This window comes from Bos javanicus, chromosome 15, assembly GCF_032452875.1.
Source record: "Bos javanicus breed banteng chromosome 15, ARS-OSU_banteng_1.0, whole genome shotgun sequence".
Classification (NCBI taxonomy): domain Eukaryota; kingdom Metazoa; phylum Chordata; class Mammalia; order Artiodactyla; family Bovidae; genus Bos; species Bos javanicus.
In genome coordinates, this window is record NC_083882.1 from 4028748 (window position 1) to 4100836 (window position 72089).

The window sequence follows — 72089 nt, forward strand, 5'->3', positions numbered from 1 at the left end:
GCTGGAATCAAGATTGCCAAGAGAAATATCAGTAACCTCAGATATGCAGATGACACCACCCTTATGGCAGAAAGTGAAGAGGAACTAAAAAGCTGCTTGATGAAAGTGAAGGAGGAGAGTGAAAAAATTGGCTTAAAGCTCAACATTCAGAAAATGAAGATCATGGCATCTGGTCCCATCACTTCACAGGAAATAGATGGGGAAACAATGGAAACAGTGTCAAACTTTATTTTTGGGGGCTCCAAAATCACTGCAGAAGGTGATTGCAGCCATGAAATTAAAAGACACTTACTCCTTGGAAGAAAAGCTATTACCAACCTAGATAGCACATTCAAAAGCAGAGACATTACTTTGCCAACAAAGGTCTGTCTAGTCAAGGCTATGGTTTTTCCTGTGGTCATGTATGGATGTGAGAGTTGGTCTGTGAAGAAAGCTGAGTGCCAAATAATTGATGCTTTTGAACTGTGGTGTTGGAGAAGACTCGCGAGAGTCCCTTGGACTGAAAAGAGATCCAACCAGTCCATTCTAAAGGAGATCAGCCCTGGGTATTCATTGGAAGGACTGATGCTAAAGCTGAAACTCCAGTACTTTGGCCACCTCATGCAAAGAGTTGACTCACTGGAAAACACTCTGATGCTGGGAGGGATTGGGAGCAGGAGGAGAAAAGGACGACAGAAGATGAGATGGCTGGATGGCATCACCGACTCGATGGACATAAGTTTGAGTGAACTCCGGGTGTTGGTGATGGACAGGGAGGCCTGGCATGCTGTCATTCATGGGGTCACAAAGAGTCGGACATGACTGAGTGACTGAACTGAACTGATATCTCTTTAAAGGGCTTCCCAAGTGGTTCAGTGATAAAGAATCTGCCTGCCAATGCAGGAGGTATAAGAGACATGGGTTCAATCCCTGGGTCCAGAAGATGCCCTGAAGGAGAGCATGGAAACCCACTCCAGTATTCTTGCCTTGAGAATCTCATGGACAGAGGAGACTGGTGGGTTACAGTCCATGAGGTTGCAGAGTCAAACGCAACTGAATGACTGAGCATGCACTCACATATATCATTCTACAAACCAGCTTTTACAAAGTCATCAACCCATCGACATTGCCTAGAAAGATGAAGCTAAAGCTCCAATACTTTGGCCACCTGATGCAAAAAGCCAATTCACTGGAAAAAATTTTAATGCTGGGAAAGTTGGAAGGCAAAAAGAGGAAGGGAGTTGCAGAGGATGAGATGGTTAGATCGAGTCACCAACACAATGGACATGAATTTGAGCAAAGTTCAGGAGAGAGTGAAGGACAGGGAAGCCTGCTCTGCTGCAGTCCACGGTATCATAGAGAGTCAGACATGACTTATTGACTGAAGGACAACAACAAATCTTACATCAGCATTTGACACAGTTGATTACTCTATGCTTCTTGATATAAGTTCTATATTTGGCTCTCTTAATACTGTCTGCCTACATTGCTGGTTTCCTCTTTTAAGCTTCCCTTACTAGCCCTCCAGAAACTTCACAACATCCAAATGTTAGACTTTCCAAGATTCAGCCTATATACGTCTCTCCTTCTTTATTACCATCTTTGCCTTAGCTACATCATCAGACTCTTATAGGGTTATTGTCTTTCACAATTCCAGTGGTCTTAATCGTTATGACATTTAATGTGAATACTATTTTGAGGAACCAAAAGTAAGTGGTACTTCTTAAAAGTATACTGTGTGGAGGAAGTGGTCTCATAATGCCACCTGTACCTTGACAATCCCCAAATCTATAACTTAAGCCTGGGTTCCCTGACCTCTATATTCATTGTTTGCCCCAAATTTATTTGCCATCTTCACTTAGATATCTAAGAAGTAACTCAAATTCTATAAGTAAAAACACCAAAATTCTGACGAGACAGCACCCCACCTTATGCCTCTTTTCACCCCCAATTCCTACTCTAATGTAAAGAGCCTTCTTCATCATAGTAAGTGGAAATTCCATTTACAGATGTTCAGGCAAGAGTACTCGTGTCATTCTTGACACGTCTCCAGAGTCTTTCCACTATGCATCTAATCCAATCCATCCATAAACATACCTTCTTTACCTTCTGCATATATTTACTTCTCACTCTACTGCATGCTACCACCATGGTCTGAAACACCCATCACCAAGACAATTACAATGGCTTCCTAATTCTTTCCTTCCTCCCTTGTCCTTCCACATATAAAATGTACTATACATTTTATAAAGTATATGTGTGTGTGTGTGTGTATGAATAGATATCATTCCTTTGCTATAATCCTTCAAAAGCTACCCAGTTTACTCAGTATTAAATCCAACAGCCTTACCAAATCCTTCAGAGCCATATGTATTCTTTACACCTACTACTTCTCTGACTTCATGTAAAACCACCCCCTTCCTCATCCGTTTTCCCCCTATAGCCACACTGGCTTTCTTGTTCTTCCTCAAAAAAACTCCACAAACTTCTGCCCAAGGATATTCATGTCTGAGATCTTTATATAGTACGTCCTCCCCAGCAATCCACACAGTCCAATCACCCTCCTCATTTCAGAATTTGGTTCAAACGTCATATTGTCCTGTGGTCTTGTCTGATCACTCTATACAAAATTGTAACACATGTCATCCAGCCTGCTCCCTGAAGCTTCCAGTTCCCAAATGGCCCCTATTATCCTGAATAATTTTTCTTCAAAGTTGTTTCATTTATGGGACTAGAGAGAATAAATTATTTATCTCTCCTATATTTATACATGCTGGAATAACTAAATACACCAAAAATTAGCAGCATGAAATAACAAACATTTTATTATCTCATAAATTCTATGAAGTAGGAATCCAAGCATTGCTTTGGAGTCTCTGGCTCGGGGATTTTTAGAGGCTATAATCAATTTTTTTGGCAAGGACAATAATCATTTCAAGGCTTAACTGGAGGAGAAGCCACTTCTAAACTCATCACTGCTGTCTAGCCTCAGGTCCTCACTGGCCAGCTTCTTGCCACATGGGACTCTGTATAGCATAACTCACCACATGGCAGCTAGCTTCCCTGACATTGAGCAAGAAGACAATGAAAGAAAAGAGGAAAGATAGAAATCACAGTATTTTGGAAACCTAATCTCTGAAGTGACATCCCATCACTTTTGACGTGTTATCATTAGAAGCAAATCACTAAATCCAGTCCACACTTAAGGCTGAAAGAATTACATAAGCAGAAAATTTCCAGGAGATAGGGCTCATCGCAGACTGCCACTTTGCAGACTGCCCTTGTGGCTCAAATGGTAAAGAATCTGCCTGAAATGCAGGAGACCCAGGTTCAGATCCTATGTTGGGAAGATCCCCTAGAGAAGAGTATGGCAACCCATTCCAGTATTCTTGCCTGGAGAATCTCATGGAAGCCTGGACGGCTACAGTCCATGGGGTCACAAAGAGTCAAGACACAACTGAAGCCACTTAACACCTACACACCACATCCTCTACTAGAATACAAGGTTCATATTATTTTTGCTACCATATATCAGCATAGAATAATACCTGGATACAGACTAGTCACCTGTTAATTACATGACCTAGCATTACTCTCCTACTGCTTTCTTGCCTAGGCCTTCTGTTCCCACTAAAATGTAGAGATATTTTCTGTGATGTCTTAGATTTAGAATTTATACATACCTGATGATACATACCCACTGATGGGCTTCCCAGGTGGTGTAAGTGGTAAAGAATCCAGCTGCCTATGCAGGAGACATAAGAGACACAGTTCAGTCTCTGGGTCCAGAAGGTCCCCTGGAGGGTGGCATGGCACCCCACTCAAATATTCTTGCCTGGAGAATCGCATGGACAGAGAAGACGGCTAAGTTACAGTCCATAGTGTCACAAAGAGTCAGACATGACTGAAACGACTTAGCATGCACACGTCCCCACTGAGTTTTCTCCTTCCAACCCTAGCATGTTATGGCTCTGCCCAGCACTTCAGATCTCAGGTCAGATGGTGAACCGCTATCCTCTCTGCCTCCTGCCCCTCCCCCCAATCCCCATGACTCCCTTTAGCTTCTGTGAGTTCATGTGGTGCTTGTACTACTTAGCTCTGTTGTTACTTATATATGTCTTATTCATTCAGACTGTGAGCTTCATGATAACAAATGCCATATATTCACCCAATATAAACTCAGCCAAGTTTGGTGCGGTATCTGTCTATATAGCTGTCATACATACCTGGCAGAGTCCTTGCATACTTCAAGCACTCAACATATATTACTGGCAAATACTCTATTGGTTTCATTATTTGTTATTTCCAGTCCCAACTAAATGTACATATATATTTGCAAAATAGCTGAATTCAAGTTCTTGAATCATTTATGAATGAACAGTTTGAGCCTCTGTTTTCCTCTTGACTCTAACATTTATATTGGTTAAATGCCATGACTTTAATTTTAGTTCTAAAATGGAGTTTTCTGCCACTCTATGTATCTCAAGTGAAGTGGAAGAATGGTCAGAGACAAAGAAGGTAGAATAGAAAGAAAAATAGAGGCAAACTAGAAATCAAATGGATTAGACAGCAAAGATTCTTGGACCTTAGCTTTCCCAGCAGTGAAAATGACAAAGCAGGCAGCACTTGGTTAGAAGAACTAGAGTAGTTTCCTTTATGTTCTAAATTGCGGTCTTCATAGATAGGCTCTTTGGAAGTTCTTCAAAGCAGCTGAAATTGCCTGGACTCACATTTTCTTTTAATTTTACCCACAAATTCTTAAGCACAACAGCAAGGAAGGCTCAAGCCAAACTAATCCAGTTGCTCATTAACTACATCATTTACAGAGACTAATTGCTCACTGCCCCTGTTTCCACCCAATATTGGCTTATGTAGAGAGAGTAATTCAAGCTCTGCTCCCAGATATAGGGATTTGTTATCTAAAAGGACATCCTTCAGAACACATAATTAAAGACTATTCATGTAGGGCAGAATAACAGGGATCATTTTCCTAATTTCACAAGATTCATTAGAAGAGAATAGTAATAAGAGGATGCTTTTTGATGACATGGGAAGAATTTGTATAAAGTCAAGCCAAGGATTTTGTGAAGACATATCATAACTACCATATTTGCCATGTTGACCTAATTATCAAAATATCATATTCCATTGGGCCAACTATGGCAGTCCAATAAAGCTTCTATCTAACACTTCTAGAGTTCAACCAATTTTCCTTTACCTGAATCTTAGAGAGTCAACACATGATACCTGAACAGTGTTCATCTCAAAATTTGATACAAATCTGGAGTTACAACCCAGCTAGCTTAGTGCATGTTCTCCAGAAGGATGGAAGCAAGAACAGATTTGAAGACATATTTTACTGCCTCTTTGGATGTAAGTAGAATACCTTCTAGTGAGAAAGTTTTCTGGCTATTTTAGGGCATTCAGGTTGTACTAAATATGTAAGACTGGGCTCAGAATCAAACCAAAAGTTAAAACACATTTTTGAGTATGATAATAGTTTTCATTAGAAGTCAAGCAAACAAGTTTTATATCTAAAATAAGCATGTATATTTGGCAAAACTAATACAATTATGTAAAGTTTAAAAATAAAATAAAATTTAAAAAATAAAATAAAAATAAAATAAGCATGTAACACTTTAGTCGCTTGATGTTTCAAAGGTCAATAGGCAGTGCCATATGGTGCATGGTGTGTGTGTGTGTGTGTGTGTGTGTGTGTGTGTGTGCATGTGTGTGTGCACAGGCACACAGGCCAGCATGCCTTAAAACAGCAAACTATATTTGTCTCCTCTGATCCATCTGCTCTAACAGCAATAAAGAGTTTACAGAAGCTTAAAGCAATGTGGACTGCAGGGTTGATTTGACTTAAGGTTAAAGCATTTGTCCAGAGTTTTGAAGGCTTTGCTAAAATGTTTCAGAGCTTCCCTCATTGTACTGAACAGCATTTACCACAACTGCTGGAATATCACAGAGGGCAATTCTTACGTATAAAACCAAATGGCCTTTCTGTTCACATGCTATATATTTTTGGCTTATTTGTTTGTTTTTTTAAACTTCCCAGAATAGTGAAAATACACAAAATGGTTTTAGTTTTGGTTTTTATTTATCTGGAGAGTCAATTACATCTTGGTGAGTGCAGTGGTCATGACATATAATAAGATAATAATCCAAACTTTATCTGTCTATTGCGGAATCCTGTTCAATAACACAGAAATTAATTTACATTCCTCATCTCCAGGCTGTGGACTGTATAGGTTGGGTGGGTACAGGATGGCTGTGATTTAGGGAAATGGAAACCATTTTCATGATAAAGGTGAATGAGTGTTTCTCTTGTCCTTGCTTTCTTTTGCCATTTTCTTTTTCCTTGAATGCTACTTACTCAGATCCATGCTCCAAAGCAATTTATAGATTCAGTGCAATCCCTATCAAGCTACCAACGGTATTCTTCACAGAGCTAGAACAAATAATTTCACAATTTGTATGGAAATACAAAAAACCTCGAATACCCAAAGCTATCTTGAGAAAGAAGAATGGAAGTGGAGGAATCAACCTGCCTGACTTCAGGCTCTACTAAAAAGCCACGGTCATCAAGACAGTATGGTACTGGCACAAAGACAGAAATATAGATCAATGGAACAAAATAGAAAGCCCAGAGATAAATCCACGCACCTATGGACACCTTATCTTTGACAAAGGAGGCAAGAATATACAATGGATTAAAGACAATCTCTTTAACAAGTGGTGCTGGGAAAACTGGTCAACCACGTGTAAAAGAATGAAACTAGACCACTTTCTAACACCATACACAAAAATAAACTCAAAATGGATTAAAGATCTAAACGTAAGACCAGAAACTATAAAACTCCTAGAGGAGAACATAGGCAAAACACTCTCTGACATATACCACAGCAGGATCCTCTATGACCCCCTCCCAGAATATTGGAAATAAAAGCAAAAATAAACAAATGGGACCTAATTAAACTTAAAAGCTTCTGCAAAACAAAGGAAACTATAAGCAAGGTGAAAAGACAGCCTTCAGAATGGGAGAAAATAATAGCAAATGAAGCAACTGACAAACAACTAATCTCAAAAATGTACAAGCAACTCTTACAGCTCAATTCCAGAAAAATAAATGACCCATTCAAAAAATGGGCCAAAGAACTAAATAGACATTTCTCCAAAGAAGACATACAGATGGCTAACAAACACTTGAAAAGATGCTCAACATCACTCATTATCAGAGAAATGCAAATCAAAACCACTATGAGGTACCATTTCACGCCAGTCAGAATGGCTGCGATCCAAAAGGCTACAAGCAATAAATACTGGAGAGGGTGTGGAGAAAAGGGAACCCTCTTACACTGTTGATGGGAATGAAAACTAGTACAGCCACTATGGAGAACAGAGTGGAGATTCCTTAAAAAACTGGAAATAGAACTGCCTTATGATCCAGCAATCCCACTGCTGGGCATACACACTGAGGAAACCAGAAGGGAAAGAGACACGTGTACCCCAGTGCTCATCGCAGCACTGTTTTTAATAGCCAGGACATGGAAGCAACCTAGATGTCCATCAGCAGATGAATGGATAAGAAAGCTGTGGTACATATACACAATGGAGTATTACTCAGCCATTAAGAAGAATACATTTGAATCAGTTCTAATGAGGTGGATGAAACTGGAACCTATTATACGGAGTGAAGTAAGCCAGAAAGAAAAACACCTATACGGTATACTAATGCATATGGATGGAATTTAGAAAGATGGTAACAATAACCCTGTATACGAGACAGCAAAAGAGACACTGATGTATAGAACAGTCTGGGTGGGATGATTTGGGAGAATGGCATTGAAATATGTATAATATCATATATGAAACGAGTCGCCAGTCCAGTTTCGATGCACGATACTGGATGCTTGGGGCTGGTGCACTGGGACGACCCAGAGGGATGGTATGGGGGGAGGAGGGAGGAGGGTTCAGGATGGGGAACACATGTATACCTGTGGCAGATTCATTTTGATATATGGCAAAACCAATGCAATATTGTAAGGTTAAATAAAATAAAATTTAAATTAAAAAAATAAAGATAAATGATAACTAAAAATGACCAAAAAAAATGCTTGTCTCTACTTTTCACAACAAGGTCATATATTAGGCTAGTAAGAATTAGCTATTCATAGTACTGATTAATTTTTGAACAAAACCTCAAAAAAGAGGCAATCAAATAAATTAATCTCTATTTGTATTTTTTTATTTTAATTGAAGTATGGCTGATTTAAAATGTTGTGTTAGTTCAGCTGCACTGCATTTCTATATGCATATATAGATAGATAGATAGATAGATAGATTTCACCTGCTGCCCATCTACTCTGTACATAGCAGTGTCTGTATGTCAATTCCTAAATCCCAATTCATCCCCTCTTTTTCCCCCTTGGTAGCCACAAGCCTTCCTTCTATGACTGTGAGTCTATTTCTGCTTTGTAAATACCTTCATTTGTATCATATTTTTAAGTTTCCACATATGTGATGCCATATGATGTATATTTTTTTAAATTTAGAAGATGTAGAACCTCTAAGATCTGTGAAGATCTATGTGAAGAAGAGAATTAAAGGAGACAAGGCAATCTCAGTATTTTCCAGCTTATATCATCTCTCCCTAGAGAGGAAACTAATTTGCTCATGACATTCTCTTCTTATATATTAAAATACATTTTAAAATATTTAAATGTTCATAACCTTGAAAAGTTATATCTAACAGGAGAAATATATCTATATATAACTATACATAGCTTTTGTTTTGGTGTGAGCAGAAAGAAAACCAACACAGTTGAATACGTAGTCTGGTGGGATGGATATTATAAAGTAGACAGGACGACAGTTTGAAAATTCTGGTTTGAGATGTCAGAACAATATTACAAATAGTAGAGTGAGTATTTGTCCCAGGTATGATCATTAAAAAAAAAAAAAAAAAAAAAAACAAGATCACCTTGAATCCTTATCAAACATGCCTAAAGAAACCTATGCCAACTTGATTTTATTTAGCTAGAGGTCTTTCCAAGTCTACTGAGATTGCAAATGGTAGCAAGACTGGACATTGGAGTAGAGAGCCTATCAATTCCTGTCTTATACTATTGACGACATATTGTATGTCAGTTCAGTCACTCAGGCATGTCCGACTCTTTGTGACCCTAAGGACTGCAGCACGCCAGGCTTCCCTGTCCATCACTTACTCCCGGAGCTTGCCCAAACTCATGCCCATTGAATTTGTGATACCATCCAACCATCTCATCCTCTGTAGTCCCCTTCTCCTCCTGCCTTCAATTTTTCCCAGCATCAGGGTCTTTTCGAATGAATCAGTAAGTATTGGACTTCAGCTTCCACATCAGTCTTTCCGATGAATATTCAGGACTGATTTCCTTTAGGATTGACTGGTCTGATCTCCTTGCAGTCAAGGGTCTCTCAAAGAGTCTTATCCAACGCCACAGTTCAAAATTTCAATTCTTTGGCCCCCAGCCTTCTTTATGGTCCAACTCTCACATCCGCACATGACTACTGGAAAAAACATATCTTTAACTATACAGACCATTGTTGGCAAATTGATGTTTATGCTTTTTAATATGCTATCTAGGTTTGTTATAGCTTTTCTTCCAAGGAGCAAGTGTCTTTTAATTTCATGGCTTCAGTCAACATCTTCAGTGACTTCAGGGCCAAAGAAAATAAAGTCTGTCACTGTTTCCATTGTTTCCCCATCCAATTGCCATGAAGCGATGGGACCCAATGCCATGATCTTCGTTGTTTTAAATGTTGAGTTTTAAGGCAGCTTTTCCACTCTCCTCTTTCACTTTCATTAAGAGGCTCTTTAGTTCTTCTTCACTCTCTGCCATAGGGTGGTGTCATTTGCACATCTGAGGTTATTGATATTTCTCCTGTCCAACTTGATTCCAGCTTGTGCTACATTCAGCTTGGCATTTTGCATGATGTACTATGCATATGAGTTAAATAAGCAGGGTGACAATATACAGCCTTGACATACGCCTTTCTCAATTTGGAAAAAGTCCATTGTTCCATGTCCAATTCTAACTGTGGTTTCTTGACCCGCGTACAGATTTCTCAGGAGGCAGGTAAGGTTGTCTGATATTCCCATCTCTAAGAATTTTCCACAGTTTGTTGTGATCCACACAGTCAAAGGCTTTAACCTACTCAATGCAGCAGAAGTGGATGTTTTTCTGGAATTACCTCGCTTTTTCCATGTATATAATACATATTGTACGCATTCAGTGAATTCTGATCCAGATATAAAGGCACACATTTTGATACATCACCAGAGTGATTGATGTGGGTCCCAATGCAATCATTCTGCAGATTGAAAAGATGATGAAATTTCCTTTCAAATGGGAAGAATGACTTCAATATGCTATAAGCATCTTTGAGAGAAATATAAATTACAAGCCTGGGTTAACCCCAAATATCACTTATTTATTTTTGGATGGGCCTCAGGAAAATATGTGAGATACCAAAGGGAAAGTTTTACTGTCTGAAATTAAGATTAATAATATAATCATTGCTCCATGAGGGCAGATATTTTGTCTGTTTCTGCCTTCCCTTTTCACTGCTAAATAGCATGTATGCAGAGGTCCTTCATGGTAAATTTCCCTACACCAGTTGGTTTTGAAGTGAATATAATGCATCCACTTGGCTATTGGCACAGTCTCCTGACTGGTCTCTTTGCTCGTATTCTCACTCTATCATTCTCTACCTAGTCTCCAAGCAACACAAATGTAAGTGGTGTGTGTGTGTGTGTGTGTGTGTGTGTTTTAACAAATCCCTTCCTCTGCTTTGGAGTCCTTGCCCAACTCTATTTACCAAGAGACTTCCTCTCTGACCACTCCACCACCCTCTACTGCCCTGCAGTCCCACCAGTCTTTAATCCAATTCTTAGCTGGGTCAAGTGCATTCTTGTCTTTGAGCCTTTGCACCAGCTTTCCCAGTTGATTCATGTGGCTGACCTTTCTGCTCATTCAAATCTCAAATTTTTTTAAATAAAAATATGGACAATAGCATTCAACACTTTTACAGTACTTACCATGTGTCTAGCATCAAAGTGCTTTACATACATTTTTTAACAGAAATTTATAACTTTTCAATCATTTCCTCCATCTCCCCAACCTCTGTCTCTGGCAACCACCAGTCTGTTCACTGTATCTATGAGGCTTTTTCCCCACAAATGAGAGAGATTATATGGTTTTTTTTTTTATATATATAATTTATTTCACTCAACATAATGATCTTGAGGTCTGTTCATGTTGTCACAAATGGTAAGATTTCAATTTTTATGGCTGAATAATGTATTATATATAGAACAGAACATATATAAAGTGGAATATTATATACATAATATCCCACATTTATGTATTTACATGTCTCTATGTATGCATATATATTTACAGATAGGTATACTTTACATGTATATGCAATGTATATATACATGTGTGCGTATATATCTCACATCTATTTTATCCACTCATCTCTCAATGAGCATTTAGGTTGCTTCCATATCTTGCCTATTGTGAATAAGGTTGCAACATGCAGATAAAGATGCTTATCAAGTTAGTATTTTCATTTTCTCTGGATAAAGACCCAAAAATGGAACTGTTGGATCATATAGCAATTCTATTTTTAATTTCTAGCTCATTTAATAATAACTTAAGAACTGAAAGTGGATTCTATAGTTATCAACCTCATTTTCAGTTGAAGATACTAAGGCACAGAGAGTCTACAAAAACTGCCTAAGGTCAGACATTAGTAAATAATGAAAATAAATTTGACTTGATATCTGAATTCCATTATTTTGACAGCTTTATTATTTTGCATTTCAGAAAATTACCACCAAGTTACTCTCTATCATATTACACTATTTTAATTTACTTGAGAATATCTATCACTATGTGATACTTTTCATATGTATTCATTTGTATATATATGGCTCAGATGGTAAAAAAATCTGCCTGCAATGCAGGAGATTGGGTTCTATCCTTGGGTCTGGAATATCCCCTGGAGAATGTAATGGCTACCAACTCCAGTACTCTCATCTGGAGAATTCTAGGACAGAGGAGTCTGGTGGGCTACAGTCAATGACTGAGTGATTAAGCTTTCACTACTTTTACAAATTGTCACCTATCTCTTTTATCTAAAATATAATAAGTTTTCTGAGGCAAAGGTGCACTTCTACTTTGTTTATAGCAAGGTATCTGGCATTGAGAGTAGTTCTTGACATATAGGAAGCACCCATCAAATATATGCTGAAGAATTAATTAGCAGCCTAACAGATGTGTTCCCATCTGGTTGTCAGTGCAGGCCTCCAAGATGGTGAATTGGATCTGGTCGTTCATCTCAGGGAATTCTGAGTCCTTAACCATTACTTTACCTAGAAGTGATCAAAGCTAATGATTCACCCTGACCAAGTTAAGGAGAGATTAATTGATAAATCAGATGACAAATTTTTAATTTACTGTGAGTAATGTTCCTGTCAGCCTAAAAGCACATCACCTGTTAAATAAACTTCTGTGGGAAAGCAAATTAAGATCAGAAGATAGCTCAGCAAATATAAAATCAAAGCAAAGAGGATTTGAATACTTTCAAGATATTTTAAACAAGCAATGGCAGCTCAGTGAATCACCCTTCCCAACTACCAGGCAATTCTCACCAATAGGCCAGACTTTTTAGTCAATGGGGACTCTATGTCCTTTTAGGAGGATTGTACAATCTTATTGTCCAACTCTAGGAGTCTTTATTCTCCAGCTACCTCAAGACTCTTTTGTTTTTGTCTTTTCAGTGCTTTTAGATTTTGAGGAGAAACCTACTTCAAATGCTATTTCCAGAAGGGACCCACCTTAACTCTCTATGGGTCTTCTCACTAGAGTCCTCTCTGGGGACTCCTTGCTGCTGCTGCTGCTAAGTCACTTCAGTCATGTCCGACTCTGTGCGACCCCATAGATGGCAGCCTACCAGGCTCCCCCGTCTCTGGGATTCTCCAGGCAAGAACACTGGAGTGGGTTGCCATTTCCTTCTCCAATGCATGAAAGTGAAAAGTGAAAGTGAAAAGTGAAAGTGAAGTCGCTCAGTTGTGTCCGACTCTTCGCAACCCCATGGACTGCAGCCTACCAGGCTCCTCGGTCCATGGGATTTTCCAGGCAAGAGTACTGGAGTGGGGTGCCATCACCTTCTCCGAGGGACTCCTTAATGTAACTCAATTTCCAAACAACTCAGAAGCTCATGATATAAGCTAATTTGCAGAAAGCAGTTAATATACTGATTATTTGAGAGTCCGGGTTCTATATTGGGTTAATTATTTATGTGGCAGTCATATTGTGGAATGAAATAAGGTATTACATAAAAAGTCAGCTGATGTTTAGGAAAAGGAACAGATATGTGTGTATCTATCCTGTCTAGGTGCGTCTGGATATACCTACCTTACCCCAAGATTTTCCACTTAGTCTCCACTGTCCACTTTCAAATTTAAAAATGCCCTTATATTCACTGTTTATGCTATATTTGTAACTACATTTATAGTGGCCATCATTTTCTAAGGTGGCCGCAGGATAACATGGCTGCAGCTGCCTGAAGAGGCATTGGTGGCCTGGGAAGCAGCTTTGTGAAGATCACCCTGGAGATGGAGGAGGGAGCAGGGTCGGGACCAGTACACCCAGTTCCCATTGCAGGACCTACGGTGGCAGCTGATGGGCCCCATGGTGACCAGTGGCAGTGGAGTACCAGGGTACTGTCCCCTCCTGGGTGGTGGAGATGGATCAGTTCCATGGTGGACAGAAACTCCTGGGAAACGAATCAGCTGCAGGGCAGCCAGTGGCAGTGGTGAGGCCAGTGTGCCCTCCTGGGTGTTCTCGGCTTGGGCCGCCTTACCAGCCACTCCAGCAGGGCCTTTGTCTCTACGCTTGGCCTTATGTTGACTGACACCTGATGGCCAGTGAAGCTTTAAACATTCAACAAAGACCAGATATGGGACAGCCAGGGCACCAGGCATGTCATCGAGCTATGTTGAATGGTCAAAGGGCATGTCCCAGTTAGTTGGGGACTGGCAAAACACGATCCACTGTAGAAGGGAATGGCAAACCACTTCAGTATTCTTGCCTTGAGAACTCCATGAACAGCATGAAAAGGCAAAAAGATTTAATGTTCAAAGATGAACCCACCAAGAAGGTAGGTGTCCAATATACTACTGGGGTAGGGCAGGGAAATAGCTACAGAAAGAATGAAGAGGTTGAGCCAAAGCAGGAACGACACTCAGTTTTGGTTGTATATGGTGGTGAAAGTAAAATCTGATGCTGTAAAGAACAATATTGCATAGAAACCTAGAATCTTATGTCCGTGAATCAAGTTAAATTGAAAGTGGTCAAACAGGGGAAAATGAGAATAAACATCGAAATTTTAGGAATCAGTGAACTAAAATGGATAGGAATGGGAGAATTTAATTCAGATGACAATCATATCTACTACTATTGGAAAGAATCCCTTAGAAGGAATGGCATAGTCTTCATAGTCAAAAAAACAGTGTGTAATGTAATTCTTGGTTGCAGTCTCAAAAATGACAGAATGATCTTGGTTCATTTCCAAGGTGAACCATTCAACATCACAGTAATCCAAGTCTATGTCCCATATATTTGAGTGTTTGTCATAGCAAATGCTGTCTTCAAACAGCACAAGGGACATTTCTACACATGGACATCACCAGATGGTCAGTACTACAATCAGATTGATTATATCCTTTGCAGCTGAATGTGGAGAAGCCCTATAGAGTCAGCAAAAATAAGACCTGGAACTGACTGTGGCTAAGATCGTCAGCTCCTTATTACAAAATTCAGGCTCAGATTGGGAAAAAAAAAAAAAGAAAGCATGGAAAACCACTAGGCCTTTCAGATATGATCTAAATCAAATATCTTATGATTATAAAATGGAGCTATAATGATTACATTCAAGGGAATAGATCTGGTAGACAAAGTGCCTGAAAATCTATGGATGGAGGTTCACAACATTGTATAGGAGTTAATAATAAAAACCAACCCCAATAAAAAGAAATGAAAGAAGGCAAAGCGATTGTCTGAGGACTTACAAATCATTGAGAAAAGAAGAGAAGCAAAAGGTAGAGCAGAAAGGGAAAGATATACTCAACTGAAGTCTGAATTCCAGAAGATAGCAAAGAGAGAAAAGAAAGTCTTCCTAGGCAATCAGTGCAAATAAATAAAGGAAAACAAGAGAATGGGAAAGACAAGAGATCTTTTTTAAGAAAATTGGAGATACCAAGGGAACATTTCATACAAAGATAGGCACAAAAAAGGACAAAAACACCAACGGTCTAACATAAGCAGAAAAAAATTAAAAAGAGGAGACAGGAATACACACAAAAAAAAGTGTACAAAAAAGCTCTTAATAACATAGATAACCAAGAAGATGTGGTGACTCACCTAGAGCCAGATATCCTGGGATGTGAACTCAAGTGGGCCTTAGGAAACATTACTACAAACAAAGCTAGTGGAGATAATGGAATTCCAGCTGACCTATTTCAAATCCTAAAAGATGATGCTGTGAAAGTGTTGCACTCAATATGCCAGCAAATTTTGAAAATTCAGCAGTGGCCACAGGACTGGAAAAGGTCAGTTTTCATTCCAATCCAAAGAAAGGCAATGGCAAAGAATGCTCAAACTACTGCACAACTGCACTCATTTCACACGCTAGCAAATAATGCTCAAAGTTCTCCAAGATAGGCTTCAACAGTCCATGAACCAAGAAGTTCTACAAGTTCAAGTTGGATTTAGAAAAGGCAGAAGAACCAGAGATCAAATTACTAACATCATTAGATCATAGAAAAAGCAAGATAATTAAAAAACAAATCTACCTCTGATTCATTGACAACACTAAAGCCTTTGACTGTGTGGATCACAATAAACTGTGGAAAATTCTTAATGATATGGGAATACCAAACCACGTTACCTGCCTCCTGAGAAACCTGTATGCAGAATAATGAGAAACAGTTAGAAATAGACCTCAAACAAAGGACTGATTTCAAATTGGGAAAGGAATACATCAAGGCTGTATATCATCACTCTGCTTATTCAATGTATATGCAGGGTACATCATGAGAAATGCCATGCTGGATGAACCACAAGCTGGAATCAAGATTGCCTTGAGAAATATTGACAACCTCAGATATGAAGGTGATACCACTTTAATCACAGAAAGTGAAGAGAAACTAAAGAGCCTTTTGGTGAAGGTGAAAGAGGAAAGTGAAAAACCTGGCTTAAAACTCAGTATTCAAAAAACTAACATCATGCCATCCAGTCCTATCACTTCATGCAAATAGATGGAAACTGTTAGATTTCATTTTTCCTTAACTCCAAAATCAATGAAGGTGTTAACTGCAGCCACAAAATTAGAAGACACTTGCTGTTTGGAAGAATAGCTATGGCAAACATAGTGTATTAAGAAGCAAAAATATCACTTTGCCCACAAAGGTCCATATAGTCAAAGCTATGGTTTTTCCAGTAGTCATGTATGGATGTGAGAGTTTGACCATAAAGAAGGTTGAGAGCTGAAGAATTAATGCTTTCAACTGTGGTGTTGGAGGAGACTCTTGAGAGTCCCTTGGACAGCAAGAAGATGAAACCAGCCAATCCTAAAGGAAGTCAACCCTGAATATTCACTGGACGGGCTGAAGCTGAAGCTCCAATACTTAGGCCACCTGCTGCGAAGAGCTGACTCATTGCTAAAGACCCTGATTCCAGGAAAATTGAAGGCAAGAAGAGAGGGGCACAACAGAGGATGAGATGGTTTGATGGCATCACCAACTCGATGGACACAAGTTTGAGCAAACAGTATGATAATGAAGGACAGAGAAGCCTGGCGTGCTACAATCCATGGAATTGCAAAGAGCTGGACACAATTTAATGACTGAACAGCAGCAACAGCAATGGCAATACAACATAGTAAATAAAAGGACACACTGTTGGAAAAGGAAATGGCAACCCACTCCAGTATTCTTGCCTGGAGAATCCCAGGGATGGGGGAGCCTGGTGGGCTGCCGTCTATGGGGTCACACAGAGTTGGACACGACTGAAGTGACTTAGCAGCTTAGCAGTAGCAGTGAAGAAATATAGCTTAGGTTTTATTTCCAAACCCATATTTACTCAGTCTCAGGTTCTTCATAATTATTGCACCTATCTCATGGATGTTTTGTCATGGGAAATTAATGAAATGATACTTATGAAATCCTTAGCTAGTGCCTTGCAATATTAAACATATTAAATATTAATTACAGCAATAATTATTTTACCAATGATAAAAGACATTGATTACTTTCAGTAGTGCAATGCTTCCTGATAGACTGAGTAGTATAAATGCTTTCCTAAATTCTGAAAGCAAAATAAGTTCTAAAGAGGATGCTATAGATAAGACAACATTTAAATATGGTCAGAGGGTAGTCTTGAAAATCTGCCTTCTAAACAATGAAAGACTTTGGCCAAGAAAATTACTAGAATGCGAAGTGCATGGACCATCACTTGCTTAAGTTAATTCAGAAGCCCTAAGGAAGTAAATAAAAATAAAAATTTCATAGACAAATAATTCCAGGAAAAGCCATACAATCATTTTGAGAAGTCACATGCCTATTAGTATATTGACATAAGAAATAATTTGTCATTAAAAAATTAGATTGAATTTGTTTTTACCACCTGTCTTATTGGAAAACAGATGTGAGTCCTCCTATACACACCTAATTTGTTTTTCATTTCATGTCCATTCTTTCACAAAAATAGCGTTCTAGAGGACACAGCTTATAAGCACTCTGTTAGACAGAGATTCCAGGGCAGTTGGTTACTAATTCTTTTCTACTTTTAAAAATTAAAGAAACTGAAAAATCCCCCCACAGATCACCTTAAAAAGTGCAATGATTTTTGACTCAAATCTTGCTGTCAACTGCAAGGCTATCATCACTATAGTACATACCCATCCCCACCACCCCTAGGAAAGATCTATATGCAACAGTCCTCAGAACCTGTGAATATGTTATCTTTTATGTCAAAATGTACTTTGCACATATGACTAGGGCAAAGAGTTTGAGATAGAGAGAGTATCCTGGAGTACCTAGGTAGGCCCAAAGTAATCACATGAATCGTTTAGTGTGAAGAATAATTCCTGGCTGGGATTTCCAACCAGGAAAGAAGGACAGAAAGATGCCACTTCACCTATCTTTGTTAACTTTGAAGACAGAGAAAGGGGATCATGATCCAAGAGATACAGCAGTTTTTAGAAGCTGGAAATGAACCTTTGCTTACAATTAAACAAGAATACAGAGATTTGTACCAAATTACTAGCCTACAGTTAATAAAAGGTAATATTGTAAGATAGGAAGATAAGAATTGTCTGTTTAAGCATCTAAGTAATTTGTTACAAGATCAACAATGAATGAGTACAATTGTTATCTTCACAAATAACATTTTTGATCACTTTTATCAGGCTTATATGCACACTCATGTGAAAGTGAAAGTCGCTTAACTGTGTCCGACTCTTTGCGACCCTACAGAATATACAGTCCATGGAATTTTTCTAGGCCAGAATATTGGAGTGGGTAGCCTTTCCCTTCTACAGGGAATCTTCCCAACCCAGGGATCGAACTCAGATCTCCCACATTTGCAGGTTGATTCTTTACCAGCTGAACCACAAGGGAAGCCCGCACATGCCTGTATTAATTCATTAATCAATCCATTAATCCTTACAACTATCCTAAGGGGTAGGGGCTATTAGCAGCCCAAATGGTGGAGTGGAAACTGAGGCATAGAGAAGTGAGGAATCTTGCCCAGGGTCACATAGCTAATGAGTGTCGAAGCTTGAAATCAAGTGCAAGCAATCTCTGGATTTTAGGTTCTGATTCACAAAGAGTGTTAGTTCAATGAATTAGGATACAAGTAGGTGGGGCTTCCCTGATAGCTCAGTTGCTAAAGAATTCACCTGCAATGCAGGAGGCCCCAGTTCAATTCCTGGGTCAAGAAGATACTCTGGAGAAAGGATAGGCTATCCACTCCAGTATTCTTGGACTTCCCTTATGGCTCAGCTGGTAAAGAATCTGCCTGAAATGCGGGAGACTTGGGTTTGATCCCTCTGTTGGGATAATCCCCTGGAGAAGGGAAAGGCTACCCACTCCAGTATTCCAGCCTGGAGAATTCCATGGACTGTATATAGTCCATGGGGTCGCAAAGAGTCAGACAAAACTGGGCGACTTTCACTTCACTTCACTTCACTTCAGTAGTCTAGGTTCATCAAACATTACTGACTCCTCCATTAAAGTTCGGTTGTATCCTTCTAATTTATCATCATATTTTATTTAGACTCCAGATTTTCTATTTCTTTTCAGATGATGCAAATTTCAGGAATAAGTTGAACATGAATAGTACTAATCTTATCAACATAATTTCAATTTTATACACAACTTTATGCATTCAATTTGTCTTAAAAACTTAGATATTCTAAGAAATATTGTTTGCATCCTTTTAAAAGCCTTATCCATCAAGTGAAAAATATTGAATATTTGAGTCTTCTCATATATATACTTTCTGCTATTGATTTAGGCAACCAACTAACTAGTTATAGGCCTATCCTGTGCCAGTATGTTGCATAAGTAAGAGAACTATTTAAAAAGTATGTAAGTCATAGCTTTGACCCTCATAATCTGTAAGTTTAGAAAGATAACACATTTACATCAGAGTCAGTTTTATGCAATTCTCAGCTTACAGTAATCCCCCCACTTCCCACCAGAAACAAGATCATTTGAATATTCCATAGTATATAACTGAACTAACTAGAAATCAATCCATTTATTACAGTGTGCCCTACATCCTGCTCATAACTTTTAAAGTAAAATTTATATCATCAGGAACTGAAGGATTTACATGGTTGGACAAACACACAATACAAATACAAAAATATTTTGATCAGAATGTTTTAAATTTTGACTAGTTACTTTTGTATTAGGAGTTAATAATACAGTTTAACAGTTGAAAAAAAAAAAATCACCTCAAATAGAGCACTAAGACCACAAGATGTCGCTTCCATGTACCCTCTAGCATACTTTTTGACCAAGAGCTACTTTGAGTTTGGTGTTACTGGGGTCAGGGTCAGTCTTTGGCTTAACACTATCAATGAATGTAATTTTAACCTCTGTTAATCTTACCTGCTTAGGAAATTCTTGTGTGTTTGTATATTTATTTCCCATTTTGCAAAATTATATGAATGAAGGAAATAGGGATTATTTTAGTGTTACCACATTGAAAAAAAAATGTATAGTGTTTTTTAGCAGAATATTTACAAGATTGTTGACCTTGTTGCTTAAGCATGACTGTTAAAAATTATGTAGTAAAAAGAATTTATCATAAGTCTTGCAAAGTAATTCTTTGAATATAGAAACTTCATAATTTAGCCCATGAAAACAAATTTTAACCCTCTTTAGAAAGGGAGCTGCATGTAGAATGAGATCACATGTTTGCAAGATTGCAGTGATAGCATCTGTCCTTTTATATTTGAGATGTTTGCTTTAGGAATTAACAGAAAGCATATTTTGCTAATTTTATGACTGAAAAACTTTAGAATACCTGAATAATTATTTTAAAGCCATCCTAAAGTTGTATTTCTGTCTGATGGGGAAATGGAACAAGATATGTTGGTGTAATTGTTTTATATTAAATGATCTACTGAACAGTGGTGGTTGTGGCATAAAAATCACAGAAAATGTATTTTTTTCCCTCATTTTCCTGATAAGAGTGTAACTTTAAAAAAATGTTCTCAGTAAGTGATTAAACATGTGATGCATAAACCCCCCCAAAAAAAATTTAAAAAAATAAATAAATAAATAAATTCTCCTCCAATCTCAGTTCACATATTTAGGCTTTTCCAACCTCTTTCGGTCAGTTCAGTTCAGTCGCTCAGTCATGTCTGACTCCTTGTGACCCTATGAATCGCAGCACGCCAGGCCTCCCTGTCCATCACCAACTCCCGGAGTTCACTCAGACTCACGTCCATTGAGTCAGTGATGCCATCCAGCCATCTCATCCTCTGTCGTCCCCTTCTCCTCATGCCCCCAATCCCTCTCAGCATCAGAGTCTTTTGCAATGAGTCAACTCTTCACATGAGGTGGCCAAAGTACTGGAGTTTCAGCTTTAGCATCATTCCTTCCAAAGAAATCCCAGAGCTGATCTCCTTCAGAATGGATTGGTTGGATCTCCTTGCAGCCCAAGGGACTTTCAAGAGTCTTCTCCAACACCACAGTTCAGAAGCATCAATTCTTCAGCACTCAGCTTTCTTCACAATCCAACTCTCACATCCATACATGACCACAGGAAAAACCATAGCCTTGACTAGACGGACCTTTGTTGGCAAAGTAATGTCCAATCTCTTTAGTGACCCCCAAATATATGCTTGAAAACTGGATTCATGCCTTTAACACACACACACATGTTCAAAGCATGAATCCCTTCAAATATTTAGGATGGCAAGTCCAAAATTCCTTTTTAAGACTGGTCTTTTGTAACCATGGAAATAACCCTGCAACAATCTCTAAATAATTTGCAGTAAACATTGCAAAATGTTTCAGCATGATAGCTTACAGTGAATGATGTTGTTAGGGGAAGCACACTGATTGAAACCGCCCACCCTGGCCAGGCACCATAACTATTTGCATGAGTTGTTTTATGACAGGAGATCCTGATAAGGAATACAGAACTAATAAGCCACCACCAACAGGAACTAATAAGCCACCACCAACTGGAAGAGCTTGGGAAAGGTCGAAAGGAGACACCGTGTGTCTGTCCACTTCCCAGAATCCCTCTTGATAGCATCCATCTTGGTGTGTGCCACCAGGAAAGACTCTGAATTAGAGTGATTGGTCAAAGGCCACCTGGAAACCCATCCCATCACCATAAAACCCATTGTGAGCCACGCAGCAAAGCAGTTCTCCTGGTTTCCCTTACCCTACTGCTCTCCACCTGGGTGCCCTTTCCCAATAAAATCTCTTGCTTTGTCAGTACATGTGTCTCCTCAGACAATTCATTTCCAAGTGTTAGACAAGAGCCCAGTTTTGGGCCCTAAAAGAGGACCCCTTTCCTGCAACAATGTCGGATTCATTATCTCTGAAGAAGAAGATTAGTTATTATAATAAATCAAAAGAATGTTTCAAAGTTGTAAAGACCTTACCAACCCACTCCCACAATTTGCATTTTAAGATAACAGAATTAGAACTTAACAATAAAAAGATCTCACCAGACCCTCTCCCATAATATACATTTTAAGATAACAGGAGTAGTCAGAAGGTTTTCAGGAAGGAGAAACTGTCCTCAAGCTGGATACAATGGTGTTATATAATCCTTAGTACAGAGTTTAAACTGAATTGTTTTGTTGTAATCATCAGATTTAAAGGGGAGAAAAAATGCAACTAAGTCTAAGGAATGTAGGGGGAGGGGGAGGAGAAGTTTGTCCTTTCCTCCTCCTTGAGAATTCCAGATCCCTATCACCTTCTCGAGAACCCCAAACCCCTCTCTCCAACTTGGGGGCCCCAGGCTTCTTATCAACCTACCTAGAAATTGACTCTCATCCCCTCTCCCCTTTTTCTTTTAGGAGAATTATGTTGCCAAGGGAAAGGGGTATTGTTTTCTTTCCATAACTAATTCCTGCTGTTGAGAGGTGTCATCCCTAAACTGTTGAGGCAACATATTCTCCTAACTCTCATATGGAAGGTCTCTGATCCAAGGGTCCCAGGTAATAGTTGGAGGAAGCTGTGGCACTTGTAGGAGCCTGAACAACCATTTGTAACTTAAAAGCTTTCAGATGGTTAGAAACAAATCCAGTTACACAGTTACAAATGCAGGGAGCAAACAGTAAAAACAGAGCAGTTAGAATTATTGTAATTAAGATAGTTTTCCACCATGGGGAACTACTTAACGTTTCCCAAAGTGAGGTGACTGTGGCTTCAGGAGAATCCATAGCCTGAATCATTTTGTTCACGTGTTTAGTAAAGTGAGTAACAGTAGTACTCATATATGGTATATATGTACAACATTAGGTATTAATAATAGTACGACTTCCTCTTTGTGTGGCTGTTAGAATATCTAAGGCCAATCTGTTTTGTAAAACCACCTTTCTAATTTGTATTTGCTCAGCATTAAGGGCTGAAATAGCTTTTTTAGTATCTTGTAAAGTCTGTCGAGTAAAGTTAGTCAGAGCATCAGTTTGTAGCACAACATCTGTAGTTCCCAGAGAGAAAAGAATATTGCAGCCAGATAATCTTACCAGTGAAATACAGACCTTGCCCAGTGAGTTTTAAGGTGTGGCAGATTAGCAGTCTTCTCTGGAAGCTCTGAAAATATGAAGCCATGAGTAATAGGTAAGCCTAGTGTGCATCTCCCTATTCAGTCAGTGGGAAGCCATGCCCATGGATAAGAACCACATATCCAGTAGATCTCATTTGGAGCAAACCAGTGTGACTGAGGGATACAGTCCCATGAGTTCCTGCCCAGGCAAAAGGAGGAACTGAACTGGGATTAGAAAGCACAGGTATGAGTATGTTGCATAGTTCTTGAGGCAAAAATCCCAATTGTTTCCAATAATTATAATTAAGTTGTTGGTTAACTTCTGGGGATGATTCTATTTGTTTCCAGCATATGGGAGCATTAGATAGTAGACATTCCTTTTCAGGAGTTAGCCATATGACCTCATCCCATATTTGATAAACATCAGGTAGGAAACCACTATACCAAGACCCATTTACCTTCTTATGTGAAGCAAAGTAGTCATTAAACCAAGATAATATATACTCAAAATTGAAAGTCACATTATGTCCATAGTTAAGGTACAAAGTATTACACCAGTCACATAGTTAGTTAATTGATAGATGTCATCAGATTAAAGACAGGAATAACACGTGATTGCTGTTGGTAAAAATATTCACAGAGTTGAAGAAAGTCTTTTCTTTGAAATGGAGAAACCTACCATGGAAAGTTTTCAACTGATGTAGAGGGGAGTCCTCTGCAGACCCAGCAATTAGACCGATTGTGGAATGCAGCATAAGAATGAGCCAGGACAGGAAGGTGTTGTCTTAAGGGTCAAATGGCAGAATTGGGACTTTTGGAGTCAGCAGAAGCAGGCCCACATAGATTATCAGGCCCATCTGAAACATAAAAGATGAAAGCATAGAGGATAAAGACATAAAATTACATTGTTTAGTTTTGGTCAGGGCGCCACTTTTTAACTCGTGTGTGTGCATCCAGGAATCAATTCCTGGCACCTTGAGAGCTGTGGGAGAAGACAGAATAACCTGGTAAGGGCCTTCCTAGAGGGGCTCAAGAGATTGCCTTCCAGATCCCACTGTATTTATCAGGACTCCAGTGCCTGGCTCAAATAACGGCTTGTTGGACACAGAACCTGGATAAGGAGTCACCTTCTGGAGTTTCCATAATGTATATTGAAAGGCTGAAAGCTGAGTCACATAACTAATTCTAAGGCTTCAGGGTCTATAACAATGTCTGTGCTTAAGGAGAGTCTTCCATAGATACATTCAAAGAGGGACAGTCCCTCCTTTCTAAGTGCAGTCTGAGCCCTCATAAAGCTATGCATAGAACTTTAAGCCAACTGTCCTGAGTCGCTTGAGTTAATTTACACAGATGTCTCTTAGTAATGCCATTAGCCTTTTCTATCTTTCCTGAAGATTGGGGTCTCCAGGAACAATGTGACATTTTATTCCTAGAGCTTTTGATGCCCCTTGAGTTACAGCAGCTTTAAAGTCAGAGCCATTGTCACTCAGAGGCTCTGTGGCAGCACAAACCTGGGAATAATTTCATGGATTAAAATTTTTATAACTTCCTTAGCCTGCCCACTACAGCAAGGAAAAGCCTCAGTCCATCCAGTAAAAGTATCTACCCAGAACTGTAAGGAAGAAAATTTGTTTGTTTTTGGCATTTGAGTAAAATCAATTTCCCAATCCTCTCCAGAATACTTTTCATTTCATTGTAACCCAGTTTTTGCTAACTTTTCAGTCTTTGGGTTATTTTTCTGACAAATCTAACGTCTCTTGACAATATTCTTTAAAGTTTTCATTACATTTTTACCCTCAAATAGGTTAGAAGCCATCTGGTAAGTGCTCTCAACACCTAAATTAAAACTCTGGTGTAAACCCTTAAGAATTTTCCATTGAGCATTTTCAAGAATTATTAATTGTCTGTCTTCAGGCTGTAACCATCCTTTATCAGTAATTTTTGCTCCTCTTTTCTCATATCTTTCTAATTCTTCAGTGTATTTTGGTTTTTCTTGTTCAGCAGGACCTTACCAGACTAGGGGCATTTGTAGGAGAGGGAATTCATAAAGCACACCTTTCTGGCTTGGGAATTGACCAACTGATTTCCCTTGGCTGCTTTACTCCTGTCCCTGCCTTACTCTTTCCAGTGTGTTACTTCTTTAAGACAATGTAGAGCAGTTAAAAGTCTCTCAATCTCTTTGCAATGTTTAATAGCTTCTCCTATTGCTGTTTTAAATTGTCTCTCTTTCCATATTGCAGCATGAGCATGTAAAGTCAAATAAGCATATTTAGAATCAGTATAGATATTTACTCGCTGCCCTTTGCTTAACTCTAGGGCTCGGGTCTGGAGAAGGCAATGGCACCCCACTCTAGTACTCTTGCCTGGAAAATCCCACGGATGGAGGAGCCTGGTGGGCTGCAGTCCATGGGGTCACAAAGAGTCGGACACAACTGAACGACTTCACTTTCACTTTTCACTTTCATGCATTGAAGGAAATGGCAACCCACTCCAGTGTTCTTGCCTGGAGAATCCCAGGGACCGGGGAGCCTGGTGGGCTGCCATCTATGGGGTCACACAGAGTCGGACACGACTGAAGTGAACTAGCAGCAGCAGCAGCAGGGCTCGGGATAAAGCAGCAAGCTCTGCCAATTGGGCACTTGTACTGGGGAGAAGAGACTTTGCTTCTAAAACCTGTTCAGACATAACCACAGAGTAACTTGCTTTCCATTTTCCATCCCGAACAAAAGAACTGCCATCTATAAATACATTCATGTCAGAATTGTCTAATGGGGTATCCATTAAACCTTCCTGACCTGCATGCTTTAAAGTTAGGAATTTATCCTTGCCTACTTTGTCAATAATAAGGTACCCATAGGTGCATGGGTTTATTTTTTGGCTTTCTATCTTGTTGCATTGGTCTACATTTCTGTTTTTGTTCCAGTACCATATTGTACCATACTGTCTTGATGACTGTAGCTTTGTAGTATAATCTGAATTCAGGAAAGTTGATTCCTCCAACTCCATTCTTCTTTCGCAAGACCCCTTTGGCTATGCAGGGTCTTTTGTATTTCCATATGAATTGTGAAATTTTTTGTTCTACTTCTGTAAAAAATGTTATTGGTAATTTGATAGGGATCACATTGAGTCTGTAGTTTGTGTTTGGTAGTATAGTCGTTTTCACAACAGTGATTCTTCCTACCAGGAATCATGGAATATCTCTCCATCTGTTTATATTGTCTTTGATTTCTTTCATTAGTGTCATAATTTTCCTTGTACAGTTCTTTGTCTCCTTGGGTAAGTTTATTTGTAGATATTTTATCCTTTTTGTTGCAATGGTGATTGCAATTGTTTCCTTAATTTCTTTTTCTGATTTCTCATTGTTAGTATATAAAAATGAAAGTGATTTCTGTGTATTGATTTTGTATCCTTCAACTTTGCTAAATTAATGGAATAGGTCTCATAATTTTCCAGTACTATCTTTCAGTTCAGTTCAGTTAGTCACTCAGTCGTGTCCAACTCTTTGCAACCCCATGAATCGCAGCACGTCAGGCTTCCCTGTCCATCACCAACTCCCGGAGTTCACTGAGACTCACGTCCATTGAGTCAGTGATGCCATCCAATCATCTCATCCTCTGTCGTCCCCTTCTCCTCCTGCCCCCAATCCCTCCTAGCATCAGAGTCTTTCCCAGTGAATCAACTCTTCGCATGAAGTGGCCAAAGTACTGGAGTTTCCGCTTTAGCATCATTCCTTCCAAAGAAATCCCAGGGCTGATCTCCTTCAGAATGGACTGGTTGGATCTCCTTGCAGTCCAAGGGACTCTCAAGAGTCTTCTCCAACACCACAGTTCAAAAGCATCAATTCTTCGGCACTCAGCCTTCCTCACAGTCCAACTCTCACATCCATACATGACCACAGGAAAGACCATAGCCTTGACTAGACGGACCTTTGTTGGCAAAGTAATGTCTCTGCTTTTGAATATGCTATCTAGGTTGGTCATAACTTTCCTTCCAAGGAGTAAGCGTCTTTTAATTTCATGGCTGCAGTCACCATCTTCAGTGATTTTGGAGCCCCCCAAAATAAAGTCTGACACTGTTTCCACTGTTTCCCCATCTATTTCCCATGAAGTGATGGGACCGGATGCCATGATCTTCGTTTTCTGAATGTTGAGCTTTAAGCCAACTTTTTCACTCTCCACTTTCACTTTCATCAAGAGGCTTTTTAGGGTTTTCTATAACATATTGAAAAGTAGAGACATTACTTTGCCAACAAAGGTCCATCGAGTCAAGGCTATGGTTTTTCCAGTAGTCATGTATGGATGTGAGAGTTGGACTGTGAAGAAAGCTGAGCGCCAAAGAATTGATGCTTTTGAACTGTGGTGTTGGAGAAGACTCTTGAGAGTCCCTTGGACTTCAAGGAGATCCAACAAGTCCATTCTGAAGGAGATCAGCCCTGGGATTTCTTTGGAAGGAATGATGCTAAAGCGGAAACTCCAGTACTTTGGCCACCTCATGTGAAGTGTTGACTCATTGGAAAAGACTCTGATGCTGGGAGGGATTGGGGGCAGGAGGAGAAGGGGACGACAGAGGATGAGATGGCTGGATGGCATCACTGACTCGATGGACGTGAGTCTGAGTGAACTCCGGGAGTTGGTGATGGACAGGGAGGACTGGCGTGCTGCAATTCATGGGGTGCAAAGAGTCGGACATGACTGAGCGACTGAACTGAACTGAACTGAGTAGAAATAAATGAAAAAAAATGCAAAAAAAAAAAATAGTAAAGTTCAATAAAACTAAAAGGTTGTTCTTTGAGAAGATAAACAAAATTGACAGGCTCATTTAGCCAGACTCATTTAAAAAAAAGAAGAATCAAATCAACAAAATTAGAAATGAAAAAGGAGAGGTTACAACAAACAGTGCAGAAATACAAAGAATTAAAAGAGGCTATTAGGAATAGCTATATCACAATAAAATGGATAACCTGGAAGAGATGGACAGATTTGTAGTAAAGTTCAATCTTCCAAGACTGAAGCAGGAAGAAATAGAAATTATGATCAAGACAATTACAAGCACTGAAATTAAAGTTGTGATCAAAAATCTCCTGAAAAACAAAAGCCCAGGACCAGATGGCTTCACAGGAGAATTATATCAAACACTTAGAAAATAGCTAATGCCTATCCTGTAAACCTCTTTCAAAAAATTGAAGAGGAAGGAACATTTGCAAACTCATTCTACGAGGCCACCATCACCCTGATACCAATACCAGACAAAGACAACACACAAAAAAAGGGAACTCTAAGCCAATGTCATTCATGGACACAGATGCAAAAATCCTCAACAAAATTTTAGCAAAGAGAATTCAACAAAATATCAAAAAGCTCATATACCATGATCAAGTTGGATTTATTCCAGGGATGCAAGGATTCTTCAGAAAATGCAAATCAATGTGATACACCATTCTAACAAATTGTAAGATAAAAACCATATTATAATCTCAATAGATGCAGAAAAAGCCTTTGACAAAATTCATCACTGACTTATGATTAAAACTCTTCAAAAAATTGGCATAGAAGGAACCTACCTCAGCATAATAAAGACCATATATGTTAAGCCTACAGCAAACACTTTTCTCAGTGGTGAAAAACTGAAAGCATTCCACCTAAGATCAGAAACAAGACAAGGTTGTCCACTTTCACCACTATTATTCAACATAGTTCTGGAAGTCCTAGCTACAGAAGTCAGAAAAGAAAAAGAAATAAAAGGAATACAATCAGAAAAGAAGTAAAGCACTCACTGTTTGCAGATGACATAACACTGTATATCAGATCAGATCAGATCAGATTAGTCGCTCAGTCATGTCCAACTCTTAGTCATGTCTGACCCCATGAATCGCAGCACGCCAGGCCTCCCTGTCCATCACCAACTCCCGGAGTTCACTCAGACTCACGTCCATCAAGTCAGTGATGCCATCCAGCCATCTCATCCTCTGTCGTCCCCTTCTCCTCTTGCCCCCAATCCCTCCCAGCATCAGAGTCTTTTCCAATGAGTCAACTCTTCACATGAGGTGGCCAAAGTACTGAAGTTTCCGCTTTAGCATCACTCCTTCCAAAGAAATCCCAGGGCTGATCTCCTTCAGAATGGACTGGTTGGATCTCCTTGAAGTCCAAGGGACTCTCAAGAGTCTTCTCCAACACCACAGTTCAAAAGCATCAATTCTTTGGCTCTCAGCTTTCTTCACAGTCCAGCTCTCACATCCATTCATGACCACTGGAAAAACCATAGCCTTGACTAGACAGACCTTTGTTGGCAAAGTAATGTCTCTGCTTTTCAATATGCTATCTAGGTATTTCTGCTCAAATATTTATTATTTCTTTCCATCTACTAATTTTGGGTGTTTTTGTTCTTCTTTTTCCAGTTTTTTTATGTGCAAAGTTAGGTTGTCTATTTTATGTTTTTCTTGTTTCTTGAGGTAGGATTGTATTGCTATAAAATTTCCTCTTAGAACCGCTTTTGCTACATCCCATAGGTTTTGAGTCATAGTGATTTCATTGTCATTTGTTTCTAGAAATTTTTTTGATTTCCCTTTTGATTTCTTCAGTAACCTGTTGGTTATTTAGCAATGTATCATTTAATCTCTCATGTGTTTGTGTTTCTTAGTTGTTTTTTTTCTTGTAACTGATATCTAGTCTCATAGTGTTGTAGTTGGAGAAGATGTTTGATATGATTTCAATTTTCTTAAAGTTACTGAGGTGTGATTTGTGACCCAGGATGTGGTCTCTCCTGAAGAATGTTCCATGTGCACTTGAGAAGAAGGTGTATTTTTCTGTATTTGGATGGAATGTCCTGAAGACATCAAGGAAACCCATCTTATCTAATGTATCATTTATCACTTTTTATGTGGAAATAGGTGAGGGTTTTTGAGCTTGATAATAACAGGAACAGCATTTTATGTTCAACCCACAGTTTTTCCATCAACCCACGCTTTAATATTTACATTTTGTTCAATTAGTAAGAGAGAAAGAGCAAGCTCCATATTCATGAAAACAGAGGCCTGGATCTTGCTCAGTATATTCCTCCCCAGAAGGTGTGAGGAAGATCCCAGCACGATCGGAAACTCAGAAACTATAAGAAAACAATACAGAGTCTGAGGTGCAGCTTAAAGGATGACTGAAATAGTAGCATTTGTCTCGTCCTGACAGTCCCATTACATTAGTGGATTGGGAGGAAAGCGGGCCAGGGGCTTCAGTGAACACAGAGAAAGTTGGCTCAGTGTCCAAAAGAAAATTGACTCATTGGCCCCCCACAGGTATTAATACCCGGGGTTCCTCAGGTATTATTAGGATGGGAGCTTGTGTAGGAACCCCTGGGCACCTTCAGTTCTGATTGCCCTGAGAGTCTGAGCCCTGGAGCCTACACATCTGGGGTCAGTCTGTTCTCCGGCGTGGTCCTTTACAGACTGGACACAGAGCCGGGGTGGTGGTATGGGGCGAGGTGCTTAGACTCCTGAGAGCAACTTCACTTGAAATGCCGCTCCTTTCCTCAGCAATAGCAAGCCAGTCCTTTTTCACCTGGGCTCCTCTGGACATTTTTCTCTTCAGGTTGACTCATGGCAGTTTTCCCAGCCATCTCTAGAGCCTGGGCCTTTTCTTTGGTTCTTTTCTGTTGTTGTTTCTCCTCCTTATATTCTCTACTGTAATATACTGTCTAAGTCAGCTGCAAAAATGTCTCTAAAGACTGATTCGGTCCGAACGCCTCTTTTTGTAACTTATGGTGGCTATCTGGAGCTGAATGAGAAATTTATCTTTTATTATTGTCTCTCCCTCTGCACTCCCAGAAGAAATATTAGTGAATTTTCAAAGACCTTCCCAAAGTCTCTCTGGGAATCCGCCAGCAGCTTCCTTTCTCCTTGTTCTATGTCAATCAACTTAGCATAATTTAGAGGTTTGGTTTGAGGTCTCTTAAGCCCTTCAATAATGCAATTGACAAAGTGGGTCTACTCCCATATCCCTTTATCTTTGTGATAATCCCAGTCTGGCTCTGCTATGGAAACCACTTGGCTACCCATAGGGAGGAGAGGCATTTTGTGCTCCTTCTTTCCCCCTGCCTCACACTCAAGCCATTCATCTCCAAAAGCAGTAGCTTCCCCCAAAACTCGAGCTCTCAAGTCAGGAGTCAGTGTCTGTCCAAAGACATACATTACATGTCTCCAAGTAAGCTCATAAAGTAAAGTTAGTCCTGTAAAAGCTTCTATGTACTTTTCTGGATCTTCTACATAGTCTCCCAGATCTCTCTTTATCTGTTTTAACTCTGGGTAAGATAAGGGCTTATGAATTTTTATGGACCCGTTGTTTTTTTCCAGTGAGTGCCTCCTGAAGAGGCAGTAAGTTGTGTAGCTGTTCCTCTCTGGCTATCCTTCATATATGTTCCAAAGGATAGATTAGAGAAATCTTCTTTTTCTCATACTTATCCACTTTCTCGTCCTCTGTCTCATCCTTTTCTCTATTTTGTATTTTACCCTTAGTTTTGGTTGTCTGTGCCTTCTCTACTTTGACTGCCTGATTTCCTATTGAAACCAGAGTAGTCTAAGGCTGCATTGGATATTGTGGCCATGCATATTTGCAAAAGAAAGTCAGGTGTGTCGTCTAGGGGTAAAATTTATCCCAGTTTTTCTGGACACTATCCAAGGGTGTGAGTCTGGAACTTTGAGTAGCTCCCATCTGTAAGAGAGAAAAAAGTGGAGACCAGCGACTCTGCTTCTTTCCATTGGAGGCATTCCTCCCTATTCTAGATGGGAGTGGAGACAGACTTCCTCACCAAAGCTTTCTTTCCTTGGCCAGATTTAGTTTGTCCCTTACTGACGCTGGCGCCTTACTCATCCCCTCTGCTTCTACCAACGAGGCTGGGTGGAGATGCACCAGGGGTATACTGGATGCCATCCCAAATTGATTTCTAGCTCCATACCACCACAAACTTTGTTTGATTTGCCACTTTCCTCTGATGACACCCAGGGTGTAACAGAGTAGTTTTCTGGAATGTTTCCCAAGCTAGGACTACTAAGGGAAGAGTCCATCTTCCATGTGCCCTTTCACATTCCTGAGTACAATCCTGACTGCAGTAGAAACGAGGAGTCATTGCCACATCACTAAGCTACTGGACAGCTTTAACTGGTCTGCTAAGAGCTCGTACTACAAAAGGAAGAGTCCCACTGTACTCCCAAACTGGGATTCCTGACCTATGTTCTTAGAAACCTCATGCTTACTAGCAGAACTTCCATCCACACAGTTTGGGAGCACAGCTACAAGGACATACTAGTTCCACTTAGCTCCTAAACGCTCTTTTGGTAAGTCTAGGTTCCCATGACTACCAAGGGTGGGGTCTAAGTAAAAGTACAAAGTAACAGCATGAGTCACAATTCCATTAAAAGTCTGCTGCTGCTGCTGCTAAGTCACTTCAGTCGTGTCCAACTCTGTGCGACCCCATAAATGGCAGCCCACCAGGCTCTCCTGTCCCTGGAATTCTCCAGGCAAGAACACTGGATTGGGTTGCCATTTCCTTCTCCAATGATGAAAGTGAAAAGTGAAGTGAAGTCGCTCGGTCAGAAGTCTATAATCCTACAGTTAGATTAGTAGCTCTAATTTCCCAAGCAATTATGAAATGGACAAAGAGACCAGGAAAAGCTGACTGAAAAAGGAAAGTTTAGCCTACATGCTTTGCCCATTTCTGGTTGCTCTTCTTGCAGGAACCTTGGGTGTCTCCTGGCATCGGCAGGTCAGTATAAATCCTCAAGGCTCTCCTTTTTGGGGCTGCCTTCAGTCATTATGAGGCACTGCAAAACTGAAGAACAGGGCTCAAGGCTTATTTCGTACTCATTTTGGTGTGTCTCTTTCATTCTACATCCACACAGACAGGCACACCATAGAGTTAGTAAGACAGAAAATGTGTATTCTGAGAAGCAGACAGGCTAGAGCTCTGAGTGTTCTTAAATTGTCCTGAAGATCCCAGACAAGCCCCCAAGATGATGGCTTATGGTGAACGAAGTCCAATTTGTGATCTCTGAAGAAGATTTAGCTTCAGGACCAGAGACCAAGCTTGACCACTCAGAGCTCTTGTGTGACAGAAGTTTTATTACAGTGAAAGGGACAGAGAAAGATTCTGACATAGACATCAGAAGTGCCCCCTCCTAGTCTTAGCAAGGGAACTATGTATCTTTTTGATTAGTTATTACAATAAATCAAAAGAATCTCTCAAAGTTGTAAAGATCATACCAGACCCATTCCCACAATTTACATTTTAAGATAACAGGATTCGAATCTAACAATAGAAAGATCTTACCAGACCCACTCCCATAATATACATTTTAAGATAACACGATTAGTTAGAAGATTTTCAGGAAGGAGAAACTCTTCTCAAGCAGCATACATTGTTGTTATATAATCCTTAGAACAGAGTATAAGCTGAGTTGTTTTGTTGAGTAATCACCAGTTCTGGTTTAAAGAAAAAAAAATGCTACTAAGACTAAGGAATGTAGAGGGGAAAAAAAATTCTAGACGTTTGTCCTTTCTTCCTTCTTGAAAATTCCCTACACCTCTCTCCTCCTTGGGGATCCTGGACTTCTTATCAACCTGCCTAGAAACTGACTCTTTCAAGCAGAGCATAAAAAATAAGTATAACATAAACATTCACTAAGTCCTCTGTCTTCTCCTTAGAGACTATAACATCTAATAGCTTACTGAGCCAACAGAATTTCTCTTTTTTAATTTCTTACACTTTCCCTTTCTCAATGATCATAGACTTGTTTATCCCCTCCTCGATTCATCATGAGGTGTTTATCTGACCAGGATATCCAATTTATAACCCATGTTAATTGGTCAGAATCTCTCTTCACAGAGAGCTCAAGAGGAAATGAAAAATCAATTCTCTGTCTCCCCAAGAGTGTGCAGGTATATGCAAAATTTAATTTCTAGAGGATTAAGGAGATTTTCAATGAGGAAGAAAAAAAAAATAAGGCTCCAATGTGAAGCTTTCTTGACTATCAAAAAGGATACACTTGACAACATTGGACCCTCTAAGAGGGAGTTCCTCTGAGAATGCTTGCTGCTGCTGCTGCTGCTAAGTCACTTCAGTCATGTCCAACTCTGTGCAACCCCATAGACGGCAGCCCACCAGGCTCCCCAGTCCCTGGGATTCTCCAGGCAAGAACACTGGAGTGGGTTGCCATTTCCTGCTCCAATGCAGGAAAGTGAAAAGCGAAAGTGAAGTCGCTCAGTCATGTCTGACCCTCAGCAACCCCATCGACTGCAGCCTTCCAGGCTCCTCTGTCCATGGGGTTTTCCAGACAAGAGTACTGGAGTGGGGTGCCATTGCCTCCTCCACTGAAGATGCTTACTTGATTCCTAATCTAGCTTCTCTTTGGCATTCCCTCTTTCCACCTTTATTCCGAATTTTACTTCCATCTATCAGAAAAATGTTACTTCTTTCAGAGAAAAACACCATTTCCTTAGATTTTTTTTTTTTTTTTACCATTTTCCTTTCACAGATTACTGAAACTCTTGTCTTGCAAATTTGAGTGGCACTCCAAGGTTTCAGCAAGGTACACACTGGTCTCTTGACCCTACTCCCCTCAAGGCCTGAAACAAAAGGGAAAAGAAGGAATGGGGTAGAACATAATGAGCCCTGGTTCTCTGGTAATGAGGGAAGTGGATGACCCAATCCAAGTCTCTCTGATAGTCTCACAAATATGAAAGGCAAACATCACTTCCTTCAGTTCAGTTCAGTTCAGTTGCTCAGTCATGTCCGACTCTTTGTGACCCCATGAATCGCAGCATGCCAGGCCTCCCTGTCCATCACCAACACCCGGAGTTCACTCAGACTCACGTCCATCGAGTCAGTGATGCCCTCCAGCCATCTCTTCCTCTGTTGTCCCCTTCTCCTCCTGCCCCCAGTCCCTCCCACCATCAGAGTCTTTTCCAATGAGTCAACTCTTCACATGAGATGGCCAAAGTACTGGAGTTTCAGCTTTAGCATCACTCCTTCCAAAGAAATGCCAGGGCTGATCTCCTTCAGAATGGACTGGTTGGATCTCCTTGCAGTCCAAGGAACTCTCAAAAGTCTTCTCCAACACCACAGTTCAAAAGCATCAATTCTTTGGTGCTCAGCTTTCTTCACAGTCCAACTCTCACATCCATATATGACCACTGGAAAAACCATAGCCTTGACTCGATGGACCTTTGTTGGCAAAGTAATGTCTCTGCTTTTCAATATGCTATCTAGATTGGTCATAATTTTTCTTCCAAGGAGTAAGCGTCTTTTAATTTCATGGCTGCAGTCACCATCTGCAGTGATTTTGGAGCCCCCCCAAATAAAATCAGCGACTGATTCCCCATGTATTTGCCATGAGGTGATGGGACCAGATGCCATGATCTTCGTTTTCTGAATGTTGAGCTTTAAGCGAACTTTTTCACTCTCTTCCTTCACTTTCATCAAGAGGCTTTTTAGTTCCTCTTCACTTTCTGCCATAAGGGTGGTGTCATCTGCATATCTGAGGTTATTGATATTCCTCCCGGCAATCTTGATTCCAGCTTGTGCTTCTTCCAGCCCAGCGTTTCTCATTATATACTCTGCATATAAGTTAAATAAGCAGGGTGACAATATACAGACTTGACGTACTCCTTTTCCTATTAAATAGTAGATATCTCTGCCCCTTCTACCACTAACAGAACAGACTAAAGTACAGGTAGCCAGATTTAAAAAGTGATACGTTTTTTCTCAGGTTCTTTGACACCACTGGGTGTCCAACAATTCAATTAAATTGTAACATCAATTTCTGGAGTTAGTGAAGACCTCACAGGTTAAGGATTTGGTTCACAATTCTGCTGCCAATTCAGGCACCAGTCACAACTTCTGAAAGGGAAGGCCACTGTACTTCTGATTAACTAGCTATGAACTGGGGTTCTTATAACCCCTTTGTAAGGTTCATTAACTTGCCACAATGACTCACAGAATTCAGCAAATCTATTTAAGCTTACCAGTTTATTATAAAGGGTACAAATCAGAAACAACTCAATGGAAGAGAAACAGCAAAGTGTTGATTCAGGGGTGGGGGGCTGGTGGGCAGTGCTTAGTCTTCTATTTCCCGCAGGATATGCCATCCTCCTAGCACATTGATGTGTTCACCAACTAGGATTCTTCTCAAACTCTACTGTTTATAGGTTTTCATAGAGGTTTCATTATGCAAGCATGATTGATTAAATCATTCACTACTGTGACTGAACTCAGTCTCTAGTCCTTCTACCTTCTCCACAGTCAGGATGTGTAGAATAAAGACCTGAAAGTTCCATTTTTCTAATCATGACTTGGTCTTTATGGCCACCAGACCCATCTAGAAGCTATCTAAAGGCCCCATCAGTAATCTAGGAACACAAAATACTCTCCTGTTACTCAGGAGATTCCAATGTTTTCAGGAATTACATATCAGGAAAATGTATATGTATAAATATATAAGTATATATACACACATAAAATATTTTATATATATATATATACATATTATATACATATGTCATTATAATATATATATTATTTTGCCACTAGTCTCTGTTAGCAAGGCAGTTGCTTCCCATCCACAACCATGGAATCAGTAAAACACCATCAATTTATTACTGAGTAGAATAACCTTGGTTTCATCCTTGCTTCAGTCAGACGTGTTGCATATTATCATATGCTGCATTCATTTCTAAAGTAAGTTCAGTTTCTTGCCTAGAGAAATGTTCTATCTATAATTGATGATACTTGTTCAAATCAGATCTTCTAATAAGGCTAAATCTTGCAGATTCTATCTGCTACAAAAAGACACATTGCCTATCTTTAGCCATCTTTTTTCCCCCAATCCTTTATTTTTTTTCATATTAATGCAGCAGCTTATTAAAGTATTTTTAAAAACAATTTATAACAACAATGGGAAGCACAAAAATATTCACCCATGATCAATCACATCAATTCTTAACATTTTTTCCAATATCCCTTGACAATGTTCTAAAACACTTCAGAAATTATTGTGTACAAATTATAAAATGTCCCATTAACTTTACTGTTTGATAGATATTTTCGTATATTAAACCAAGCTGTTTATTTTGTATTCCCGTTTTGTTTTTTTTTTTCCCCTAAATTGCTCTTGTTATTCAATAAAACTTAGATCTGGAATATGGGAGAATGCACACTGAGATTCTTTTGTTCTTTTTTTTTTTCTTTTTTATATGTAATTACAAGTTGAGATGTGCCGAAGGCCTTAATTTTATGTAGTTTTTTTTCTTTATTATTATTATTATTTTTACATTGAGGTATAGCCAGTCAACAATGCTGTGATAAATTCAGGTGAATAGAAAAGGGACTCAGCCACATATATGCATGTATCCATTCTCCCCCCAAACTCCCTTCTCATCCAGGCTGCCACATAACACTGGGCTGAGTTCCATGTACTATACAGTAGTTCTGTGTTGGTTATCCATTTTGAACATAGCAATGTGTAAATAACCATCCAATATCCTTTCCCCCTATACTTCCCACTGGCAATTATAAGTTCATTCTCCAAGTCTATGAGTTTATTTCTGTTTTGCAAGTAAATTCATTTGTAACATTTCTTTTGGGAATGTAAACAGGTACACCAAAGCCTTTGACTTTGTGGATCACAAGATACTGTGGAAAATTCTTAAGGAGAAGGGAATACCAGACCACCTTACCTGTCTCCTGAGAAATCTGTATTCAGGTCAAGAAGCAACAGTTAGAACTGTACATGGAACAACAGACTGGTTCCAAATTGGGAAAATAATGCATCAAGCCTGTATGTTGTCACCCTGATGATTTAACTTATATGCAGAGTACCTCATGCAAAATGTTGGGCTGGATGAAGCACAAGCTGGAATCAAGATCACCAGGAGAAATATCAATAAGCTCAGATATGCAGATGACCCACCGTTATGACAGAAAGTGAAGAGGAACTAAAGAACTTCTTGATGAAGGTAAAAGAGGAGAGTGAAAAGGTTGGCTTAAAGCTCAGCATTCAAAAATCGAAGATCATGGCATCCAGCCCCATCACTTCATGGGAAATAGATGGGGAAACAGTGGAAACGGGGAGAGACTTTATGTTTTGGATCTCCAAAATCATTGCAGATGGTGACTGCAGCCATGAAATTAAAAGACACTTGCTCCTTGAAAGAAAACCTATGACAAACCTAGACAGCATATTACAAAGCAGAGATATTATTTTGCCAACAAAGGTCTGTCTAGTCAAAGCTATAATTTTTCCAGTGGTCATGTATGGATGTGAGAGTTGAACCATACAGAAAGCTGAGAGCCAAAGAATTGATGCTTTTGAACAGCGGTGTTGGAAAAAATTCTTTGAGAGTCCCTTGACTGCAAGGAGATAAAACCAGTCCATTCTGAAGGAAATCAGTCCTGAATATTAATTGGAAGGACTGGTGCTGAAGCTGAAACTCCAATACTTTGGCCACTTAATATGCATAACTGACTCATTGGAAAAGACCCTGATGCTGGAGAAGATTGAAGGTGGGAGGAGAAGGGGACAGCAAAGGATGAGATGGTTGGATGACATCACCAACTCTTTGGGTATGAGTCTGGGTGAGCTCTGCAAGTTGGTGATAGACAGGGAAGCCAGGCATTCTGCAGTCCACTGGGTTGCCAAGAATTGGACATGACTGAGAGATTGAACTGACTCACTGACAGCCACTATGGAGAACACTATGTAAGTTCCTTAAAAACACTAAAAATAGAGGTAGCATATGTCCCTGCAAGCCCACTCATGGGCATATATCTGGAGAAAAACATGATTTGAAAGGATACCTGCAACCCAGTGTTCATTGCAGCACTGTTTACAATAGCCAAGACATGGAAGCAACCCAAATGTCCAAAGACAGAGGAATATATAAAGAAAATGTGATACACACACACACACACACACACACACATATATATACTGGAATATTACTCAGCCATTAAAAATGAAATAATTCCATTTGAAACTATGTGGATGGACCTAGAGATTGTCATACTGAGTGAAGTAAATCAGACAGAGAAAAAATATCATACGACACCCCTTATATGGAATCTCCAGTAGCAACCACTCTTTCTCTAACCTAGGAACATTCATGTTTTCTCCTCTTTTCTTCTTTAAGGTTTATAATTTATCTTTAAAATTTTGGTCTATGTAAGTTTATATCTACATAGCACATAAAGTATAGGACAAAGTTCAAATATTGCAAACAGACATCAAATTGGCCTGTGCCACTTTTAAAAAGATTATCCCATATGTGTGTGTGCATATATACATAGGCACACACACATATGGAGAAGACAACGGCACCCCACTCCAGTACTCTAGCCTGGAAAATCCCATGGACAGAGGAGCCTGGTAGGCTGCAGTGTACGGGGGTCGCTAAGAGTCAGGCACGACTGAGCGACTTCACTTTCACCTTCACTTTCATGCATTGGAGAAGGAAATGGCACCCCACTCCAGTGTTCTAGCCTGGAAAATCCCATGGACAGAGGAGCCTGGTGGGCTGCAGTCCATGGGGTCGCTGAGGGTCAGACACAACTGAGCGACTTCACTTTTCACTTTCATGCATTGGAGAAGGAAATGGCAACCCACTCCAGTATTCTTGCCTGGAGAATCCCAGGGACAGAGGAGCCTAATGGGCTGCCGTCTATGAGGTCGCACAGAGTTGGACACGACTGAAGCGACTTAGCAGCAACAGCAGCAGCATATACACATATACATGTACATGTACATACACACCATACATATATGGGTGTGTATGTGTTTGCAAATATCTTGACAAATATATTTTTATCCAATATGTATGTAGGTATATGATTTATGAGTTTTCTTTTCATGTCTTTGAAAGTGAAAAATTATTTTTTAAAGGTAAACTTAGAAATCATTGAGGGATGGTATGGGGAGGGGGAGGGAGGAGGGTTCAGGATGGGGAACACATGTATACCTGTGGTGGATTCATTTTTATATTTAGCAAAACTAATACAATTATGTAAAGTTTAAAAATAAAATAAAATTAAAAAAAAAAAAGAAATCATGCACTGGGACGACCCAGAGGGATGGTATGGGGAGGGAGGAGGAGGAGGGTTCAGGATGGGGAGCACATGTATACCTGTGGTGGATTCATTTTGATATTTGGCAAAACTAATACAATTATGTAAAGTTTAAAAATAAAATAAAATTTAAAAAATTAAAAAAAGAATGCTGAATAATATTAGGTATGTTAAAATAATTTTAGCCTGGCCCATGGAGGCAAGTAAAAGACAAAAGAAATGCTTTTTACTGATTTATTACATTTTATATAATTAAACAAAATTGTTTGATTTATTTTGCAAATATAACATACTTTTTATTGCAAACATCATGTTTATGTTTTTATCAAGCAAGATTGAAAACAAATACCATGGAATGTGAAATACTCTGTGGTTTTTCTTAAAGGTTTCTGCTCTGAACTGGACAAAGATGCCTCACTTATATAGTAAACATGACTCCAAAGAGTGTGTATCATCTTCATTTTTCAAAATAATTTATCAGTCACATAAAAAATAACTTAGGAAGACCCTGTAACTTGATTAAATTTTATTGTATCCTCATCTATCTTTATATTTGCTTCAAGGCAATTCCAAATTTATCAGACAAGAGGTTAATCACAACAAAGTGAGGTGGATATCATACAACTACTTTGGTTTGGATGTATTATGTGAGTTAATTCCATTTTTAAATTATAAAGCTTCAGGGATCCATAAGAGGTATTGAGAACATCTGTGTGTTCAGTATCAATTTGATTCAGCCCAGAAAATTTGCAGGGAAGAGAGAGAGAAAGAAGAAAGAGAAAAGAGAAAGAGAAAATAAACTAAGGAAATCACAGTTGACAAATAGATACTCACAATAAAAATGTGAGTGTAAGAAACAAAAAGAAAATCAGAGTTTTGCAGATTTGTGAGTGAAGGAGGAAGATCAGAAGAGATGAACTGCAGGTTTTGTGGGAAACTGAAAAAGGAATAGATAATTAGAACTTTCAGTAAGGACTGTTAATTGTATCACCTCTGACATTTTACAACAGACATTTAAATAAATTTTAGAGGTATTTCACAGTTATTCTTATTTGCCAGACTACTATTTATTGTACTGCCCTTAAAACAGAGACTAAACATGATGTTTGATTTTAAAACCAGTTTCTATGCTATTATTATTGCATCTTCTTGTATTATTTTCCTATTATCTTTTGAAAATGAATAATTCTCTAGTAACAGCTTTTGTCATAAAATCTTTGAGAAACAGGGATTGTAATCTCCACAGAGTCTGGTATAAAAATAAGGGAAAAATATTTCTCCCTAAGGTACATTATAATAAATTGAATCAGCCATTGATTCACAATTCTAGGATATCAGGTGTCCTCCCAGGGTATGTTTTAGGAGCTAATCTTGTTTCACACACTGCTTAATTTTCTTTCCTGAAAATACAAATGCAATTTTTCAAACAAACATATCCCCAGTATTTTATCTTTATTATTTGAGAGGATAATAATAACAACTCAATGTAAATTCATTTTTGCTACACCTGATTGCATTTAGTCTATACCACAGCCCTGTGTAACAGCCTGAAGCATAGTAAGTATTGTTTACATTTTACCTTAAAAGAAAAAATGAGGATCCAAAAGAAAAATCAGTTGTTACTGGCAGAATTGGATTAACACCCTGGTGTTTGCACTCAAGCTTATGTTATTTCTAATACACACTACTTATTTTAAAATAATTATTTTAGTTTTTTGAAATTAAAACTGAATGCAATAAAATATTTGACTAATGCGCTTATTAAAATTAGATATTTTGAAACAGTAGAATAACAAGAATATTACATACTAAATTTTCATCCATGTTTGCCATCATACATACAAAAATTATGGTATAGATTAATTATTCTAATTAATGGTAAAATCTACACCCATCTTAGCAAGAAACAAGCATATGAACACATTTTCATCAACAATAGGACTTCCCTGGTGGCTCAGATGGTAAAGCCTCTGCCTACAATGCGGGAGAGAATTTTGTTCAATCCCTGGGTTGGGAAGATCTCCTGGAAAAGGAAATGACAACCCACTCCAGTATTCTTGCCTGGAAAATCAACAATGGGATTTAAGATAATTCATAAAATAAAATGAAAAATTTCTGGGCAATATTACATTCTACCCAATAATATTCAAATGATTATTGACATGAGTCTTAAATGGCACTCTTAACTACAACTGCTGACTTTCATTAGTTCAAGATAAATGTTTCTTTGGTGAGAAGAGTATAGCAGCAAGAATCTAGGACAAGTAAGAAGACAGGAGAGAAGTTCTTCAGCCATAAAAAGTGCCTTAAAGTTCACCATTAATAAAGGATGAGCTCATTCTTCAACAAAGACCCTCTCAGAGTGACATGTGCTAAAATGTCATCTATCCCAAGTTGTAAGAAACAAAAACACCTTATTCCTTCATCCCTGGAGATTCATTTTCATTTTCTTTCCCTGTGTTTCTTTAACAACCCTTAAGACCCAAAAGAGAGTTACCACAAAAAGGTCTTCATGCCCTAGAATATTATTTCCATCATTTTTTTTAAACTTTAAGTTTAACATATATATATATATATATATATATATATATATATACACTCCCAGTAGAGACCATTGAATTCATAATTGGTCAAATATCACAGAGGTTTCACTATGTAATTGATGCCAGCAGGAATCTTTGCATGAGGTAGATGAGATAATCACGGAAAATAACTTCTAACATTTCATATTCACATTTTATTAGCTGAATGAGCTTTCCTTGGGAGTTTTCTTGAGGTTTATTATTTAAAGGACAAGAAGAAAGGGCAAGAAGAAAAATAAGATGAGGAGGAGAATATGTTCAGTCACTAAGTCGCATCTGATTCTTTTGTGACCCTATGGATTGTAACCTGACTTGTAACCTCTGTCCATGGGATTTTCCAGTAAAGAATTCTGGAGCAGGTTGCCATTTCCTTCTCCAGGGGATCTTCCTAACCCAGAGATCAAATCCATATTTCTTGAATTACAGGCAGATTCTTAGCCATCTGGGAAGTTTATTCATTAAGGAGAGAATGGGATTTATGGAATGAGTAACATGGAAACTTACATTACCATATGTAAAATAGATAACCAATGGGAATTTGCTGTATGACTCAGGGAACTCAAACCAGGGGCTCTGTATCAACCTAGAGGGCTGGGATGGGGAGGGAGGTGTGATGGGAAGGGAGGTGGGAGGGAGGTTCAAGAGGGAGGGGACATATGTATACCTATGTCTGATTCATGTTGATGTTTGGCAGAAACCAACACAATTCTGTAAAGCATTTATCCCTCAAATTTTATATATATATATAAATATATATATTTATATATATATATTTAAAAAAAGAAGAAATGCCTTATGAGAGAGAAAGAGAGGTTTTTTGGCTTCCTAACTTGATCCAATCTTACAGGCCTTCAAAGAACTACGTTTCCTTAATTTGAATAAAGAGAAGCTACAAAAATTCAGTCATAAAATCATGCCCTCTGATTGCTTATTATGAGTTCTTCAGTGGACTTTGAGTTAATTCAAAATACATAGCTGGCTTTGTTTCCTGCTACAGTTTCTTAGTCTAGGCTATCATAATAATTGCTTCCTTTCTCCCCTCAGGTTAGTATCTGTTTTAAGATCGTAAAAAGAGCCTGGCAGAATGAGAAAGCAATTATACTCTACTCAATTTCACGTTTCCCAACAAATAGGTGTCCTTATGAGACTTTAAACCAGAAAAAAAAAAAAAAAAACAGAATGAAATATTCACATAACTGCATAAAATTCCTAATGGCAACCCACAAAGTGTCACACTGGAAAGAATTTGCTGCTATAAAGAGCATATACATTTTAGCACCTTTAAATTCTGAGAAATCAGGAGTAAAATTCATATATTTCATGGCCACTGTGACACTGTCAGAATGATTAAGAGAAAGGCATATAAATATTTAAGAAATGGAAGAATTCATGTTTTTATTCCTTGTTCTATACTTAGCCTCTTATGGAGTTCTTTCTAATCCAATCTTGACTCATTTATTTATTCATAATAATTCTGTAGTATTACTTACTTCAATCTATGGGCATGGATATAGGGAATATGGAGAGTATGATGAGGAAAAAACATGATATTTTTTGTCAGCTTATAGTCTAGTAAGGAAAGAATCCAGACATAAAATGATATGATATACAGTTGTCCTTCAGTGTCCTTGAGAGGTTGGGTCCAGGACCACCACAAATATAAAAATCCATGCTACTCGATTCCTTTATATAAAATGAAATAGTGTTTGCATGTAACTTACATACATCTTCCCATATACTTTAAATCATTTCTAGATTACTTAAACAATATCTAATACAATGGAAACACTATGTAAATAGTTACCTGAAAGTAGAAAATTTTAGGTTTGCTTTTTGGTACTGTCTGGAATTTTTTCCTCAAATACTGTGATTTATGATTTGTTGAATATGCAAATTCAGAACATATGGATACAAACGCTGACTGTGTGCTTTGTTAGTTAAACAAAAGTAAATATATATAAATGGATTAAAGATTTAAATGTAGGTATGGAAACTATAAAACTCCCAGAAGAGAACATAGGCAGAACACTCTTTGACAAAAATTATAGTAGTATCTCTTTGGATCTGTCCCTTAAGATAAAAGATTAAAATAAAAATAAACAAATAAAACCTATTAAACTTAAAAACCTATTAAACTTAAAAATTCTGCAAAGCAAAGAAAAACATCATCAAATGAAAATAAAACCTACAATGTGGGAGGAAATATTTGCAAACGATATGACCAACAAAGTGTTATTATTTAGTGTGTGTATATATATATATATATATATATATATATATGTGAGTGTGTGTATACATACACACATATGTATATGCAGCTTATCTTATATAATGCATTCCGATATCAAACAACTCAAACAAAATATGAGTAGAGGAACTCATTAGACATTTTTCCAAAGAAGACATACAAATGGCTGACATATACATAAAAAGTGACACAATGCTGCCAATTACTAGAGAAATGAAGATTAAAACACCAATGAGATATCACCTTACAATTTTCAGAATGTCTATGTATAAAAGAGCACAGAAAACAAATGTTGGCAAGGATGTGGAAAAAAGGGAACTCTTGTACACTGTTCGTGGGAATGTAATTTGGTGTAGCCACTGTGGAAAACAGTACAGAATTTCCTCAAAAATTTAAAAATAGAACTACAGTCAGTCAGTTCAGTTCAGTTCAGTTCAGTCACTCAGTAGTGTCCGACTCTTTGTGACCCCGTGAACTGCAGCACGCCAGACCTCCCTGTCCATCACCAACTCCCGGAGTTTACCCAAACTCATGTCCATCGAGTCAGTGATGCCTTCCAACTATCTCATCCTCTGTTGTCCCCTTCTCCTCCTACCCTCAATCTTTCCCAGCATCACGGTCTTTTCCAGTGAATCAGTTCTTCACACCAGGTGGCCAAAGTATTGGAGTTTCAGCTTCAACATCAGTCCTTCCAAAGAACACCCAGGGCTGATGTCCTTTAGGATAGACTGGTTGGATCTCCTTGCAGTCCAAGGGACTCTCAAGAGTCTTCTCCAACACCACAGTTCAAAAGCATCAATTCTTCAGTGCTCAGCCTTCTTCACAGTCCAACTCTCACATCCATACATGACCACAGGAAAAACCATAGCCTTGACTAGACGAACCTTTGTTGGCAAAGTAATGTCTCTGCTTTTGAATATGCTATCGAGGTTGGTCATAACTTTCCTTCCAAGGAGTAAGCGTCTTTAATTTCATGGCTGCAGTCATCTTCTGTAGTGATTTTGGAGCCCCCAAAAATAAAGTCTGCCACTGTTTCTACTGTTTCCCCGTCTATTTCCCATGAAGTGATGGGACCGGATGCCATGATCTTGTTTTCTGAATGTTGAGCTTTAAGCCAACCTTTTCATTCTCCACTTTCATCTTCATCAAGAGGCTTTTTAGTTCCTCTTCACTTTCTGCCATAAGGGTGGTGTCATCTGCATATCTGAGGTTATCGATATTTTTCCCGGCAATCTTGATTCCAGCTTGTGCTTCTTCCAGTCCAGCGTTTCTCATGATGTACTCTGCATATAAGTTAAATAAGCAGGGTGACACTATATAGCCTTGATGTACTCCTTTTCCTATTTGGAACCAGTCTGTTGTTCCATGTCCAGTTCTAACTGTTGCTTCCTGACCTGCATACAAATTTCTCAAGAGGCAGGTCAGGTGGTCTGGTATTCCCTTCTCTTTCAGAATTTTCCACAGTTTATTGTGATCCACACAGTCAAAGGCTTTGGCATAGTCAATAAAACAGAAATACATGTTTTTCTGGAACTCTCTTGCTTTTTCCATGATCCAGCAGATGTTGGCAATTTGGTCTCTGGTTCCTCTGCCTTTTCTAAAACCAGCTTGAAAATCAGGAAGTTCACTTATATGTGGAGCCTAAGAAAATAAAACACATAAGTGTATATAGCAAAACAGAAGTAAACTCACAGATATAAAAACAAAGTAATGATTACCAGTGGGAAGGGGCAAGATAGGGTTATAGGATTAAGATATACAAACTATTAAGTATAAAATAGATAAAACTGTAATGCATTAAAAGCAATGAGGATATATTGTATAACAGAGGGAATTATATTCATTGACTTGTAATAACTTTAATTTAGTATATTTTGTAAAAATACTGAATTACTATCCAATACAGGTACAACTAATATAATATTGTAAGTTAATTATGCAATTAAAAAAAGAATGGATCTTTGACCCAGTGGAACCAAGGTTTTTCTATTTCCCTCAGAGAGGCGTAACCTTGATTCTTCTTTTCACTAGACGAAAACAGTATGCAATTAACAATTTTTACACTTGAAATTCTTATCTGGTGGACAGTGGAAATTTTAAAAGCAAAACATTTTGAAAACAATTCCAAAATAGAAATAACAATCATTATTTTGAGCTGAATAATTACAACAGCCACCATCAGAAAGAAAAAAAAAAAAAAGATGTATGTCCTAATCACTAGAACCTGTGAATACATTCACTCACACGGCAAAAGGGACTTTGTATCTGTGATTAAGAATCTTGTGATAGAGGGTTATGATTTTCCAGGAAGGCCTAATGATGTGCTCACGTGGGTACTTATGAAAAGGATGGAAGAGAGTCAAAAGCAGAGAAGGTGAAATAACAAGAGAAAAATTGGGAAAGAAAGAGAAAACTAAAGACGCTATGCTGGTGGCACTGAAGATGAAAGAGAGGGTCATAAGCCAAGGAATGTAGGTAAACTCTATGCTATGCTAAGTCACTTCAGTCGTGTCCGACTCTGTGCGACCCCACAGACAGCAGCCCACCAGGCTCCCCTGTCCCTGGGATTCTCCAGGCAAGAACACTGGAGTGGGTTGCCATTTCCTTCTCCAATGAATGAAAGTGAAAAGTGAAAGTGAAGTAGCTCAGTCGTGTCCGACTCCTAGCGACCCCATGGACTGCAGCCCACCAGGCCCCTCCATCCATGGGATTTTCCAGGCAAGAGTACTGGAGTGGGGTGCCATAAACTCTAGCAAGTGCAAAAGACAGCATATCCTTCAATGTCTCTAAGAGGAGCCTGCGTGGATAACACCATGTCCTCAGACCAATGAGCCTGTCTGGGGACAAGTGAACTCCAGAAGTGTAAGAGAATAAAGGTGCATTTTTTTAAGTGCTGAGGTTGTGATAATTTGTTGGAGCAACATTAGAAAACTAATATAGCCAGCCTTTCATACTGCCCTCAACAACCAATACCGAGTTCTGAGAAAATAAAACTTATAATCTACTTTGAGAAATATTTCTTCCCCATTCAAGAGGAGTATAGGTGAACCACTGAAAAACAGTGAAATCAGTTTACCTGTCACAGTCTCTGGTAATGTACTGTGTACCAAAAAAGAATAGAATATGGCAACCATGTTTACAGATGCAAATGATTATACTTGTGAGAAATAGCCTCATAAACGCCTATGCCTATGTCATGTTAGAAAGTAATTGGAGGACAAAAATATTCTCAATATCTAATTGTTGTTTTTCCAAACCTTAGGAAACTAAAGTTCTTAAGGAAATTAAATTTCCTTAAAACAAGCATTGTTTAAATCTTAAAAATATAATCTCTGCTTTCTGCCATGAGCCAAGCCAGATAATAAATGCCTTGGAGAGAATACATCTGTAGAGGATGGGATGGATTTTAGAATTACAAAACCTGGTTTTAAGTCCTGGCTCTGTTCTAACTTTAGGGAGATACAAAAATTAAATGAGATGATAGGTGACTGTATAACATGTAATCATTGTATTTAAAAAACATAATATATAATGTCATTTAAATGTGACACATTTATCTAGTTTATTTATCTGTTTTTTTTGCATCATCACAGCACCTCTGAGATGGCAGTAAATGGATCTGACTGCTTTTCCTACCTATTGTTGTGCCTATCATTGAGCCCAGAACAAAAGAATCTTCATGGAAACAGTGCTTATTGAATAAAAAGAAAAGATGTGCCAGGAAATGCATGTGCTGCACTGAAGTCACTGCTCCAGAAAGCACTTCACTGTCCTATTTCTAAAATAGTATTTTTGCTTCTACAATATTGCCTTGAGATTTTAATTTGAGATGGATTTTTAATTTAGTTTAACTAGGTGCTGAATACTTAATTAATACTTAAAGAGCTTCAGTTTGGATCAGAATGAAGATGCCTATGAACAATAGTTAATGATTATTTATGGCAATATTTTAAAAATGAGCATTCTAATGGGGTTACATAAATATTTGACACATTTTAATTATCTTTATAAATGTGAATAGGAGCTGAGGAAGTAATACCATTCCTCAGCAGGCATTCCTATCTAATAATGTGGGTGGTAAGTGGAATCCATTTGGAAAAACAAGGTTTCATGTTCTTACTAATGTAATTTCTATATTTTGCTAATTCCTTAGAGATGAGACACTTAAACAGAAAACAAGTCTCACACTGGAGACTTTATTTTCTCTTCTGATAATCCCTTGAACTGCAAGGAGATCCAACCAGTAAATCCTAAAGGAAATCAGTCTTGAATATTCGTTGAAAGGGCTGATGCTGAAGCTGAAACTCCAATATCTTGGCCACCTGATGTGAAGAACTGACTTACTGGAAAAGACCCTGATGCTGGGAAAGATTGAAGGTGGGAGGAGAAGGGGATGACAGAGGATGAGATGGTTGGATGGCATCACCTACTCGATGGACATGAGTTTGAGCAAGTTCCAGGAGTTGGTGATGGACAGGGAGGCCTGGTGTGCTGCAGTCCATGGGGTCACAAAGCACCAGACATGACTGAAAGGCTGAACTGAACCGAGACACAGCGTCAGGTTTAGATGCACATTTTCAAAACATGTTTTAATATGGAAAGTGGCTGCTTCAGGATCTGCATAACTCTTAACAATGTCATCATTGTAATTACTGCCAACAATCACAAATATTTCTACTGTCTGTTATTTAGAGGTCATTATCCCAAGTCTAGAAATAAGATAAAATTGAGAGTGCTGGCTATTATTTATGTCTTCACAACTAGTATATACACTCCATGAGAGTGAGGACACTGTTATTCTCAATTATCTTTTCAATTTGAAAGAATTCTTGCAATCATAGACTAAGTACTCAAGATTTTTTTCAAGAAACAGATCTATAAAATTCAAACTATAATATTAATGACCCTCTGGTTGCTATTCTGACCTTCCTCTCAGCATGGTTTTCAGTAGTTTATGGTCAGCATTGATTCTGCTTGGTTAGTGCTTATGATTTACAAATTTTTTAATGTTTTGAAAATCACATACCTGCAAAAAAGAAAAGTGTTTTAAAGTGTAATACATGTGAAAAACTTTTAAAAAGTTGAATAATTGGTAACAATAATGGTGCTGATGGTTAAAATGAGAGAAATAAACATAAAGGGGAAAATTACTAATCATGTAGCTGGTTAATAACCAAGTTAAGAAAGTAGTAAGTTCTTAGAAATTCAGAAAAGAGAGAAATTGCTGGGTCTAGTCTACAGCAAGAAATATTTATAAAACATGTGACATGTAAAAAAGGTGCTAACTTACTGGTATGACATGATTGAATAAAAGGGAAGGTAAAAATTTCAGGTCCAATTAAATATCCATATAAGTTTATATTAAATGAGATTCAATTAAAATGTTTTAACTTTCTGAAAGACAAAATGATTGGGAATTTTAAGAAATGTAATAACATCGAACTATTCAGAGGTAAAGAAAATTGCAATGTCTTGATTAGTATTCTATAAATTTTTTTCTATATTTTTTAAGTGGAGATGGTAAGGAAAATTAAATCTAAAAGTGTCCATAAAGGTTGCCCATTAAGCATATAAAATATGCTTCAGTTCAGTTCAGTCGCTCAGTCGTGTCCGACTCTTTGTAACCCCATGAATCACAGCATGCCAGGCCTCCCTGTCCATCACCAACTCCCGGGGTTCACTGAGACTCACGTCCATTGAGTCAGTGATGCCATCCAGCCATCTCATCCTGTCGTCCCCTTCTCCTCCTGCCCCCGATCCCTCCCAGCATCAGAGTCTTTTCCAATGAGTCAACTCTTCGCATGAGGTGGCCAAAGTACTGGAGTTTCAGCTTCAGCATCATTCCTTCCAAAGAAATCCCAGGGCTGATCTCCTTCAGAATGGACTGGTTGGATCTCCTTGCAGTCCAAGGGATTCTGAAGAGTCTTCTACAACACCACAGTTCAAAAGCATCAGTTCTTTGGCGCTCAGCCTTCTTCACAGTCCAACTCTCACATTCATACATGACCACAGGAAAAACCATAGCCTTGACTAGACGGACCTTTGTTGGCAAAGTAATGTCTCTGTTTTTGAATATGCTATCTAGGTTGGTCATAACTTTCCTTCCAAGGAGTAAGCGTCTTTTAATTTCATGACTGCAGTCACCATCTGCAGTGATTTTGGAGCCCCAAAAAATAAAGTCTGACACTGTTTTCCATCTATTTCCCATGAAGTGATGGAACCAGATGCCATGATCTTCATTTTCTGAATATTGAGCTTTAAGCCAACTTTTCACTGTCCACTTTCAACCTTCATCAAGAGGCTTTTTAGTTCCTCTTCACTTTCTGCCATAAGGGTGGTGTCATCTGCATATCTGAGGTTATTGATATCTCTCCCGGCAATCTTGATTCCAGCTTGTGCTTCTTCCAGTCCAGCGTTTCTCATGATGTACTCTGCATATAAGTTAAATAAGCAGGGTGACAATATACAGGCTTGACGTACTCCTTTTCCTATTTGGAACCAGTCTGTTGTTCCATATCCAGTTCTAACTGTTGCTTCCTGACCTGCATACAGATTTCTCAAGAGGCAGGTCAAGTGGTTTGGTATTCCCATCTCTTTTTAGAATTTTCCACAGTTTATTGTGATCCACACAGTCAAAGGCTTTGGCATAGTCAATCAAGCAGAAATAGATGTTGTTCTGGAACTCTCTTGTTTTTTCTATGAGCCATCAGATGTTGGCAATTTGATCTCTGGTTCCTCTGCCTTTTCTAAAACCAGCTTGAACATCAGGAATTTCACAGTTCACATATTGCTGAAGCCTGCTTTGGATAATTTTGAACATTACTTTACTAGTATGTGAGATGAGTGCAATTGTGTGGTAGTTTGAGCATTCTTTGGCATTGCCTTTCTTTGGGATTGGAATAAAAACTGACCTTTTCCAGTCCACCAAGTGTTTTAATGTAAAAAAGATAAAAAATTAAAAAAATAAAATCTTATGGAATCCAAGTAGGTATTTTTTGGATTCCATAAGGTGGGTTTTTTTTTTTTTTAATCTTTTTTACACTAAAACACTTGGTATTAGTGTATTAACAATAATGTGATAGTTTCAGGTGAACAGCAAAGGGACTCAGTCATACATATACAAGTATACATTTTAAAAATTAAATACTTATAACTAGTAGTTTAACATTGAGAGTTAAAATATGATTTGAAGAAAACACAGAACTATCATTGCTATGAAATATCATTGTTGTGCTTAGTTGCTCAGTAACCTATTAATCAATCAAAGGTAAAGGTAACTCAGAAAATATGTTTAACTGACTTAAAAAGAAAACAAAATATATAACAATTTATGGGCTGCAGTTGATGTAGTCTTCCACAGAAATTTATAAGTACAAATATTTGTATTTGAAAAAGAGAAATATCTCAAAATAAGCTGAGTCTTAAGAAACTTAAAAAGAGGAACTAGCTATACCTAGAGCAGGCAGAAGGAAAGAACTAGTTAAGATTTAAATTGAAATAAAACAGCAAAAAGAAAAACAATTTTTAAAGTCATAAATTTTATGAAGATTTTTAGAAGACCTAAAGCAGAGTAGCTTCCATTAGGAAGCTTCCATAAGCTTTGTACCCATAACCATCAGAGGACAGACAGAATGAAAATCACAATTACAGAAAATTAAACAAAATTACCACATCAACCACAACCTTCTCTTACTCACTGAAACTACAAGCCATGCCATGTAGGGTCACCCAAGATGGATAGGTCATGATAGAGAGTTCTGACAAAACATGGTCCACTGGAGAAGGAAATGGAAAACCACTTCAGTAGTCTTGCCTTGAGAACCCCATGAACAGTATGAAAAGGCAAAAAGATAGTACATTGAAAGATGAACTTCCCAGGTTGGAGGGACCCAATATGCTACTGGAGAAGAATGGAACAATAACTCCAGAAAGAATGAAGAGACGGAGCCAAAGCAAAAACAACACTCAGTTGTGGATGTGACTGGTGATGGAAGTCAAGTCTGATGCTGTAAAGAACAATATTTCATAGGAACCTGGAAAGTTAGGTCCATGAATCAAGGTAAATTGGAAGTGGTCAAACAGGAGATGGGAAGAGTGAACATTAACATTTTAGGAATCAGTGAACTAAAAAGGACTGGGATGGGTGAATTTAATTCAGATGACAATTATATCTACTACTGTGGGCAAGAATCCATATGAAGAAATGGAGTAACCCTCATAGTTAACAAAAGAATCTAAAATGCAGTACTTGGATACAATTTCAAAAGCAACAGGATCATCTCTGTTTCCAAGGCAAAACATTCAATATCACAGTAATCCAAGTCTATGCCCAAACCACTAATGCTGAAGAAACTGAAGTTGAATGGTTCAATGATGACCTACAAGACCTTCTAGAACTAACATCAAAAAAAGATGTCCATTTCACCCTAGAGAACTGGAATGCAAAGGTAGGAAGTCAAGAGATCCCTGGAGTAACAGACAAATTTGGCCTTGGAGTACAAAATGCAGTAGGACAAAGGCTAGCAGAGTTTTGCCAAGAGAACACACTGGTCACAGCAAAAACCCTCTTCCAACAACACAAGAGATGGCTTTACACACTGTCAATACTGAAATCAGATTGATTATATTCTTTGCAGGCAAAGATAGAGAAACCTTATACAGTCAGCAAAAACAAGTCAGGTAGCTGACTGTGGCTCAGATCATGAACTCCTTATTGCCAAATTGAAGAAAGTAGGGAAAATCACTAGACCATTCAGGTATGATCTAAATCAAATCCCTTATGATTATACAGTGAAAGCGACAAATAATCAAGGAATTAGATCTGATACAGTGCCTGATGAGCTATGTATGGATGGAGGTTCATGACATTGTATAGGAGGCAGTGATCAAGACCATGCCCAAGGAAAAGAAAAATAAAATGGCAAAATGGTGTCTGAGGAGGCCTTACAAATAGCTGAGAAAAAAAAAAAAAACAGAAGTGAAAAGCAAAAGAGAAAAGGGAAAATATACCCATCTGAATGCAGAGTTCCAAAGAATAACAAGGAGAGATAATAAAGCCTTCCTCAATTATCAATGCAAAGAAATGGAGGAAAACAACAGAATGGAAAAAACTACAGACCTCTTCAAGAAAATTATAGATACCAAGGGAACATTTCATGTAAAGGTGGGCACAATGAAGTACAGAAACATTATGGACTTAAAAGAAGCAGAAGATATTAAGAACAGGTGGCAAGAATCCTCTATGACCCACCTCCCAGAATATTGGAAATAAAAGCAAAAATAAACAAATGGGACCTAATTAAACTTAAAAGCTTCTGCACATCAAAGGAAACTATTAGCAAGGTGAAAAGACAGCCTTCAGAATGGGAGAAAATAATAGCAAATGAAGCAACCGACAAACAACTAATCTCAAAAATATACAAGCAACTCCTACAGCTCAACTCCAGAAAAATAAATGACCCAATCAAAAAGTGGGCCAAAGATCTAAATAGACATTTCTCCAAAGAAGACATACAGATGGCTAACAAACACTTGAAAAGATGCTCAACATCACTCTTTATCAGAGAAATGCAAATCAAAACCACTATGAGGTACCATTTTACACCAGTCAGAATGGCTGCAATCCAAAAGTCTACAAATAATAAATGCTGGAGAGGGTGTGGAGAAAAGGGAACCCTCTTACACTGTTGGTGGGAATGCAAACTAGTACAGCCACTATGGAGAACAGTGTGGAGATTCCTTAAAAAACTGGAAATAGAACTGCCTTATGATCCAGCAATCCCACTGCTGGGCATACACACTGAGGAAACCAGAAGGGAAAGAGACACTTGTACCCCAATGTTCATCGCAGCTCTGTTTATAATAGCCAGGACATGGAAGCAACCTAGATGTTCATCAGCAGATGAATGGATAAGAAAGCTGTGGTACATATACACAATGGAGTATTACTCAGCCATTAAAAAGAATACATTTGAATCAGTTCTAATGAGGTGGATGAAACTGGAGCCTATTATACAGAGTGAAGTAAGCCAGAAGGAAAAACATAAATACAGTATACTAACGCATATATATGGAATTTAGAAAGATGGTAACGATAACCCTGTATACGAGACAGCAAAAGAGACACTGATGTATAGAACAGTCTTATGGACTCTGTGGGAGAGGGTGGGAAGATTTGGGAGAATGGCATTGAAACATGTGAAATGTCATGTATGAAACGAGATGCCAGTCCAGGTTCAGTGCACGATGCTGGATGCTTGGGGCTGGTGCGCTGGCAAGGCCCAGGGGGATGGTATGGGGAGGTTGGGAGGGAGGAGGGTTCAGGATGGGGAGCATGTGTATATCTGTTTTATTTTTAAAATTAAAAAATAAAAAACAAAAAGAAAAAAAAAAAAAGAACTTTACAAAAATATCATAATGACCAAGAGAAGCACGATGGTGCAATCACTCACCTAGAGCCAGATATACTGAAGTGCGAAGTCAAGTGGGCCTTAGAAAGCATCACTACGAACAAAGCTGGTGGAGGTGATGGAATTCTAGCTGAGTTATTTCAAATATCAAAAGATGGTGCTGTGAAATTGCTGCACTCAATATGCCAGCAAATTTGGAAAACTCAACAGTGACCACAGGACTGGAAAAGGTCAGTTTTCATTACAATCCCAAAGAAAGGCAATGCCAAATGATGTTTAAAATACTGCACAATTGCACTCAAATCAAACACTAGACAAGTAATGTTCAAAATTTCTAAGCAAGGCTTCAACAGTGAGTGAACTGAGTACTTCTAGGTGTTCAAACTGGATTTAGAAAAGGCAGAGGAATCAGCGATCAAATTGTCAAATCTGTTGGATCTTAGAAAAAGCAATAAATTTCCAGAAAAACATCTGTTTCTGCTTTACTGACTATGCCAAAACCTTTGACTGTGTGGATCACAACAAACTGCGGAAAATTCTTAAAGAGGTGCGAGTACCAGACTACCTTATCTGTCTCCTGAGAAATTTGTATGCATGTCAAAAAGCAAACGTTAGAAAGGAATTTGGAAAAAGGACTAGTTCCAAATTGGGAAAGGAGTACCTGAAGGCTGTCTATTGTCACCCTATTTACTTAACTTATATGCAGTGTACATCGTGCAAAATGCGAGGCTGCATGAAGCACAAGCTGGAATCAAGATTGCTGGGAGAAATATTGATAACCTCAGATATGCAGATGACACCAACATTATGGCAGAAAGCAGAGAGGAATTAGAGAGCCTCTTGATGAACATGAAAGAGGAGAGTGAAAAAGTTGGCTTTAAACTCAGCATTCAGAAAACTAAAATCATGACATCCAGTTTCATCACTTCATAGCAAATAGAAGGGGAAACAATGGAAACAGTGAGAGACTTCATTTTCTTAGGCTCCAAAATCACTGAAGATGGTGACTGCAGTCATGAAATTAAAAGACACTTGATCCTGTGAGGAAAAGCTATGACCAAACTAGACAGCATATTAAAAAGCAGAGACATTACTTGGTCAACAAATGTCCATTTAGTCAAACTAGTCGTGTATGGATAAGAGAGTTGGACCATAAAGAAAGCTGAGTGCTTAAGAATTGATGCTTTTGAACTGTGGTGTTGGAGAAGACTCTTGAGAGTCCCTTGGACTGCAAGGAGATCAAACCAGTCAATTGTAAAGAAAATCAACCCTGAATATTCATTGGAAGGACTGATGCTGAAGCTGAAGCTCCAATACTTTGGCCACCTGATGAAAAGAACTGACTCATTGGAAAAGACTCTAATGCTGGGAAAGATTGAAGGCAGGAGGAGCAGAGGGTGACAGAAGGTGAGACAGTTGGATGGAATCAGCTATTCGATGGACATGAGTTTGAACAGCCTTGGGGTGTTGTTGATGCACACAAAGGCCTGGCATGCTGCAGTCCATGGGGTTGCAAGGAGTGGACATGACTGAGGGACTGAAATGGAACTGGAAAGAAGGTTAGAAGAATTAAAGAAGGTTCTTTAGAAGACCAAAATTTAACAAGCTTTTTTAGCTAAAGAGATGAAAAAAGGAGAAAACATACGTTAAAATCAGGGATGAAATATGTTCATTATTTCCAACCTCAGCAATATAAAAAGTATTGTAAAGAAACACTGTGAACAAATATATTCCAACAAAATTAGATAATTTAGACAATATAGACAAATTCTTGAAATTTATTATTATAGACAAATATTTAAAAATGCATTGAAGAGGAAGTAAAAAATATCAAAATTCCTAAAGCAGGTGAAGAAATTAAAATAGTTTTTCTTTTCAATCTTGCCAAAATAGTTTTTTATTTTTAATCTTGACATAAAGAAAGCCTTAGGAATATATGACTTCAGCATTGATTTCTTGTTGTTTCTCTGACTGTTCACTCTATAAATCATGTCCAAATCATTGTGACCCCATGAACTGTATCACACCAGGCTTCCCTGTCCATCACTATCTCCCAGAGTTTACTCAAATTTATGTCCATTGAATTGGTGATGCCATCCAACCATCTCATCCTCTGTCACTCTCTTCTCCTCCTGCCTTCAATCTTTCCCAGTATCATCATCTTTTTCAATGAGTAAGCTCTTCACATCAGGGTTAATTTCCTTTAGGATGGACTTGTTTGATATCCTTGCTGGCCAGGGGACTCCCAAGAGTCTTCTCCAACATTACAGTTCAGAAGCATCAATTCTTCAGTGCTCAGCCTTCTTTATGGTACAATTCTCAAATCTGTACATGACTATTGGAACCATAGATTTGACTATAAAGATCTTCCTAGACAAAGTAAGGTCTCTGATTTTTTATATATATACTTTCTAGTTTGGTCCTAACTTTTCTTCCACAGAGCAACCTGTTTTAATTTCATGGCTTCAGTCACCCTCTGCAGTAATTTTGGAGACCAAGAAAATAAAATATGTCACTGTGTCCATTGTTTCCCCATTTATTTGTCATGAAGTGATGGGACCTGATGCCATGATCTTTGTTTTTTGAATGTTGAGTTTTAAGCGTTTTTTCACTCTCCTCGTTCACCTTCATCAAGAGGTTCCTTAGCTTCTCTTCACTTTTCTGCCATTAGGATGGTATCATCTGCATATCTGAGGCTGTTATATTTCTCCTGTCAATCTTGACTCTAACTTGTGATTCATTGAGCCTGGCATTTGACATGATATACTCTGCAAATAAGTTAAATAGGCAGGGTGACAATACACAGCCTTGACATATGCCTTTCCCAATTTGGAACACATTCCATGTCTTTTTTAACTATTATTTCTTGACCTGCATATAGGTTTCTCAAGAGGGAGGTAAGGTGGTCTGGTATTTCTATCTTTTTAAGAATTTTCCACAGTTTTTTGTGATCCACTTAGTCAAAGGCTTTCATATAGTCAATGAAGCAGAAGTAGATCTTTCTCTGAAATTCTCATGCTTTTCCTATGAATCAAAATATTTCAGCAATTTGATCTCTGGTTACTCTGTCTTTTTTGAATTCAGCTTATATATATGGAAGTTCTCAATTCATGCACCGTTGAAGCCTAGCTTGAAAGATTTTGAGCATTATTTTGCTAGCATGTGAAATAAGTGCAATTGTGTGGTAGTTTGAACATTCTTTGTCATTGGTCTTCTTTGGGACTGGAAAGGAAACTGACATTTTCCACCCTTGTGGCTACTATGGAGGTTTCCAAATTTGCTGGCATATTGAGTCCAGCACTTTAAAAACATCAACTTAGGATTTGAAATATCTTAACTGAAATTCCATCATCACTGCAGCTTTGTTTGTGATGATGCTTCCTAAGGCCCACTTAGCTTCACACGCCAGGATGTCTGGCTTTAGGTGAGTGACCACACCATTGTGATCTTGGTCATTGTGACCTCTTTTATACAGTTCTTCTGTGTATTCTTGCCACCTCTTCTTAATCTCTTCTAATTCTGTTAGGTCCTTGCCATTCCTGTCCTTTCTTGTGCTACCTTTGCATATACCCATCATTGCATACTTATTTCTATCAGCTATTAAAATCTAAAATGAGAAATTCCCTGATGATCAAGAGTTTAAGAATCTGCCTGTCAGTGCAGGGGATCCGAGGTTCTAACCTTCATCCATGTAGACTCCCCATGCCACAGAGCAGCTAAGCCCATGTGCCACAACTACTGAAGACTGAGCACCCTCGAGCCCATGCTCTGAAATCTATGCAACTAGAAAATGCCTGCTCACATCAAAGAAGATCCACTGCAGCCAAAAAATAAATAAATAGGAAAATATTTATTAAAAATAATAAAAACTATAGCTAAAGCACTACTGATCCTTCACAATCTCTATAAAAATGGAGAAAGAATGATTTTCCAATCCAATTCTTAAGGACAGTATTATCCTGACATTGACAAAGCCATTACAAAGGAAGACAAAACAATAGTCCAATACCCCTCATGCTTGCATGCATGTTAAGTCGCTTCAGTTGTGTCCAACACTTTTGGGCCCTATGCACTGTAAACCACCAGGCTCCTCTGTCCGTGGAGTTCTCTGGGCAAGAATACTGGAGTGGGTTGCCATGCCCACCTCCAGAGGATCTTCCCAACCCAGGTATTGGACCATGTCTCTTATGTCCTCTGCATTGGCAGCTGCATTCTTTACCACTAGCATCACCTCAGAAGCCCTAGTATCCCTCATGCTGCTGCTGCTGCTAAGTTGCTTCAGTCGTGTCCGACTCTGTATGACCCCAGAGATGGCAGCCCACCAGGCTCCCCCGTCCCTGCGATTCTCCAGGCAAGAACACTGGAGTGGGTTGCCGTTTCCTTCTCCAATGCATAAAAGTGAAAAGTGAAATTGAAGTCGCTCAGTCGTGTCTGACTCTTAGCGACCCCATGGACTGTAGCCCACCAGGCTCCTCCATCCATGGGATTTTCCAGGCAAGAGTACTGGAGTGGGGTGCCATTGCCTTCTCCGAGTATCCCTCATGAACACAGACAAAAAAAATCCTTAGCAAAGTATTAGAGAGTGTATTCAATAACATACAAAAAACATTATACAGCATGACAAAGCTCAATTCATCCCAGGAATGCAAGATTAATATGACATTAAAAAACCAATAATATTAAATACAATATTAATAGGAAAAGGTAAAAATTTAATAATAATCATCAAATACAAAACATCTGACAAAACTAAGCACTTCTTCATCTGAAAAAATGTTCAGATTCTACAAATAGAGGATATATCCTCAATCTTATACAAGGTATATGTCAAAAACCTACAGCTAAAATACTACTTACTGGTGACTGAATACTTTCACCCTGAAATCAGTCATTACAGTGGCAGAACTCCAATAGGAACCATATAGATTACAAGACCAAATGTAATTACTATTTGACTCTTTAGAGAAAAAGATTGTGAATCCCTATCTACATGAAAGAAGTCACCTACAAAAAACTACCTATGATTGCATTTATATGATATTCCAGAAAGACAAAAGAAAATCAGTGATTGCCTGAGCCTGAAAGTGAAGACATGGATTGACTACAAACAGCCAAGAGGGAACTTTCTGTGGGATAAAAACGTCTTAAGATTGGATTGTGATGACAGCTGTACAATTCTATATGTTTATTTAAAAACCCTCTAAATTGTAGTTGTAAATGGTGAATTTTCATATATAAATTATATTTCACTGAAACAAAAATTAACAGGCAGTGTAATTATTTTACAAAAATTATTTTAATCCAAATGACTTAAAATACTCATTTACTATGATTAAAATTTGAATTTTCTATTATTTAGTTTTATATTTTTTATGTAAAAAACTTTGTCTCTCAGTCCCATACAGGATAAACCCAAGGAGAAATATGTCAAGACATATACTAATCAAGCTAATAGAGATTAAACACAAAGAAAAATATTAAAAACAGCAAAGGAAAAGCAACAAGTAACACACAAAGAAAAATCATACAATAAACAGCTGATTTTTCAGTGGACATTCTACAGGCCAGAAGGGAATGGAAGGTTGTTATTGTAAAAATGACTGTACTACCAAATTTAATATATAGATTCAATGCAATCCCTATCAAATTACCAATGACATTTTTCACAAAACTAGAACAAAAAGTCTCACAGTTCATATGGAAAAGACCCAGAATAGACAAAGCAGTCTTGAGAAAGAAGAATGGAGCTGGAAGAATCAACTTTCCTGACTTCACACTATATTACAAAGCTATAGACATCAAGACAATGTGGTACTGGCACAAAAACAGAAATATAGACCAATGGAACAAGATAGAAAGCCTAGAAATAAACCCACACACCTATGGATACCTTATTTTTGACAAAGGAGGCAATAAAATATAATAGAGCAAAGACAATATCTTCAATAAGTACTGTTGGGAAATCTGGACAGCTACGTGTAAAAGAATGGAGTTAGAATACTTCTTTTTTTTTTTTAGAATGGAGTTAGAATACTTCTTAACACAATACACAAAGATAAACCCAAGGTGCATTAAAGACCTAAATGTAAGACCAGAAACTATACAACTCTTAGAGGAAAACATAGGTAGAATACTCTCTGACATAAATCACGGCAAGTTCCTCTATGACCCACCTTCTAGAGTAATGGAATTAAAAACAAAAATAACCAAATGGGACCTAATTAAGCTTCAAAGCTTTTTGCACAGCAAAGGAAACTCAAAACAAGGTAAAAAGACAGCCCTTGAATTCTCTAGGCAGAATACTGGAGTGGATAGCCTTTCCCTTCTCCAGGGGATCTTCCCAACCCAGGGATCAAACCCAGGTCTCCTACATTGCAGATAGATTCTTTACCAGCTGAACCACAAGGGAAGCCCAAGAATACTGGAGTGGATAGCCTATCTTTTCTCCAGAATATCTTCTTGACCCAGGAATTGAACCAGGGTCTCCTGCATTGCAAGCAGATTCTTTACCAAGTGAGCTATCAGGAAGCCCTCAGAATGTGAGAAAATAATAGCAAATGAAACAACTAACAAAGGATTAATTTCAAAAATATACAAGCAGCTCATACAAGTCAATACTAGAAAAACAAACACCAAAAAAAATGGGCAAAAGACCTAAACAAACAGTTGTCCTAAGAAGATATGCAGATGGCTAATAAACACATGAAAAGATGCTCAACATTGCTCATCACCAGAGAAATGCAAATCAAAACTAAAATGAGGTATCACCTCACACAGGTCAAAATGGCCATCTTCAAAAATCTACAAACAATAAATTCTGGGAGGGTGTGGAGAAAAGGAACCCTCTTGCACTGTTGGTGGGAATGTAAATTGTTACAGTCTCTATGGAAATTCCTTTAAAAAAAAAAAAAACTAGGAATAAAACCACCTACTGACCTGGGGAGCTCATCTTTCAGTGTCATATCTTTTTGCCTTCATGGGGTTCTCAAGGTTAGAATGCTGATGTGACCCAGCAACTCCACTACTAGCATATACCTTGAGGAAACCAAAATTGGAAAAGATAAATGCACCCCAATTTTAATTGCAGCCATATTTACAATAGGTAGGACATGGAAGCCACCTAAATGTTCATCAACAGATGAATGGATAGAGAATTTGTAGTAGATATACACAATGGAATGTTGCTCAACCATACAAAGGAACACATTTTTGTCAGTTCTAATGAGCCAGAAAACTAGCCAAATTGACCACTGAAACTATGAGCCATGCTGTGTAGGGCCACCCAAGATGGACAGGTCATGGTGAAGAGTTCCGACAAAATGTGGTCCACTGGAGAAGGAATGGCAAACCACTTGAGCATTCTTAACTTGAGAACCTCATGAATAGTATGAAAAGGCAAAAAGATATGACACTGAAAAATGAACTCCCCAGGTTGGTAGTTACCCAATATGCTACAGGAGAAGAGCAAAGAAATAGCTCCAGAAGGAGTAAAGAGGCTGAGCCAAAGTGGAAACAGTGCCCAGTTTTGGGTGTGTCTAGCAGTTAAAGTGAAGTCCAATGCTGTAAGGAACAATACTGCTTGAGAACCTGGAATGTTAGGTCGATGAATCAAGGTAAATTGGAAGTGGACAAGCAGGAAATGGCAAGAGTGAACATGGATATTTTAGGAATCAGTGAACTAAAATGGACTGGAGTGGGCAAATTTAATTCAAATGACCATTATATCTACTACTGTGATCAAGAATCCCTTAGAAGAAATGGAGTAGCCATTATATAAACAAAAGAGTCCAAAATGCAGTACTTGTGTTCAATCTCAAAAACAACAGAATGATCTCTGTTCAGTTCCAAGGCAAACCATTCAATATCACAGTAATCAAAGTCGATGCCCAAACCACTAATGCCGAAGAAACTGAAGTTGAACAGTTCTTTGATGACCTACAAGACCTTCTAGAACTAACACCAAAAAAGATGTCCTTTTCATCATAGGGGACTAGAATGCAAAAGTAGGAAATCAGAGATACCTGGAGAAACAGGCAAGTTTGACCTTGGAGTACAAAATGAAACATGGCAAAGGCTAACAGAGTCTTGCCAAGAGAACACACTGGTCATAGCAAACACCCTCTTCCAGCAACACAAGAGACAACTCTACACATGGAGACCACCAGATGGTCAATAGTGAAATCAGATTGATTACATTCTTTGCATCCAAAGATGGAGAGGCTCCATACAGTCAGCAAAAACAAGACAGGGAGCTGACTGTGGCTCAGATCATGAACTCCCTGTTTTGCCAAATTGATATTTAAATTGAAGAAAGTAGAGAACAAGACAATTCAGGTATGACCTAAATCAAATCCCTTAGGAGTATACAGTAGAAGTACAAATAGATTCAAGGGATTAGAACTAAAAATACAGTGCCTGAAGAACTATGGACTGACATTTGCAACATTGTGTAGGAGGCAGTGGGCAAAACCATCCCCCAAAACGAGTAATGCAAAAAGGCCAAATGGTTTTCTGAGGACGCCTATACAAATAGCTGAGAAAAAAGAAACAAAAAGCAAAGGAGAAAAGGAAAGATATATCCATCTGAATGCAGAGTTCTAAAGAAAAGAAAGGAGAGATAAGAAAGCCTTCCTAAGTGAACAATGCAAAGAAATAGAGGAAAACAACAGAATGGGAAAGACCAGATAATTCTTCAAGAAAATTAGAGATACCAAAGAAAATTTTCATGCAAAGATGGGTACAATAAAGGACAAAAACAGCAAGGACATAACAGAAGCAGAAGATATTAACAAGAGGTGGCAAGAAAACACAGAAAAAATATACAAAAAGGAACTTAATGACTCAAATAACCACGATGATGTGATCACTCATCTAGAGCCAGGCACCATGGAATGCAAAGTCAAGTGGGCCTTAGGAAGTATCACTAAGAACAAAGCTAGTGGAGATGGGGGAATTCAAACTGAGCTATTTCAAATCCTATAGATAATTCTGTTAATGTGTCACACTCAATATACTAGCAAATTTGAAAAACCCAGCAGTGGCCACAGGACTGGAAAAGGTCAATTTTTATTCCAGTCCCAAAGAAAGACAACACCGAAGAATGTTCAAACCACCACACAGTTGCAGTCATTTCACATGCTAGAGAAGTAATGCTCAAAATTCTGCAAATTAGGCTTCAATAGTATATGATCCGAGAAATTCAAGATTTTCAAGCTGGATTTAGAAAAGACAGAGGAAACATAAATCAAATCATCACCATCCATTGGAACATAGAAAAAGCAAGAGAATTCCAGAAAAAAAAAATCTATTTCTGCTTCATTGGCTAAGCTAAAGTTTTTGTCTGTGTGGATCACAACAAATTGTGGAAAATTCTTAAAGAGATGCAAATATTAGACCACCTTATCTGCCTCCTGCAAAATCAGTATGCAGGTCAAGAAGCAACAGTTTGAACCAGACGTGGAACGATGGACCAGTTCCAAATTGGGAAAGGAGTATGTCAAGGCTGTATATTGTCACCCTGCTTATTTAGCTTGTATGCAACAGTACATCATGTGAAATGCTGGGCTGGATAAAGCACAAGCTGGAATCAAAACTGCCTGGAGAAATACCAATAAACTCAGATATGCAGATCACACCAACCTTATGTCAGAAAGCAAAGAGAAACTAAAGGGGAAAGTGAAAATGCTGACTTAAAATGCAACATTCAAAAAATGAAGATCATAGCATCGGGTCCCATCCCTTCATCGCAAATAGATGGGGAAACAATGGAAACAGTGAGAGACTATTTTCTTGGGCTGCAGTATCACTGTAGATATTGACTCCAGCCATGAAACTGAGAGCCTTGCTTCTTGGAAGAAAAGCTATGACAAACCTAGACAGAATTGAAAGGCAGAGGCATTACTTTGCCAACAAAGGTCCATAAAATCAAAGCTATGGTTTTTCCACTAGTCATGTATGGATATGAGAGTTGGACCATAAAGAAGATTGATTGTCAAAGGATTATGCTTTTGAACTGTGGTGTTAAGAGAAGACTCTTGAGAGTCCCTTGGACTGCAAGAAGATCCTAACCAGTCAATCCTAAAAGAAATCAGTCCTGAATATACATTGGAAGGACTGAAGCTGAGGCTCCAATCCTTTGCCCACCTGATGTGAAGAACTGACTCATTAGAAAAGATCCTGATCCTGGGAAAGATTGAAGGCAGGAGAAGGGGACAACAGAGGATGAGATGGTTGGATGGCATCAGTGACTCAATGGACATGAGTTTGAGCAAGCTCTGGGAGACGGTGAATAACAGGGAAGCCCAGTGTGCTGCAGTCCATCGTGTCACAAATAGTCGGAGACGACTGAATGACAAAACATCATTAACACTGAAGTGGATGAACCTAGAGCCTATTGTACAGAGTGAAGTAGGTCAGAAAGAGAAAAAAGTATCATATACTAACACGTGTATATGGAATCTAGAAATATGGTACTGATGAATGTATTTGCAGAGTAGCAATGGAGACACAGACATCGAAAGTAAACATATGGACACAGCTTGAGGGGGAGGAAGGAGAGGGTGGGATGCATGGAGAGAGTCACATGGAAACATATATTACCATATGTAAAATAGACAATGGGAATTTGCTGTATGGCACAGGGAACTGAAACCAGGGCTCGATAACCCTGGTTATTGAGGGGTTGGATAATAATACCTTGAGGGGTTGTATGGGGAGAAAATTGAGGGGATGTTCAAGTGGGAGGGGACATGGGTAAACCTATGGTTGATTCATGTTGACATTGGGTAGAAGCCCACACAATACTGTAAAGCAATTATCCTTCAATTAAAACCAAATAAAGTAAAAAAAAAACTGTGTCTCATTGTTACAGGTTATCATTTTTCAAAGTCATCTAATTATGCCATGAGAAAGGGCACTTATTTTTTTTGTCATGAGAAAGGGCACCTATTTTTTAAGTTTGCACAGGACATCATATGATCTAGCATTATTCATGTTTCCAGTAGCATGCTACAGAACTGCTTAGTTAACATTTTGTTTAAAATATTAATAACAGTATTCACAGGTGAAATGAGCTGGTAGAAGGAGGTAAATACTTTCAAGAGAAAGCAGGGTAGAACAGCCTAATAAGACTTAAACTAAGATGTACATAAAGTACTATTCTTTCTGAGAATTCAACCTCACATAAAAGATAGATATGAGATAACATAATAGAAGTGCATGTTAAAGACAGGTTTTAGTTGAGAATAAGTTTGGAGTTTAGATATGGAATTTAGAGTGGGAACTCTGTAAATGTATGATGTGCCGTCATTTAGAAAAGAGATTAGATTCACCTTTAGAGTAACCGAGAAGAGAAACAAGGCCAAAGAACTGAAGAGAAATGAAAGCAAATTTCAGCTCAGCATGCTTTAATGATTATAAGTCTCTGAAGTCTTAGATGACATAAAATGAGATCTGAGATATTTTTAAAACCCCATTCAACATCTGTTATTGTATAATTCTGTGACAGTGAATGGTATAGTAACTCAAGTTGCTAATCACTCAGATCAAAATTCACAAATTAAAATCTGCTCTTTCTACTTTAAACTCATTGTAGATCATTCCTTAGTTAAGGGGCTTTGTCTACATGTGTAATTGATGTTGCACGTTTTCTTTTTTCTCCCTTATGCTTCTTCCCTAGTATTCTATTCCACCCGTAAATAAGGAGAAGGAATTGCGGAATCAACAGCCAAGTACGTCAGTTAGGTAGTTGCTATCCCTACCCAGTTAGTCATTCACAAGGTGGATGGGGTCATTGCTTCTCCATGTCCAGGAAAAAAGTGGCATTTTTAATGCAATCTTTCTGCATTACCCATATTTCTTCTAAGCATAAACAATACAGTGAATGCTGATGAAGATTTAACATATATATACATATGTGTGTGTATACACTTATACAACAAAATTTCATTATTTGTATTTGTAAAGTCAACTACTCCTTAACATTTATTTGTAGCCCCAAAGTCAACATGTATGATGTTTTCATGGTTATTTGTGGACATTCACAGAGTCACCTGATGTGTATATAATCAGAAGTTGAGGTTGAACAGCACTCAGCTTTCCTTTTTCAGCTTTCATACTATAAATAGATATCCTTTATATTTTTCACATTTTTGTGATTTTTTTTTAGTGAACTTGCTTTTTAAAATTGCCACCAAGCATAGTGCTGAAGTGCTGTTCAACTTCCCTAAGTGCAAGAAGGCTGTGATGTGCCTTACAGAGATCTACGTGCTAGACAAGCTCATCAAGTTATGAATGATGGTGCTGCTGACTTTGATTTCAATGTTAGTGAGTCAGGAATATATATTAAATAAGGTGTTCTTGATCAGAAACACATAAAACTAGGACATGTACTGATCAGTTGATGAAATATTGTGAGCAGAAGTGTACGGTATCATAACTCTATTTTTTCCTAGGATCAGTGGTTCAGTATCAGTATTCACTAATTCAGGCTTCATAGCCACTTTGTAGAATAAACTACTATGAATAATGAGAAGCAAGTGGTTGCTCGTGTGGGTGTGTCCGTATGTGTAGAAGGAGAAAGACAAAGACAGAGTGGTTCTTTAAATGTAAGCTGGGAGTGGGAGAAACGGAAGGGTGATTTACACTGAGAGAAATGTCTCTGATAGAATATAAGAGGTGACAGAAAATGAGATGGTTAGATGGCATCACTGACTCAATGGACATGAGTTTGAGCAAACTCCCCAGGGATAGTGAAAGATGGCAAAGTCTGATGTGCTCTATAGTTCATGGGTTGCAAGGGGTCAAATGCAACTTAGCAACTGAGCAACACAGCATACTTGATGAGGAAGCTGATGTTTATAGGAGTTAAAATAATGAGCCATACTGTTAGTAACAAATTCTCTAAAAATAGAATTCCTTATCTGGCATATAAAGCTATGATTCTAACATAGGTATTACTAATTCTAAACTAATCTTACTTCCTCTTCTATGCTCCTGTGTTTCCAGTTCCTTGATGCTGAATTCACTGAAAGTTTCACCAAACAGTCAAGCTTGTTTCTAGCCATATCTAGAGACAGCCTGCACCAATTATTCAGACTTAATGACAAGATGGGCTTCCCCGTTGCCTCAGCGGGAAAGAATCCAACTGCGATGCAGAAGAGGTAGGAGATGTGGGTTCGATTGTCAGATCAGGAAGATCCCCTGGAGGAGGAAATGGCAACCCACTCCAGTACCCTTGCCTGGAGAATCCCACGGACAGAGGAGCCTGGCAGGCTACAGTCCACAGGGTCGCAAAGAGTCGGACATGACTAAACAGGCAGGCACATGTACCATAATGAGAAGACAACATGTACCCCTCAATATATTTTATGAGTCTATTTAATGAAGAAAATGTTATTGCTTATAACTTTGTTTTTATGGTCAATGAGTATCTTAGAACCACAGAAAATATAATGTTTTAAAGATCACATGCATGAAGAAATTTTTCTTTTAATAAGTAAGTGAATGTGAAAGTTGCACTGTTGTGTCCAACTCTTTGCAATCCCGTGTACTGTAACTTGCTCCACTCCTCTGTCTATGGAATTCTTCAGTCAAGAGTACTGGAGTGGGTTGCCATTTCCTTCTGCAGGAGATCTTCCCCACCCAGGGATCAAATTCAGGTCTCTTGCATTGCAGACAGATTCTTTAAAAACTGAGTCCACTAGGAAAGTCTTAGTGGGCTCAGTTTAATATGTAAACTGATGTATAAATTGTTCAAAATATTTTTCTGAGGTTGCTTAGCGGCAGAACATTTTCTGCAAATATATACCTTCTAAGAACCAATGTTTTATGAAAACTGGGAAAATAGTTAATACCAGTGAAAGCATCTCATATTAATCAAGGGATTTAAAACGTAACAAGACGACACAGTGTGGGGAGAGAACAAATTCGCCAGGATGGCGTGTGCAGGCTCTCTCACCCAGCATTGTGTAGATAGTCTGTGTAATAGCTGAGATCTTCGTAGCACTGTGCATGCGTGTCACGAGGCACTTGCTTGGTCGTGGGCTTCTTTGTGTGGTACACATATAAGAGCTCTCCTAGAGAGCAGTGGCATTACTCCTGAGCCATGGCTGTGTCTTTTCGGTCGGCCACAAGAGGGGCTACTGCTATGGCTGCTGCATCAGCCAGGAGAGAATAAACACGTCTGCAGTTCCTATGGCTCCTTGAGTCTCCTTCCAGCCTCATAGCTTGCACCTTACCTACCCTGGGTTCAGCGAAGAGTACAGTGTGAACAGCAAGACAACTGGTGTCACAAACAGGATGAGCGATACATATGGTATCAGCTTATTGTCAACTGGATGCAAAAAGCTTCCTAAATCACTCTCAGCATCCTTTCACAAAAAAGCATGCCCTAATATTCTGTGCACATAACATTTATCATGAGGAATTATAGATCTCAGGAAAAGGTAAGCTAAAACTGAAGGAGGTCCTTAAATATCATTGCATTAATTTTAAGGACTCAGTATAGTTATGCAACCAGAGATCACATCAGGTATTTTGCCTTATCTGCATTGACGCCAGTGAAACAAAATGCTCACTTAACATTTTTTAAGTTATTCAATATTTCACTTAGGTGGTAGTTACACATAGACCTGTAATATACTCTTCCAATCTGGGGAATTTCTTTATATCACTGTAGGTGAAACTTCACAATTCATAAATTAACTCACAGTTGATTGAAGGCCACTTTTATAATGGTCCAGGATATTCAAACTAGGCATTTGGTGCTTTTTTTTTTTTTCCTCTAGTCATCCTAACAATCAGACTGAGCCAGAAAATTGCAGTTTTATTTATTGATTACCTTCTATGTACCAAGAACAGTCCTACATTTCATATTCACTATCTCATATAATTTCTGTCAGGTATTATTTTCCCCAATTTTACGGATGAGAACACAGGCTCATAAAAATTAAATAACTAGGCCAGGGTCATATAGCCAATATCTAACAGGGCCAGAATTCAAGATAAAGCTTGCTCTTTCAGTTCAGTCCAGTTGCTCAGTCATGTCTGACTCTTTGCAAGCCCATGAACCGCAGCACACCAGACCTCCCTGGCCATCACCAACTCCCGGAGTTCACCAAAACCCATGTCCACTGAGTCAGTGATGCCATCCAACCATCTCATCCTCTGCAGTCTCCTTTTCTTCCTGCCCTCAATCTTCCCCAGCATCAGGGTCTTTTCAGATGAGTCAGCTGTTCGCATCAGGTGGCCAAAGCATTGGAGTTTCAGCCTCAGCATCAGTCCTTCCAATGAGCACCCAGGACTTATCTCCTTTAGGATGGACTGGTTGGATCTCCTTGCAGTCCAAGGGACTCTCAAGAGTCTTTTCCAACACCACAGTTCAAAAGCATCAATTCTTCGGTGCTCAGCTTTCTTTATAGTCCAACTCTCACATCCATACATGACCACTGGAAAAACCATAACCTTGACTAGATGGACCTTTGTTGACAAAGTAATGTGTCTGCTTTTTAATATGCTGTCTAGGTTGGTAATAACTTTACTTCCAAGGAGTAAGCATCTTTTAATTTCATGGCTGCAGTCACCATCTGCAGTGATTTTGGAGCCCAAAAAAATAAAGTCAGCCACTGTTTCCATTGTTTCCCCATCTGTCTGCCATGAAGTGATGGGACCAGATGCCATGATCTTAGTTTTCTGAATGTTGAGCTTTAAGCCAACTTTTTCACTCTTCTCTTTCACTTTCATCAAGAGGCTCTTTAGTTCTTCTTCACTTTCTGCCATAAGGGTGGTGTCATCTGCATATCTGAGGTTATTGATATTTCTCCAGCAATCTTGATTCCAGCTTGTGCTTCCTCCAGCCTACACTTTAGAGCAGCAGAAAATAGCTGAGTACCGAAGAATTGATGCTTTTGAACTGAGGTGTTGGAGAAGACTCTTGAGAGTCCCTTGGACTGCAAGGAGATCCAACCAGTCCATTCTAGAGGAGATCAGCCCTGGTGTTCTTTGGAAGGAATGATGCTAAAGCTGAAACTCCAATACTTTGGCCACCTCATGTGAAGAGTTGACTCATTGGAAAAGACTCTGATGCTGGGGGGGATTGGGGATAGGAGGAGAAGGGGACGACAGAGGATGAGATGGCTGGATGGCATCGCTGACTCGATGAATGTGAGTTTGAGTGAACTCTGGGGGTTGGTGATGGACAGGGAGGCCTGGTGTGCTACAATTCATGGGGTCGCAAAGAGTCGGACACGACTGAATGACTGAACTGAACTGAATATGATGACTCCATCTTTGGCCTCAAAGAGAATTTAAATCAGTAGAGGAGGTGGACTTGAGCTTGGGCTCAGCCTGTCATTAGCATTTGATATAGCCTTTCATAGAATCATTGTGACATTGAATGGAAAGAAGGAAAGTAAAG